Source organism: Vipera berus (genome assembly GCF_964194415.1).
Source record: "Vipera berus genome assembly, chromosome: 2".
Taxonomy (NCBI): Eukaryota; Metazoa; Chordata; class Lepidosauria; order Squamata; family Viperidae; genus Vipera; species Vipera berus.
The window spans coordinates 279,109,905-279,180,025 of record NC_138203.1 but is presented as its reverse complement, the minus strand read 5'-3'; the positions used below and the strand labels follow the sequence as shown (position 1 = coordinate 279,180,025).

The following is a 70,121-nucleotide window of genomic DNA, read 5'->3' as shown; positions in this document are numbered from 1 at the left end:
CCTGCGCCAGCATGAGGCGAGATGGCCCCTTTTACGACTTGTGGACTTCAACTCCCAGAATCCCTGCGCCAGCATGAGGCGAGATGGCCCCTTTTACGACTTGTGGACTTCAACTCCCAGAATCCCTGCGCCAGCATGAGGCAAGATGGCCCCTTTTACGACTTGTGGACTTCAACTCCCAGAATTCCTGAGCCAGCATGAGGCAAGATGGCCCCTTTTACGACTTGTGGACTTCAACTCCCAGAATCCCTGCGCCAGCATGAGGCGAGATGGCCACTTTTACGACTTGTGGACTTCAACTCCCAGAATCCCTGCGCCAGCATGAGGCAAGATGGCCCCTTTTACGACTTGTGGACTTCAACTCCCAGAATCCCTGCGCCAGCATGAGGCAAGATGGCCCCTTTTACGACTTGTGGACTTCAACTCCCAGAATCCCTGCGCCAGCATGAGGCAAGATGGCCCCTTTTACGACTTGTGGACTTCAACTCCCAGAATCCCTGCACCAGCATGAGGCAAGATGGGCCCTTTTATGACTTGTGGACTTCAACTCCCAGAGTTCCTGAGCCAGCATGGGGACCAACTGTCAGGAAATTTCTTCGTAGTTTTAGGTTGCTTCTCTCCTTGATTAGTTTGTGGGAGTTGAAGTCCACAAGTCATAAAAATGCCAGGTATCACCTATACCAGGGGTAGGCAACCTTGGCTCATTTATGACTCGTGGACTTCAACTCCCAGAATTCCTGCGCCAGCCTGGCTGGCGCAGGAATTCTGGGAGTTGAAGTCCACAAGTCGTAAAAGGGGCCATCGTTCCCTATCCGTACTCCTCTATGGCTTCTCTCTCCTTGGCACCGTTTCCCCCCCCCCCACTCCCGCTTCTGAAGGAAAAGCGCCTTCTTTGGGCCTCCCGCTCCCCCGCCTCTCCCTCTCCCTCCCTCCTCAAGGAGGAGGGCGACTTTACGGGCCCGCTGAGGCTCCAAAAAGAGAGGGGAAGAAGGCGCCGGCCGTTTATCCCAAGCAAGCCCCGCCCTTCTCCAGGGAAAAGGGACGCGGAGGGGTTAAAGCAGACGAGTTCGGCTGCCTAGAAGAGACGGCGGCGGGGGGGGGGTCGGGGAAGGGAGGGGGAGCGAGCGAGCGAGCGCGCGCACCCTCGCGAAGACGAGGAGTTTTTTTCACTCCCTCCCCCCCCGCCTCTTGTTTTCTCCGCGCGGAAAAGCGAAGCGGAGACCCCGAGCGCGGTGCGCGCGCACCAGGTGAGCGGGCCCGACTTGACAGCGGAGGGAGGGAAGGAAAGACGTAAAGAAGAGCCGCCCCGGGGAAGAGGCGAGAAGAAGCGCCTTCCCTTCCTTTCTCTTCCCTTCCCCCCCTCCGCAATTCCACCCGGTCCGGGATCCTGGTCCGTTCAGCTCGGTCGGCCCGACTGCAAAGCTAACCCGTTGCAACCGTTCCGGCTTCCTTCGAGGCCGCTGCTCCGGTTCTCGGGAGGGCGCTTCCCACCCACGAGTGAGTCCGCTGGGAGGGCGACGCCCGTCGGTTCGGTCCCAACAGGAGGGGATCCGCTGGGAGAGAGGGAAGGAGGGAGGATGGGCGTCGGAGGGCAGCAAAATGCCTGGCTGAAATGGCTTGCCTGCTACACACGTAGCGCACGCACACACGTGTAAGTGCAAGCCTTAGGAAGGCCATAGCTGGAATATAATAATAATAATAATAATAATAATAATAATAATAATAATAATAATAATAATAATAATAATAATAATAATAATAATAATAATAATAATAATAATTTAATTTCTATACCGCCCTTCTCCCGAAGGACTCAGGGCGGTGTACAGGGCAATAAATACAATAGAAATACAATGTACAAAAGTTAAAAAAGAATTAAACATTGTAGCCCAATTACAGTAAAATATTAATATTAATAATATATACTTGCATCCAGTTTTGGTCGCCGCGTTGCAAATTTTTTTTTTAAAAAAAGAGGTTGAGACTTTGGCCAAAGCGCAAAGCGGCTTGGACTAAGGGTTTGAGTTTATTTTAACTATTTATTGTTAGGGCCAATTAATTTAATTTTAACTTTTCGTATGTTGCATTTTATTGCCCTGTACGCCGCCCTGAGTCCTTTGGGAGAAGGGCGGTATAGGAATTTAATTAAATAAATAAAATAAATTTGGGTTTGACTAAGTGGGGGGGGGGAGACATGTGGGATGTGGTGGCTCAGTGGGTTAGGATGCTAAGCTTGTCGATCAGAAGGTCGGCAGTTTGGCGGGTCGAATCCCGAGTGCCGCGTTAACAGAGCGAGCGCCTGTTACTCGTCCCAGCTTCTGCCAACCTAGCAGTTCGAAAGCCACGTAAAAAATGCAAGTAGAAAAATAGGGACCACTCCGGTGGGAAGGGAACAGCGTTCCATGCGCCTTTGGCGTCTAGTCAGGCCGGCCACATGACCACGGAGACGTCCTCGGACAAGCGCTGGCTCTTCGGCTTTGAAACGGAGATGAGCACCGGCCCCTAGAGTCAGAAACGACTAGCATGCATGTGTGGGGCAATCTTTACCTTTACCGGGACACGATAGCAGTGTTCCAGTATTTGAGGGGTCATCTTATTTCCCAATGGGACGCGGTGGCTCAGTGGGTTAGGACGCTGAGCTTGTCGATCAGAAGGTCGGCAGTTTGGCGGGTCGAATCCCGAGTGCCGCGTAACAGAGTGAGCGCCTGTTACTCGTCCCAGCTTCTGCCCACCTAGCAGTTCGAAAGCACGTAAAAATGCAAGTAGAAAAATAGGGACCACTACGGTGGGAAGGTAACAGCGTTCCGTGCGCCTTTGGCGTCTAGTCATGCCGGCCACATGACCACGGAGACGTCCTCGGACAAACGCTGGCTCTTCGGCTATGAAACGGAGATGAGCACCGGCCCCTAGAGTCGGAAACGACTAGCACGCATGTGCGGGGGAACCTTTACCTTTTACCTTATTTCCCAAAGCACCAGAAGACAAGAAATGATGGAAACTAATCAAGGAGAGAAGCAACCTGGAATTAGGGAGAAACTTCCTAGCAGTGAAGACCATTAACCAGTGGAACAGCTTTGCCACCAGAAATTGTGGGTGCTTCATCGCTGGAGGTTTTTAAGAACAGACTGGACAGACACCTACCTATCTGAAATAGTAGGGTTGGACTGCAAGACCACCAAGGTCCCTTCCAGCTCTCTTCTGATTGATTGATTGATTGATGAACATAGGCACACACACACACACGTGCGCAGCGTTCTCCAGTTGACCCAAACCTTTCTCTTGCTTTCCCTTCTTTGGAGGGAGCTACTTCCTGCACATTATCCAAGGCGTTGCATCCTCTTCTTCTCTGTAGCCCAGAGGTCCACAACTTTGGGGGGGCTTTGCTTCTTTGTGCAGATTGGTTGCTGGCCTGCCAGCAGGGCCCGGTATTGATCCACGGATCGGGGGTTGGGGACCCCTGCTGTACCCCGATCAGACAAAGACACCCCCCCCTCTAGCTGGCTTTGCTTGGGATTTAACTGAGGGGCGGGTGGGTGGGAGATTCCATTAGTTGCGCCAACGCCAGCACCCCACTGGTGAGGATTGTTCAGATTTGGGACAAAAAGGATCCCAAGAACCTTTGGGTTAAAAAGGGGAGAATGAATTTAAAAAGTGCAAAATCCTTCCATATAAGACCTGCAAATTGGTCTGGGGACCCAGTGGAGGAGTTCTAGTGTGGACAGTGGCTGCTAGATTGACAGCAGACTCCACACACACACACACACACACACACACACACACACGCCTCGCTCCCTACTTGCTAGTCTGTTTTGCTACAGACAGTCCTCAACTTAGGACCACAATTTCTGTTGCTAACTGAGACATTTATTAAAAAAAAATTTGCCCCATTTTCTGACCTTCCTTGCCATGGTTGTTAAGTGAACCACTGAGCTGTTAATAACACGGTTTTTAAATGAATCTGGCTTCCTCATTGACTTTGCGTATCAGAAGGTCACAAAAGGTGTGATCCCCAGGACACTGTTATTTGAAGTTCTGTGAGTTTTCCACCGCTGGGGTTTTTTTAAGAAGAGGCTTTATGGTCTGGAGAATGGTTTGACTGATTTTCTTCCCCCAGTTGGAGAGGGTTGGAGTGATACGCTGGTTGGGGAATTCTGGGAGTTGAAGTCCGCATACCTTAAAATTGCTGAGGTTGAGAAACACCGGTTTGCATGATCTTAGTGGTCCCTTCCAACGCCACCCTTCCAATAATTCTAAAATTTTCCATAATGAACATTTAAAACAAGTGAGTTTACAGATTGCTCTTCTTGTAGACTTTATTCTAACGAGCTGACTTCCTCCTCCATCATCTAGGTTGCGGTGGTTTGTTCACTAAGCCAAAAATAAACCCAGTCAACCTTGGTGGGAATTCTTGAAAGTGAAGCCTTCAGGACGGAAGCAGAAAGATGAATCCTAACTGGGAATTGCCTCATATCCATTTTCAGGAATCAGCAAAAGAACAGAAAATGGTAATAATCACATTCAGCTGGCTTTTCTTCAAGCTTCTATGCTAATTTTTTTTAAATTGAATACCACATTGTTTATTCAAGGCACCATACAGAATGCTCCCCGTTTTCCCCCCCCACAACAACCTTGTGAGGTAGGCTAGATTGAAAGTGGCCCCAATTCCCTGTGGCTGAGAGGGGAAGTAAACCTGGGTCTTTCCTGTCCTAATCCGATCCCTCAATTTTTACACACACACCCTGGCTGATCTGAAAATATCTACCCCCTTAAAAAAAAAGTTAAATACCGTATTTATCGGCGTATAACACGCACTTTTTCTTCCTGAAAATAGGGGGCAAATGATGTGTGCGTGTTATACGCCGATATAATGTTAATGACCCATAGTTAATGACCCATTATCCGAAGCTGCAGCTGAAATTTCCTTTTTAAAATGAGGTGCGTCTTATACGCCGGTGCGTGTTATACACCGATAAATATGGTATGTTCTTGAGTAAAGACCAGTCTTGCTGACTGCATTTGGGCAGTTTTGCAGGAGTTTCTCATTGGCTTTTTCTGAGATCTCTTTTCACATCCCACAGCTCTGGGTTCCTAGGATCCCCCATCCAAATGCTAACCAGATCCGACCCTGCTTCACTTCCAACCTCCAAACCGGCTCCCAAAACTTCTACCCACTTGCTCCAGTTACAGGTAGTCCTCGACTTAACGGCCACAATTGAGCCCAAAATGTACGTGGCCAAGTGAGAAATTGGTTAAGTCAGCTTTGCCCCGTTTTATGACTTTCCTTGCCACATTTGTTAAGTGAACCACTGCAGTTGTTATAATTAGTAAGATGGTTGCAAGAAGCACTGCAGTTGTTATAATTAGTAAGATGGTTGTTCAGTGAATACGGCTTTACCTTTGCTTGTCAGAAGCTCACCAAATGGGATCACGTGACCCCGGGACACGGCAACCATCGTAAAGGTGAGCCAGTTGTCAAGCATCTGAATGTAAATCAGGTGACCCTGGGGGATGCTGCCACGGTCGTAAGTGTGAAGTCACTTTTTGCGGTGCCCTTGTAACTTCGAACGGTCACTCAGTGAGTCGAGGACTACCTGCGTATCCCCAAATCGTTGCGTCCTCCTGTTGTGATTCAGGGTCAGCCTGTGGGTTCGGCAGTTGGGTCGGACGATTCAGAGGAGGAGGAGGGGGGTGTTGGAGAGCCTCCAGAGGATAGCCCGGAGGCTCCGCAGAGCCCTCAGCCAGGCCCCTCCCATCTGGTTACGATGCAGACCCAGCTGTGTGAGCCTGACAGCGTGGATGAAGATGACCCACAGCTGGCCTTGTTCAAGGATGCCCGACGCAGGAGGCAGTCAATCAGGAGTAAACAGAGGAAGGCAATGGGGCACCTAGGAAGGAGGCAGAGAGAAGCCATGCCTTGAACTGTTTAAAAGGGGAATGTGTGGGAGGGCTGGTTTGCTGAAGGCAACCGTTTGAATAGCTCCTGTTTCATGGTTCGTGTTTGCTCTGTTTTATGTCTATAAATTTGGCAGGCTTAGTTCCACCCTCCTGCCGTTTTGTAAAGGGGTTGTCCCTGCCTTTTCTGCAGGGCCGGTAGTAGGCTGGTACAGAACACCTCCTTTGTGTGGCCAAAAACAATAAAGCAATGTCCCTGTTCCCAAAATAAAGTTGCCCGATCCTGCAGTTAAGTGGAGGGTGCAAGGCAGCTTGAGGTCTTCACATCTGGCTGACTTTCTCTGTGCTCGTAGGAGTCCAGGAGTCCAAACTGCTCCGGGTCCACCCAGTCCTTTTGGGACTCGGAGTTGGGGTTGCTGCGCGTGATCGTCAAGGAGGAGGATGACAGCGAAGAAGCCAATCCTTCAGGTAAAGCAGAGTATCAGAGTTTGGGGGGTTGGGGTGTGTGTGTGTGGAGGGAGAACATAGGGGGGGTCTTGGGTGCCCTGAAATGCCTTCCTAGGCCAGGCTTACCATAGCTGTCGCTCAGTTGTGGGATTCAGCCGGTTCGTAGAGTTTGGCAGAACCGGTAGCTAATTTTTTGTTGCCCAGGCCCAGAATAGACTTCCGGAAGCAGCATCCACGCAGAGAACCGGTTGCTTACATATTTGAATCCCACCATTGCTGTCGCTAAGGGATGCGGTGGCTCAGTGGGTTAGGACGCTGAGCTTGTCGATCAGAAGGTCGGCAGTTTGGCGGGTCGAATCCCGAGTGCCGCATAACAGAGTGAGCGCCTGTTACTCGTCCCAGCTTCTGCCAACCTAGCAGTTCGAAAGCACGTAAAAATGCAAGTAGAAAAATAGGGACCGCTGCGGTGGGAAGGTAACAGCGTTCTGTGCGCCTTTGGCGTCTAGTCATGCCGGCCACATGACCACGGAGACGTCCTCGGACAAGCGCTGGCTCTTCAGCTTTGAAACGGAGATGAGCACCGGCCCCTAGAGTCGGAAACGACTAGCACGCATGTGCGGGGGAAACTTTACCTTTACTTTACCTATTGCTGTCGCTGCCTTATGGGTACCGGGATCCATTTCCCTCGACAACCCAACGGTGCTCAATATGAATTCTCAGCAGCTGGGATGTTCATTCTGGGCACATCACAAATGTTCAGTCACAGTGTCTGAGACAAGACTTGCAGGTACAGGAAAGAAGGGGTCAGGTTTCTACCTCATGAATAGCGTGTACACGTAGTCCTCTACTTATGACCAAAACTGGGATTGGAATGCCTATCGCTAAGCAAAGGAGTTGTTAAGTGAACGGTGTAACCGGTAGGCAAATCCAGCTGCTCCCATTGAAGTTGCTTGTCAGAAACCTCCTGGGAAGGTAATAAATGGGGACTACATGACCATGGGATACTGCAACCGTCGTAAAATACAGGCCAGTTTCCAAGCATCTAAATTTTGGTCATGTGACCGTGGTAACGCTGTGGGAGTCATAAGTGTAAGGGGGGGTCGCAACTCCACTTTTTTCAGTATCGTCATACATTTGAACGGTTGTTAAAAGATCGTTAAGTCGGGACTACCTGTATTGAATGTGTAGCTTGTCGCTTTTTTTTCCTGAGACCTCAAAGAGAGGGGTTGCCCAAATGTTCTTCCTACAATATTCACAAATCTGTGAGGTAAGATGGGCCGTGACAAATATGACCAGCCCAAGAACCAGAAGCAGAATCTGAAGGTGGATTTTTCTGGGCCAGAGGTGTGGAATGATGGTCCCTTTAATGACTTGAGGACTTCAACTCCCAGAATTCCTGAGCTGGCTGGGAGTTTGTTTGTTTGTTTATTTATTTATTTATTTATTTATTTATTTATTTATTTATTTATTCATTCATTCATTCATTCATTCATTCATTCATTCATTCATTCATTCGGTTTATATACCACCCTATTCCCAAAGGACTCAGGGCGGTTTACAAGGCAAAATTTAAAAACAATCCAATATAAAATTAAAATAAATTAAAATAAATTAAATTAAGTCTAGCCACAAAAATTAAATCACAATTTAAAAACATTAAACCCCTCAGTCCAGACCAGATAGTTGAAGTCCACAAGTCATAAAAGGGCTATCTTTCCTCATGGTGGCTCAGGAACTCTGGGAGTTGAAGTCCACAAGTCATAAAAGGGCTATCTTTCCTCATGGTGGCTCAGGAATTCTGGGAGTTGAAATCCACAAGTCAAAAAGGCCCATGGGTCCCCATGCTGGCTCAGGAACTCTGGGAGTTGAAGTCCACAAGTCATAAAAGGGCTATCTTTCCTCATGGCGGTTCAGGAATTCTGGGAGTTGAAATCCACAAGTCAAAAAGGCCCATTGGTCCCCATGCTGGCTCATAAAAGGGCTATCTTTCCTTATGGCAGCTATTGCTAAGCACATTGATTTGTGCTTCTTAGATTGTAAGCCGCCCTGAGTCTTCGGAGAAGGGCGGGATATTTATTTTATTTTATTTTTATTTTAATCCCATTTATATCCCGCCCTTCTCCGAAGACTCAGGGCGGCTTACAATTTAAGCACAAACCAATGTGGGATTAAAAAAAAAGGCCCATCGGTCCCCATGCTGGCTCAGGAACTCTGGGAGTTGAAGTCCACAAGTCATATTTAGACCAGGATGCCTTACGTACGGTCACTCACGCGCTCGTGACCTCTCGTTTGGACTACTGCAACGCTCTCTACATGGGGCTGCCCTTGAAGACCACTCGGAGGCTCCAACTGGTACAGAATGCAGCCGCGAGAGTTGTGTTGGGAGTTTCCCGATACTCCCATGTTACACCTCTGCTCCGCGAGCTGCATTGGCTTCCAGTTGTCTTCCGGGTGAGATTCAAGGTGCTGGTAATGACCTACAAAGCCCTACATGGCATGGGTGCGGAATACCTTAGGGAGCACCTGCGGCTGGCATCAACTTCCCTCCGCCCAGTACGCTCCCACAAAGAGGGCCTCCTCAGGGTGCCACCGGTCAAAGAATGTCGACTGGTGGCCCCCAGGGGGAGGGCGTTCTCTGTGGGCGCGCCGGATTTATGGAACCATCTTCCGGTTGAGCTCCGGATGGCGCCCGACCTCCGCTCCTTCCGGCGCGATCTAAAGACTTATCTCTTCGAACAAGCTGGCCTGGCCTGATGGGATGGGGTTGGGTTTTACTACTTTTAATGTGTTTTAACCTATTGTAAGAGTTGTGGGCACTATGTTTAATCTCTTTTAATTTTTGTATTCTGTCTTTTAACATGTACTGCCCTGTTCACCGCCCTGAGTCCTCCGGGAGAAGGGCGGTATACAAATAAAATTAATAAATAAATTAATAAATAAATAAAAGGGCTATCTTTCCTCATGGTGGCTCAGGAATTCTGGGAGTTGAGGTCCACAAGTCAAAAAGGCCCATTGGTCCCCATGCTGGCTCAGGAACTCTGGGAGTTGAAGTCCACAAGTCATAAAAGGGCTATCTTTCCTCATGGCGGCTCAGGAACTCTGGGAGTTGAAGTCCACAAGTCAAAAAGGGCTATCATTCCCCATCCCTGTTCTAGGCCAAGACCACCACCTGAATGGCTGTATAATAGAGAAAAAGCCTGATTAATTAAGCATGTTGGGCAAATCTAGTACGGATTTAATAACCTTCCTCATGCCTAAGCTGTATTGATAAATTGGCATCTTTTTATTTATTTACTTATCGAACCACATTAGACAGCCCTAATGCGTTCAGTTGGAAACTAGGATGGAATTTTAGACTCTTGTCAAGTGATTAGAAAGTTGTTTCCCTCATTGTGTTTAATTATGCTTAACCCTGTTCGGGGAAAGATAAGCCTAAAATGTTTTACATTCATATTTTTTTTCTTTCCTGAAGAAGACTGGACAGCAAGATCAACCACAGACGGAGGTTTCTTCCCCGCAAGCTTCGCTTCGGAGCATCAGATGAAACGTTCGCCAGAAAATACCCAAGACAACATTTTATCTCCGGTGGAAGTGGGTGAGTGCAATATCCACCCTCCTGTGAGCATCTTGGAGAGATCAGCTCTCTGTTCCAAGGAACTCGTTCTCGTGTTCAAGTTCGAAAAACCAGCCCTAGAGCCAGCAAGCTTTGTTCTGAACCAGCCTGCTACCGGCCTTGCAATAAGGCAAACCCCTGTTCAAACAGTAGAGACTGGAGAGCGTCTGAGGCTGCAAAGCGTCTGCCAAGATTTATTACACAAACAACAGAACAAGAAACAAAAACACTGGAACTTGAATCCTCAAACGGAAGGGTTGCTTTCAGCAACCAGCCCCTCCCCAAACACTCCTTTTATTTAGAGTTCAGGGCGTGGTCTCCCTGTGCCTCCTCCCGAGGAGTCCCACAGCCTTTCTCTGCTTGGTCCTGCTCGACTGCCTCCTGCGTCGGGCGTCCTTGAACAGGGCCAGCTGTGGGTCATCATCCTCCGCACTATCGGGCTCACGCAGCTGAGAAGAGGGCCCCGGCTGGGGGCTCTGCGAAGCCTCCAAGCCGTCATCAGCCAGTTCGTCTTCCACACCCTCCTCCTCCCCCTCATCTGAGTCATCCGAGACATCTGAGCCGGCTGCCGGACCCACAGGCTGGCCCTGAGTCACAACAAGCTTTAACAGAAGAGGCCAGGCCTAATAATAGTTTGGATTCTTCCTATCATGGTCTGGATTGCATCTTGCATTAAGACCAGTTTGGTTTGTTCTTCGTTAGAATTAGAATTAGAATAACAGAGTTGGAAGAGTTGGGTCATCTAGTCCAGGGCTTTTCAACCAGTGGTACGGGTACCACCTGTGGTACATTGGCACCTGGCAGGTGGTACGCGGCCATCCTAGAAAAGTGGTAGCGGGGGAGGGGAATGAGCTGAACCGGTGGCAGCACCGCACAAGCCTCAGCGAGAGACGGCTGGAGCTGCAGGGCTGTCAGGGCTCAGCGGAAGTGCCAGGATCAGCGCCAGGCTCCAGCTGGAGCTTGGCACTGATCCTGGCGCTTCTGCTGAGCCCAGAAGAAGTGCCGATCAGCTGGAATCTTGCAGCATCTCCAGGGTCTTGTGAATTACATTCAAATGCTTGGCAACTGATTCATATTTATGACGGTCACAGTGTCCCAGGGTCATGTGAAGTGACCAAAACCTGCTGCAACCACCCAGCAGAGGGGGGGGGGAATAAAAACCAGACACTCCCCCCCCGCCCCACCCCCGCTGCCAATCCTCAACAGAAATGCTCACAACAATGAAAACCTCGGACAGGAGGAAGAGCGCCGCCGGGCGGGCAGGCAGGTGTCTTGCTCGGCTGTAGCTTGGGGGGGGCACTTTTTCAGTGCCATTGTAACTCCGAACTGTCACTAAGCGAACTGTTGTAAGTCAAGGACTACCTGTACTTCATCACTTTTTTCCTTTTTTTTTTTTTGGTCATCACGTTTTTGACACCTTGCTAGGCGACTGGCGGTACTCGGATGTTGCCGTATATCAGACATGTCAAACACAAGGCCCGGGGGGCCAGATCCGGCCCGCGAAGTGGTTTCATGCGGCCCGCGAAGCCATCCTGGAAACAGTGAGGGAACGGCCCCCACTGCCTTGGCCCTGGCCCAGAGACCCTCCTTCTGCCAGGGACCCTCAGATCTGTCCCACTCCTGCCCAGGCCCCCATAGGCACCCTTGATGGGAACAATGTAGAGCTGGCCACGCCCACCCAGTAGGCCACACCCACTTCAGCCACACCCACCCAGTAGGCCACACCCACCCAGTAGGCCACACCCACCCAGTAGGCCACACCCACCCTGGCCATACCCACCCGGCCCCCTGAGGGCAACCGCAATGCTGATGTGGCCCTCAATGAAATTGAGTTTGACACCCCTGCCGTATATCCTCAAAGTGGTACGATGGGTGAAAAGGTTGAAAAGCCCTGTTTTAAGTAACATCATCAGCGCTAGCAACGATGAGGAAAATGAAACGTCTGCGAGAAAACCACCAAGCTCAGAGAGCACCAAGGGCCCGTCCTTTCAACCCTGTGCTACGAATGTTATCCTAAGGCAGGGGTGTCAAACTCAATTTCATTGAGGGCCCCATCAGCATTGCGGTTGCCCTCAAGGGGCCGGGTGGGTATGACCAGGGTGGGCGTGGCCTACTGGGTGGGCGTGGCTAGAGTGCGTATGGCCTACTGGGTGGGCGTGGCCAGCTCTACATCGTTGGCATCAAGGGTGCCTATGGGGGCCTGGGCAGGAGTGGGACAGATCTGAGGGTCTCTGGCGGAAGGAGGGTCTCTGGGCCAGGGCCAAGGCAGTGGGGGCCATTCTCTCACTGTTTCCAGGATGGCTTCACATGAAACCACTTCGCGGGCCGGATCCGGCCCCCGGGCCTTGTGTTTGACATGTCTGTCCTAAATGGTTGTTGCTCTTCTTCCCTGTGTTCTACATTGCGCGATATGAAGGCAAACAGCTCAAGCATTTACAGAGCGCCTCATTATTGGTTACCTGTTGCCCTCCGGGTGAGATTTTAAGATGCTGGTACTTACCTTTAAAGCCTTACATGGCTTAGGACCGGGCTACTTGCAGGATCATCTGCTGCCGGGAACGAATCCCCATCGCCCAGTACGCTCACACAGAGAAGGCCTCCTCAGGGTACCGTCGGCTAAACAATGTCGGCTGGCGACCCCCAGGGGGAGGGCCTTCTCTGTGGGAGCGCCAGCCCTGTGGAACCAGCTCCCCCCTGAGCTTCGGATGGCCCAAGATCTCCAGTCCTTTCGCCGTGGCCTCAAAACACTCCTTTTCCAACTGGCTGACCTGGACTGACAGGGATTTTAATTATGTTTTTAATTTTTAACTCTAACTTTTAATTTATTTTAATTTTAATTTTAATTTATTGTACAGAGGCCTTTAATTTTAATTTTTATCTTAACTTCTGTATTTACTATATGTTACTGTTGTTAGCCGCCCTGAGTCCTTCGGGAGATAGGGCGGCATATAAGTCCCAATAATAAATAAATAATATCAAAATCAAGATTGCACCAACACACAACCACCCTGCAATGTAGAACACAGGGAAGAAGAGCAACAACCATTTAGGACCTCTGGTACAAGAACACGGGCAATGACTAGAGCTCTGGCTACAACACATGGAACTATCAGCAATTCACTTTTGACAAGAGACAACTACAACCCCCCAAAATGGAATGTTATCCTTTAAGGGGAACTCTCTTACGTTATCGGTAGTCCCGGCTTGCACGCGGTTGGTTCCTTAGTCCAGTTAGCCAGACTCCTCTTAAGCAGTTTTTTTTTCCTCCTGTGTTCCTGCAGAAATGATCCAGATTAAGGAGGAGCCTGCGGAGATATCCGTAACGATACTCGAGCATCCAAATGCCGAAGGGACGAGTGCCAACAAGTGTGCCCTGTGTGGAAAGACCTTCAGTTGCAAGTCGGACCTCACCAGGCACCAGAGAACTCACACAGGCGAGAAGCCGTTCCGATGCTTCGAGTGTGGGAAAAGCTTCAGCCGAGGAGATTATCTGATTTTGCACCAAAAGCTTCACCGGGGGGAGAAGCCGTACAAGTGCTCGGAGTGCGGCAAGGGCTTCTACCGAAGCACCCGGCTGATTTCCCATAAAAAGGTCCACCTCGCCGAGAGGCTGTACAAGTGTTTCCGTTGCGGCAAGAGCTTCGGCGACGAGGCCAAGCTGGCCCAACACAAGCAGGCCAAGCACACGAACGAGAGGCCGCACACCTGTGCCGAGTGCGGCAAGAGCTTCCGTCGCAGCACGCACCTCACCCGGCACCAGAAAATCCACACCCGCAAGGCCCGCTATCGCTGCCTGCAGTGCGAGAAGACCTTCACTTGTCGGAAGCACCTCCTCGCCCACGAACGGACTCACACAGGAGACAAGCCGTACAAATGCCTGGACTGCGGCAAGAGGTTCAGCTTCAGCGGGAACCTCGCCTCGCACCTGAGAATGCACACGGGCGAGAAGCCGTACCTGTGCCTCGAGTGCGGGAAGAGTTTCAGCCGGAGCGCTCACCTCACTTTGCACCAGAGGACCCACACCGGGGAAAAGCCATACACCTGCCTGGAGTGCGGGCGAGCCTTCAGCCAGAGCAGCAACCTCACCTCGCATCAGCGCATCCACACCGGGGAGAAGCCGTACGAGTGTCCTGTGTGCGGGAAACAGTTCTCGCGGGGCGACTCGCTGGTCTCGCATCAGAGGATCCACGCCGCCGAAATCAACTGATTTGGGGTTAAAAGGGCGTTTGGCGCAACTGGGCCACTCGGCAACAGGCTTCGATTATGGGGGGGGGGAACAAAAAGGAAAAGATGGCAGACTCTTGCTTCGCGTCAAATAATCGGTGTGTGTCGGAAAGCTGCTTCGTTGTTGTCTTTGGGGATTCTCAAAGGTCGCGGTTGTCTGAAAGCTGCTTTTTTCCAAAAGATAACCGGATTTTCTTGGTTTTTTTTTTCCCTTGGAAACGTTTCGCTTCTCATCTCGGATGAGAAGTGAAACTTTTTCAAGGAAAAAAAAAAAGTCCGGTTGTCTTTCAGAAAAAAGCACCATTGGGACTTCTTCATTTGTTACCTACATGGACAAACAGAATTGGAAAACGATATTCAAGGATAGTGTATTATTTGTTATAGAGGTTTATAAGATTCTAAGCAATGCCTTGCTGGATTGGACCCCAGGCCCATCTTGCCTGCCGAAGGAAGCCCTCAGGTCTCCCAGAAGATGGCCTTCAGAGGCAGCCATCTTGCCAGCCGGACTTTCGGAAGTGGCATCCACGCACTTCCGGTGGGCCGTTCTTGGCCTGGGAGGCCTCCCTCACTCTGAACGGATTTCCTGAGGTGGCATTCATGCACTTCCGGTGGGCCGTTCTGGGCCTGGGGGGCCTCCCTCACTCTGAACGGATTTCCTGAGGTGGCATTCATGCACTTCCAGTGGGCTGTTCTTGGCCTGGGAGGCCTCCCTCACTCTGAACGGATTTCCTGAGGTGGCATTCATGCACTTCCGGTGGGCCGTTCTGGGCCTGGGGGGCCTCCCTCACTCTGAACGGATTTCCTGAGGTGGCATTCATGCACTTCCGGTGGGCCGTTCTGGGCCTGGGGGGCCTCCCTCACTCTGAACGGATTTCCTGAGGTGGCATTCATGCACTTCCGGTGGGCCGTTCTGGGCCTGGGGGGCCTCCCTCACTCTGAACGGATTTCCTGAGGTGGTATTCATGCACTTCCGGTGGGCCGTTCTGGGCCTGGGGGGCCTCCCTCACTCTGAACGGATTTCCTGAGGTGGCATTCATGCACTTCCGGTGGGCCGTTCTTGGCCTGGGAGGCCTCCCTCACTCTGAACGGATTTCCTGAGGTGGCATTCATGCACTTCCGGTGGGCCGTTCTGGGCCTGGGGGGCCTCCCTCACTCTGAACGGATTTCCTGAGGTGGCATTCATGCACTTCCAGTGGGCCGTTCTGGGCCTGGGAGGCCTCCCCGGCTCTGAATGGACTTCCAAAGGTGGCATCCATGCACTTCCGGTGGACCGTTCTGGGTCTGGGAGGCCTCCCTTGCTCTGAACGGACTTCCAGAGGTGTCCACGCACTTCCGGTGGGCCGTTTTGGCCTGGGAGGCCTCCCTTGCTCTGAATGGACTTCCAGAGGTGGCATCCATGCACTTCCGGTGGGCCGTTCTGGGCCTGGGAGGCCTCCCCGGCTCTGAATGGACTTCCTGAGGTGGTATCCATGCACTTCTGATGGGCCGTTCTGGGCCTGGGAGACCTCCCCGGCTCTGAATGGACTTCCAGAGGTGGCATCCATGCACTTCTGATGGGCCGTTCTGGGCCTGGGAGACCTCCCCGGCTCTGAATGGACTTCCAGAGGTGGCATCCATGCACTTCCGGTGGGCCGTTCTGGGCCTGGGAGGCCTCCCCGGCTCTGAACGGACTTCCAGAGGTGTCCACGCACTTCCGGTGGGCCGTTTTGGCCTGGGAGGCCTCCCCAGCTTTGAATGGACTTCCAGAGGTGGCATCCACGCACTTCCGGTGGGCCGTTCTGGGCCTGGGAGGCCTCCCCGGCTCTGAACGGACTTCCAGAGGTGTCCACGCACTTCCGGTGGGCCGTTTTGGCCTGGGAGGCCTCCCCAGCTTTGAACGGACTTCCAGAGGTGGCATCCATGCACTTCTGGTGGGCCGTTCTGCACCTGGGAGGCCTCCCCGGCTCTGAACGGATTTCCGGAGGTGGCATCCACGCACTTCCGGTGGGCCATTCTGCGCCCGGGAGGCCTCCCCGGCTCTGAACAGACTTCCAGAGGTGGCGTCCATGCACTTCCAGTGGACTGTTCTGGGCCTGGGAGGCCTCCCCGGCTCTGAATGGACTTCCAGTGGTGGCATCCATGCACTTCCGGTGGGCCGTTCTGGGCCTTGCAAAAAAGGGCTAGCTACCGGTTCTACCGAACCGGTGTGAACCAGCTGAATTCCACCACCGCTCTTAATGCCGCAAATCTCTTCGAACCCAGAGAGATTCCATAGTGTTCATATTTTTTCCTTTTTTTTTTTGATGGGTAATTCAAAATCTTTTGTTGGTTGTAAAAGGGGGGCAAACTATATTTTTTGCCTCTTCTTACAAGGTTTTATATATATATATCATATATTTATGGCAAAGGATGAGACTGGATTGGCCCGGAAGCCATTTTGCAGTCCTGGAGGATTAAAAACAACAACAACCCATGGTTATGCCATCTAAAGTTGGAGCGATGCATGTTAAAAGGTCTTTAATTAACTAGGTGTTGCTTTGTTCTTAAGGGGAGTTCTGCTGGGTGATCATTTGAAAAATCCTCCTTAATGACCTTGAAGGAAAAATCCAGAGGTGATTGCTGGATTTTTTTTTTGCTGAGAGCGATGAACTTGGTTCAAAACATGGAACAAACCTTTGTGGATTACACACACACACACACACACACACACACACATATGTTTTCGTAGATTTTCACGGGTACAGGTATGTAGGTCTTGGCGTATCCGGGTCTTTTTCCATGTAAGATTGAGAGTGTCTTGGCGACATTTCAACGAGGTCCCACTCGTCATCTTCAGGCTGGTGTCTTCGGCTTCGTGCACGAAGCCGAAGACACCAGCCTGAAGATGGCGAGTGGGACCTCGTAGAAACGTCGCCAAGACACTCTCAATCTTACATGGGAAAAGACACACACAAACACACACACACACACACACACACACACACACACACACACACACACACATATATACCAGCATCTTCCCAAGGAGACCAAAACAAGGCACACATTTCCTTTCTATTCTTTTTTTCTTAAATGCCACACAACATCCATGTCAGGGCAGGCCGGACACAGAGAGAATAAATAGGGACTGGCTGAAAGGCATTTTCTATTTGGAAATGTTTGAGGGAATCCCTTGCTGCCTTGCTCTGACAGCATTCTGATATTCCATGTGAACCCAACCTTGATCTGAGATCCTTTTAACCGTCCTGGAGAGAGAAATGAACTTTAATCCAAACCATAGAGTTGAAAGGGACCTCAGAGGTCATTTAGTCTGATCCCCTTGCTCCAAGCCCTGTTGGAACATCTCTGACGGATGACCACCCAGCCTCTAAAGACCTCCAGTGTGAGAGACCTCACTATTTGAGGGGGGGGGGCGAAAGCCAGAAGGACTCTTCCATTGCCTGATTAGGAGGCGGAGGCTGTGATCCCGTAAACCCAACTTGGAAGGGAATGTCTCTAATAATACAGCATCACGATTTGGTAAATTCTTCGGCAATATTTCGGCCTGCTTTCTAGCATTCCCATAGGCGTGGGAAACCTATCCTGTTCCTTCCCTCTCTTACATCCCGTCCATTTCTTTTCCCTAGTGCCCAAGGCAGCCAACATGGTTCTCTTCTTGCACCAACAGCTGTGCAAGGAAAACTGGGTTGGGAAGGAAGAAGTGGGTTAAATTTGACCCTGGATTTTCCCTCAAACCCACCCGAAATTTGTTTCCAGAACTGCTGCGGTCCTCAAAGAATTTGAAGGGCTTCTGTCACTGGATCCCACAGTCTTAAGAAAAAGGATTTAGGAGAGTTGGCTTTGAATCAATTTCTCTAGCGGAAAAAAATATATATTTCGGGATGCAGACCTGAAAAACCAGATTGGGGGAATCAGCGATGGAGAAAATCTTAACAATTTGATGGCATAAGACTCAAATCAACTTATTGGCTCTAAAAAGTGTGCCTCTACATATTTCCTGTTCCATCTCAAGAGTGCTGGGTACATTTAGCAATCCGTCTTTATACCACTGTGTTAATCCAGTGTTATTTCAGTGCTAGTCAGGGGTTGGACTAGATGACCTCCAGGATCCCTTTCGTTCTATGAAACCTATTATCCCACTTCTTCCTCCTCCCTGTTTAGACAAAACAAAAAAGTTCAGGGGACTTTCCTGGTTTATTATATTATAGATGATATAATTATTGTAATTGTATTCTATTATCTATCCTGATGGGAGAGCTCTGTGGAGTTAAGTGCTTAAATTTGTAACATTTCACCGATCTTAAGAGCTTTTCTCAAAACCATGTACTTATGAATTGTTAAATAAAACCGAATCAAAACATGGTCAGTTTTGGAAACTATTTTTTTTTTTGTTAAAACGACTGCTGAAATTATCACTTCATCAGATCGTGAAATAGTTTTAACCTGTTACGTGCCCTGGTGGCGCAGTGGTTAGAATGAGGTATTGCAGGCTAATTCTGCCCATTGCCAGGAGTTCGATCCTGACCAGCTCAAGGTTGACTCAGCCTTCCATCCTTTCAAGGTCAGTAAAATGAGGACCCAGATTGTTGGGGTCAATATGCTGAGTCTGAAAACCACTTAGTGCTATGAAGCACCATAAAAGCAGTATATAAGTCTACGTGCTATCGCTACGTGAATGGAGCTAGTAATGGACCAGAAACCATGAATTTCTCAAGTAAAATCTACACTTAAGTGCTGACCACAATGTTATATTTCTCTTCCCATATCTGAATCCAGTAAGAGAAGTGTGGTTAAAATAATATAATTAATATAAAGCACGTGAAAAAAGGAGCACAGCCTCCAGGATGGAATATACAATGGATAAGCAAAAAGACATATTTTTTTTTAAAAAAAATTAAGTTTATTGGAAAAACAGAAGGACAGAAATGAGTTAAAAGCAGCTATCAGGAGACAAATTCTGACATACTTCCTGATCTGTAACACACACACACACGCACACCGGCAATCTCAACAGGACTTGCATCATGGGTGTTCTGTACCAGCCTGCTACCGGCCTTGCAGAAAGGCAACCCCTGTACAAACGGCAGAGGCTGGAATACGACTGCCAAATTTATTACACAAACAAACAACAAAACATGAAACAAGATACCGGAGCTTTGATCCTCTATCGGAGCGGTTGCTTTCAGCAAACCAGCCCTCCCCCAAACACTCCCTTTATAAGAGTTCAGGGCGTGGCCTCTCTTTGCCTCCTTCCGAGAAGTCTCACAGCCTTTCTCTGCTTGCTCCTACTTGACTGCCTCCTGCGTCGGGCGTCCTTGAACAGGGCCAGCTGTGGGTCATCTTCATCCACACTGTCGGGCTCACACAGCTGGGTCTCCACCAAGTAAGAGGGGCCTGGCTGGGGGCTCTGCGGAGCCTCCAAGCCATCATCAGCAAGTTCTTCTTCAACACCCCCCTCCTCCCTCTCATCTGAGTCATCCGAGTCATCCGACCCAACTGCCGAACCCACAGGCTGACCCTGAATCACAACAATGGGAGAGCAATTTGGCCACAGAAGATAAAGTCTAATGAGAAATACAGGTAATCCTCAACTTACAACCATTCATTTAGTGACGGTTTGAAGTTTACGACGACACTGAAAAAAGTGACTTAATACCATTTTCCACACGTACGACCACGGCAGCATCCTCGTGGTCAAGATTCAGATGCTTGGCAACCGACTCATATTTACGACGGTCGCGAGAGTCCCGGGGTCACGTGATCCCCTTTGGCAGCTTTCTGACAAATGGGAAAGCCAGGTTCGTTTCACAACCGTATCACGAACTGAATCGCCGCAGGGATTCACTTAACAACTGTGACGAGAAAGGTCGTAAAATGGGGCAAAACTCACTGAACAAACGTCTCGCTTAGCAACAGAAATTTTGGGGGTCAGTCGTGGTCGTTAAGTCTACCTCTACGCTGGAATGAAAATTCCTAAATTTGCCAGTTTATTTTAATAACACACACACACACACTTTTTTTTCTGCCTGGCCTCCACCCAAAACCCCATCCCCAATTACTTTTTGTGTCCCCACGTGGTTTTCCATCTTCAGGTAACTGTGTTTAGAGACACCTTAATATGCACAGAGAAGATTTCTCCTCAATTTCCTCCATTACAGGGGGCCTTAACAGGCATCAGTGAAGTTAAGATGGAGCCGTCACCGTGGTAACCCCCTTCTCGAGTTTTGGACTCCTTCACCCTTTAATAAAGTCTTAGCAATCTTGACTTTGGTCTACAGCCTGTGGAAAAATCCTCCATCAGCTGTTCCTCAGTTGAGGTTTCTCAGTCTTGGCAACTTCCAAGATGGGTGGACTTCAACTCCCAGAATTCCCTAGCCAGCCATGGCTGGCTGGGGAATTCTGGGAATTGAAGTCCACCCATCTTGGGAGTTGCCTAGTTTGCGAAACAGGGATAGTCCATCCGTCATGGGAATTTAGCTCAGGGTTTCTCCTTGTATCTAGGCAAGATCTGATGGGGAATCCAAGAAGGATATTCCTGCTTACTTCCCGAGACTTGAAGGTTATTTTAGGAAGGAAAGAGAAAGCGGCAATGGCATTTTCCAAGGTCGAAAATTGTGGGAAGGTGGCAACTTGTAAAAGAGAGCGCCACTTAGCTGGAGGAAGCCAAGAGGAGAAGAAAAGGCGACCTTGAATTTTTTGGGGTTTTTTTAGGAATTTAATGCTCCTAAAGTAGCGACTCCTTAACCAGGTTTGTTTCTAGTGTGCCGTGTCTTATTCTACTTTTTTCCCCCCAATATTAATTTATTTATATCCCACCCATTTTTACAAATTAGCTCAAGACGGTGAACCTATCCTCCACCTCTTTTTAATGTTTCTACATTGTGTATATTCAGGGTAATCTGTACGTTCAGTAGCGGAGAACTTTCCAGGAAGGTTCATAATTTCCCCTCAAACCATGATGATGATGACGGTGATGTTATCCATTCAGCCATGACGACTGTTGGCCAGGCCTTGCCACATCTTTCAGTGTTGCACTATTACACACTAAAACAACTGGACACGAGAGCAATTCTCCCCCCCACCCCCCATGCCATCACTCTGCTAAAAAACTAATTCCCACAACTCTGTCAAACTACCTAGTAGGGCTGCATAACTTTTATCCTTCTCATCCTTCCTATTACCTATTCCTTATTTTCTTAGGACTATAACTTTGCTGCTTGTATGGAATACTGCATCGTTTGGGTCACCACGATGTAAAAAACGATGTTGAGATTCTCTAGAAGGAGTACAGAGATGTTAAGGAGACTGCAGGCTAAAACTAATAAGGAACGGCTGCTGGAATTGGGTATCTCTAGCAGGGCTCATCTTGGAAACCTCTCCCTTTCCCCTCAGCATGGCCGGCTCAGGAATTCTGGGAGTTGAAGTCCACGAGTCATAAAGCGGCCTAGGCCAGGGGTAGGCCACCTTGGCTCTTTTGTGACTCGTGGACTTCAACTCCCAGAATTCCTGAGCCAGCACGGCTCAGCTTGGAAACCTCTCCCTTTCCCCTCAGCGTGGCCGGCTCAGGAATTCTGGGAGTTGAAGTCCACGAGTCATAAAGCGGCCTAGGCCAGGGGTAGGCCACCTTGGCTCTTTTATGACTCGTGGACTTCAACTCCCAGAATTCCTGAGGCAGCACGGCTCAGCTTGGAAACCTCTCCCTTTCCCCTCAGCGTGGCCGGCTCAGGAATTCTGGGAGTTGAAGTCCACAAGTCACAAAGCGGCCTAGGCCAGGGTTAGGCAACCTTGGCTCTTTTATGATTCGTGGATTTCAACTCCCAGAATTCCTGAGCCAGCATGGCTCAGCTTGGAAACCTCTCCCTTTCCTCTCAGCATGGCCGGCTCAGGAATTCTGGGAGTTGAATTCCATGAGTCATAAAGCGGCCTAGGCCAGGGGTAGGCCACCTTGGCTCTTTTATGACTTGTGGACTTCAACTCCCAGAATTCCTGAGCCAGCACGGCTCAGCTTGGAAACCTCTCCCTTTCCCCTCAGCATGGCCGGCTCAGGAATTCTGGGAGTTGAAGTCCATGAGTCATAAAGCGGCCTAGGCCAGGGGTAGGCCACCTTGGCTCTTTTATGACTCGTGGACTTCAACTCCCAGAATTCCTGAGCCAGCACGGCTCAGCTTGGAAACCTCTCCCTTTCCTCTCAGCATGGCCGGCTCAGGAATTCTGGGAGTTGAAGTCCACAAGTCACAAAGCGGCCTAGGCCAGGGTTAGGCAACCTTGGCTCTTTTATGATTCGTGGAATTCCTGAGCCAGCACGGCTCAGCTTGGAAACCTCTCCCTTTCCCCTCAGCATGGCCAGCTCAGGAATTCTGGGAGTTGAAGTTCACGAGTCATAAAAGAGCCAAGGTTGCCCACCCCTGGTTTCGGGTAATCAGCCGCACACATCCCTGGGTTTCTTCTAAAACACAGTCACAAGGATGCACAGGGCACAGTGCAAACAATCTCAAGGGTGTTCTTTGGGCCAGCTGTAAGTGGTTCAGTGTCTAGTGGTTCGGTGTTTCTCAGCCTTGTCAGCTTTTAAAACGTTTGGCTGGGGAATTCTGGGAATTGAAGTCCAGGTATCTTAAAAGTTGCCAAAGCGGAGAAACCGCTGTTTTGAATGCTGTGCTCAGGGGTCACGTGACTAGCAGGGAGGAGGGGCTTAGAGCGGAGGCCCAGAATCTTGCAAAAGCCTCCGTTCTAAGCTCCTCCTAGTCATGTGACCCAGAATGGGAAATTGGGGGAGGGGCTGTATTTCTCTGCACTCCCCAACCTTCCTAGTTCACAGTGTTTTTCAACCTTGGCCACTTTAAGATGGGTGGACTTCAACTCCCAGAATTCCCCAGCCAGCAACGCTGGCTGGGGAATTCTGGGAGTTGGAGTCCACCCATCTTAAAGTGGCCAAAGTTGAAAAGCATTGCATTAACAAACCTAATCTTTCATCAGTTTTTGCTTTCAATCTGGTGCCCGGCTGGTCCTTTTTCCAGAACAGGATGGTGCTCACATACAATTTCTTTCACATTATATTTCTTTCCCACCTTCCATTGGTTTAGAAAGATGGAACAACGATGGACAACAGCAACTGCCGAAGCCCAAAGCGAAGAAGCAGAGGCAGCAGCGAAGAGCGAGGATAGTTGGCGAAATCAGTGCATTTTTACTGGCGACGTCATTCTGTAACGCAGCGGATCTCAAACTTGGCGACTTTTTTTTTTTTTTGCAGACGTGTGGACTCCAACTCCCAGAATTCCCCAGCTAGGGAATCCTGGGAAGTGAAGTCCGCATATCTTAAAAGCTGCTAAGGTGGAAAAACACGGCCTTCAAACAATAATCGTGAGGAACACTGCTGCAAAAGTCAAGACGTCGGTAGCCGTTTTTGAAGACGGCGGCCCCCTGTTTAATACGATCGGTGTCCTCAAAACTGTTTCACACATCTGTGTATTTTATAGTTCTGGCTCCGTCCTTGGTGGATCCTTCCGTAAAGATCAAGGTCTGTCCCCCAAATGCCCTTTACCAACTGAATATTATCATTCTCCCTCCCCCGCTCCCCATGCTTGGGTGACTGAGGCCTAGCATAACCCTTCAGCGGTATTCCTTCCCTGTTCCTATTTTTGTTTCTCACAGTCATGGGACCTCTGATGTCTGGTAAGATTAGATCTTTGGCAGAAGCCTTGTCCACAGTCCGCGCATCGATACGGCTTCTCTCCCGTGTGGATTCTCCGATGGACAATCAGGTGCGCCCTTTGGCTGAAGCCTTGCCCGCACTCCACACACTTGTGGGGTTTCTCCCCCGTGTGGGTTCTCTGGTGCACCACGAGGTGTGTCCTTTGCGTAAAACTCTGACCACACTCCGAGCAAATGTAGGGTTTCTCTCCCGTGTGGATCCTCTGATGCCGGATGAGGTTGGATCTCTGGCTGAAACTCTGCCCGCACTCGGCGCAGAGGTGAGGTTTTTCTCCCGTGTGGATTCTTTGATGGATCACCAGGTGCGCTTCCCACGTGAAGGTCTGACCGCACTCGCCGCACTGAAAAGGCTTCTCTTTTGTGTGGATCCTCTGGTGAGCCACAAAGTTCTTCCTCCGATTGAACGTCTTCCCGCAATCCAAGCACTGGCGAGGTTCTTCGCCGGCGTGGATTTTTTGATGCCGGATGAAATTCGATTGCCAGTTAAACATCTTCCCACACTTCATGCACTGATACGGGTTAGCTCGCAGGGAGATCGTCTCGTGGGTCCTGTGGCCCGGCTCAAGGCTGAGGCCCACCCGGTGATCCGAGCTGTGGTATGAAGCCTTCTCCTCCGTGTGGACTTTCTGATGTTTAATAAGGTGCGGGCTCTGCCGAAAACTCTTCCCACAGTCAAGACAGGTGAAGGGTTTTTCCCCGGTGTGAATCCTCTGGTGGCTGATGAGGTTTGCCCTCTGGTTGAATCTTTTCCCACAGTCGGAGCATTTGTGAGGTTTTTCTCGGGTGTGGATGCTCTGGTGTCTCCGGAGGTTCCCCCTGCGGCTGAATACTTTCCCACACCGGAAACACGGATAGGGTTCCTCTGCCGTTTGGTCCTGTCTGATAAGACCGCTCGGCTGGTGGGGCGCACTGTCCCCCGTGTGAATCTTCTGATGCTTGATGAGGTTGGATTTCTGGCCAAAGCTCTTCTCGCACTCGGAGCACTTGTACGGCTTCTCCCCCGTGTGGATTCGGAGATGCCTCACCAGATTGGACCGCTGGCTGAAGCTCTGCCCGCAGTCAGCACATTTGTGGGGCTTCTCGCCGGTGTGCAACCGCTTGTGGATGATCAGGTGAGCTCTCCACCGGAAGCTTTTCCCACAGTCCGGACACCGGTACGGTTTCTCCCCAGTGTGGATCCTCTGATGTGCATTCAGGTTGGTCCTCTGGTTGAACCGCTTCCCGCACTCCAGGCATTTGTGCGGCTTGTCTTTCGTGTGGATGCTCTGATGCCTAAGGAGGTTGCCTCGCCGGGAGAAGATTTTCCCGCACTTGAAGCACTGACAGGGGTTTTCTCCGAGAGAATCCTCGTCCAATCTGCGGCGATTCGACCTCTGAGCCAGCCTCTTCCCGTTAATGGAGCGTCGCGGCGGCCTGTCCCCCAAATGGATGCTCTGGTGCTTGACGAGGTTCGATTTCTGAGTGAAGCTCTTCTCGCATTCCAGACATTTGTACGGCTTCTCCCCGGTGTGGACTCGGTGGTGTCGAACAAGATTGGAGACCTGGCTAAAACTCTGCCCGCAGTCTGTGCACTGGTGAGGTTTCTCTCCGGTGTGAATCCTCCGATGAATGATGAGGTTGGCGCTCCGACTGAAACATTTCCCACAGTCAATGCAGGGATAAGGCTTCTCGCCGGTGTGGAAGCGCTGGTGTCGCATAAAACTGGTTTCCCACTTGAAGCTTTTCCCGCATTTTGAGCACTGAAATGTCTTTCCTCCCACATGGGTTCTCTGGTGCCTGTTGAGATTGGATTTTTGAGTAAAGCCCTTGCCGCAAACAGCGCACACGTGTCTCCGCTTTCCCGTGGGCGCTTTGTCCTCCGAGACACGTTCACCGGAGACCCCGCTCTCGTCGAGAATGGCGTTGTTTCTTCTCTTGTCTGTGGGGAATCTCTGCTCCCATCTTTGTGCCGCTTGTTCTCCAAAGTTTTCTTCCAGGACTTGAGTTTCAGCTTTTTCCAATAAGACTTCAAAGACAGCCTCTTCATCGTCACTCTCCCACTTATCTGTCAAGATTGAAAGAGAGCATTAGAAAAGCTACAGCTCATACAGGTAGAATGGTTGAAACAACACAGATCCATATTCTGTGCTACTTTTTTCCCCCATTTATTTTTTTAACCCTTCTAATGCGTGACTACAATCAGTTTGAGATAATTTCACCACAATTTGTTTCAGGGCAAGCAAAGTTTAATTTGAAAGTTATGGGCTTCCCGTTTCCTGAGACTTTGCATAATGTGAGAAATAGGGATAATAACGGAACGGAACGGAACAGAACAGAATTTTATTGTCACTTTAAATGTGCACTAATCAGCATACATTAAAATGAAATTTTGTTTCATGCAGCACTCAAAAGATTACCATTATACATATACCCACATGCACACACATACATGACAGAGAGATATATATGTTTACGGCTTCCTGGCTTATTCCTGGTTTGTTTTTCTACCATGCCCCAACCACCCTCAGAAGAGAAGAATAAAAGAGAAAGAGAGAGAGAGAGAGAAATCAAACCAGGACATAGACTAACCAGCAATGATTACTTTGCCTGGCTGCTAGACTAACATTTGTTCATTTGAAAAATAAACCACTTTTTTTTTGGGGGGGGGGAGAAACCCAGTTTTTTTTCCTCAGCTTCCGTTTTTTTCTTCAGCTTCCGTTTCTGAAATTGTGCTGGGAGCCAGTTTCTCTTCGGGAAACTGAGGAGAATTGTATTGCCCGCTGCAAAAAAACTGGGAGCGATTCTTTCCAAGTTGGAATCTCACAAAACCTTCTTCAGCAAGCTCTATTATGAGTTCCTTGCCCAGTTCCGCCAGATATTTAGACTGGATTTAGCCTTTTTATTACCCTATCAAGTCCTTCCCAAAGATCTGGTAAGGCCACACTTGGAATACTGCATCCAGTTTTGGTCACCACGATGTTAAAAAAGATGATGAGACTCTAGAAAGAGTGCTGAGGAGAGCAACAAAGATGATTAGAGGACTGGAGGCTAAAACATCTAGGGAACGGTTGCTGGAATTGGGTATGTCTAGTTTAATGAAAAGAAGGACGAGGGGGGACATGATAGCAGTCTTCCAGTATCTCAGGGGCTACCACAAAGAAGAGGGAGTCAAGCTATTCTCCAAAGCGCCCGAAGGCAGGACAAGAAGCAACGGATGGAAACTAATCAAGGAGAGACGCAACCTAGAACTAAGGAGAAACTTCCTGACAGTGAGAACAATTAACCAGTGGAACCTGGAAGTCTTTAGGAAGAGACTGGACAGCCATTTGTCTGAAATGGTATAGGGTTTCCTGCCTGAGCAGGGGGTTGGACTAGATTTTATTTATTTTATTTTATTTTATTTTATTATTATTTTATTTTATTTTATTTTATTTTATTTATTTTATTTTATTTTATTTTATTATTTTATTTTATTTTATTTTATTTTATTTTATTTTATTTTATTTTATTTTATTTTATTTTATTTTATTTTATTATTTTATTATTTTATTTTATTATTTTATTATTTTTTTATTTTATTTATATACCACCCTTTCCCGAAGGACTCAGGGCAGTTTACAGGGTGTTTAAAAGAAAAATCAATACAAAAGTTAAAACAATTAAAAAGATTAAATCAGTCCCTGAGAGAAAAATAAAAAAAAAACCCAGTTAAAATTAAAATTCTCAGCTTGGGCCAGAGAGCTCGAAGACAGATGACCTCCAAGGTCCCTTTCAACTTTATCATCCTCATCCTCATCCTCTGGGATGGGCAGATGTTGCTGTTTGATGGTTAGAAAGATATTACGGCAGACATGTCAAACACAAGGCCCGGGGGCCGGATCCGGCCCGCAACGTGGTTTCATGCGGCCCACGAAGCCATCCTGGAAACAGTGAGGGAACGGCCCCCACTGCCTTGGCCCTGGCCCAGAGACCCTCCTCCTGCCAGAGACCCTCAGATCTGTCCCACTCCTGCCCAGGCCCCCATAGGCACCCTTGATGCGAACGATGTAGAGCTGGCCACGCCCACCCAGTAGGCCACACCCACTCCAGCCACACCCACCCAGTAGGCCACGCCCACCCTGGCCATACCCACCCGGCCCCTTGAGGGCAACCGCAATGCTGATGTGGCCCTCAATGAAATTGAGTTTGACACCCCTGTAATTACGGGATGTAAGCTGTTCCCAATAAAACTGCCTTTTGCAACGGACTCATGGGGATTTTCTTGAGGTCAGTGGTGTTCAAACGGTGCTCGGGCTGTTTTAGGATTGCAGCCAAGGTGTTATTAACCGCGGGCATTGTCTTTGCTTTCTTTTCCTACCGTCATTCAATTTCTAATGGCAGATCTTTACACTTTGTGATTTTCTCCAGTCCTTTCTCTTTTCGATTCTGTCACATTCGGGGAGGGCCGTGTTCCCCTGTCTAGACTTTATTCGAAGTTACAATGAACCTCCTCGGGGCTATTCACAAATGTGAATCTGAAGTTTCCCTCCCTGCAGTCACACGGTCCCATTTTGGGGCACTCAAGAAATCAGCCCACGTTTGCGGCCGTTTGCAGCCATTTATTTCCCTTTTCCAGAAAAAAAAAATGCCGGTTGCCAGCAGAAAATGTACATTGCGGTCACGTGACTTTGCATTGCTACAAATGGCTGCAAATGTGGGCTGATTTCTGAGCGCGCAAAAAATGGGACTTTGTGACTGTGTCACACTCTCCAAAGAACTTCGAGGCACTGTTTACTTTAAAGAATCTTTATTCGAGTAGCACGGCATCGGCACGTACATGGTCGAAGCCAAAATCTGAATTCCCTTCCCCTTGGCACATAGTATCAAGCACAATTCCCTCCTCTAATTAACAGTCATCAATCACATTCTCCAATTACTTTGAAATGCAGGCTTTCCCTCCAGTTCTCCAACCCGCCATGTCTTATCATCTCTTATTTCAAAAACTCTGAACATTATAACACTATTATAATGTTATGTCTAACTAACTCCCATTACATTCCTCCTCCTCCTCCTCCCACCAGTATCATCTAGCTCTAGCTCTAACTCTAAGAGTGAAACACAAGAATAAAAAGGGCTGCATCTCCATAGAGCCTTGGTGGAGCAGTGGGCTAATGCCTCCTTAAGTAACACCAGCTGCCTGCAATTAGTGCAGGTTCGAGTCCCACAAGGCTCAAGGTTGACTCAGCCTTCCATCCTTCCGAGGTAGGTAAAATGAGGACCCAGATTGTTGGGGGCAATAAGCTGACTTTGTAATAATGCCGCTGGGGGGGGCGGGCGAAAGCCCTAATAAGCAGGCATATACATAGAATGAAGGCTATTGCTAAGCACATTGGTTTGTGCTTAAATTGTAAGCCGCCCTGAGTCTTCGGAGAAGGGCGGGATATAAATGGGATAAAAATAAAAATAAAACAAATATGTTGTCGAAGCAAGAATATCTGGTGTTAGCAGCACTGACAGACTGCAAGGAGGGAAAATTCAAATTCACAACTTCGAATGAAGCCTGGACAGTGGAACATGGCCCTACCCGAATATGACAGAATGGAAAAGAGAAAGAACTGGAAAATAAAGAGTCATTGGCAGAGAATAGATGAACTTAAAACAACGGTGGTGTTCACTTTACGGTTGTAGCCTTCCCTTAGGGACTGCCACAAAAAAGGTCATAAAGTCAGATGTAGCCCCATATCTGCTTAATGATCTGCTTAATGACTGGCATGGCACTTACGACCACAACTCAAGGCTCAATGACGGTTGCAAGTTGAAGACTACCAGCGTCGCTCTTGACAGTCGAGATGGGCAGCATAGTAAAGTCGTAACTAAATAACTAAATAAATAAATTCACGGCAAAGCATCCGTACCCAACCAGTTGGCCTGTTCCTGCTTGATTTCCCGGCAAGGCTGTTTTTCGCCAGCGTCGTCTTCTCTCGAAAAACTCATGGCTACTTCTTCAAACTCTCCCAGCACCTAAAACGATAGAAAGCAAGAATGTGGGTGGGGGGCTGCAAGTCTGGCTACTTGAATCAGAATGACGAGGGGAGCCTGACCTGGCCGGTTCTGGCCCTTTGGGATGCGTGTGCGATGTCACAACAACACAAAGTATGAAGATGGTAGGGTATGCTGCACAGCGGTGGAACCATTTAGTCGGGAAACAAATTTCACAACTTTACTGAGATAGGCTACAAGCAGTGTTTTTCAACCTTGGCAATTCTGGGAGTTGAGGCCCGCAACTCTTAAAAAGTTGTCAAGTTTTGGAGACCCCTTGTCTACACTCAAAAAAATGAGCATTCAGGACAAGGTGCAGCCTTGGGAAATGTTAAAACAGGCAGTAAGGCCTGGAGAAAGACTGGAAAACTAATTCCTGGGCTTAGTATGAAGTGGGAAAGTCAGAGAGACCCCAAACGTTTCTGGTGAAACGTTGATCACATTTCAGGCTGTTGGCTCACCGATACCCTTCAAGGGAGAAATGCAAAATTTCAGGCAGCAAGTTTATTGCTGACTGGAAAGCCTTCTGTACTTTTTGTGTGAAACAAAAAAAAATGAACTTGTGCTATATGCTTTTGATTAGGAAAAAAAAATAAGATTATAGAAATGGGAAGATCCTGCTCTAGGCACAGAATAAGAGGTAAAGTTATAATTGTTGAAAAGAAAATTGGACGTTTCTTTATATCTTCTTTCCTCTTTTTCCTACACTTTTGGCTTTCTCCTTTCCCCCCCCCCCCCGCCCCTGCTATTCTGCCTTTAGGACAAGAAGGCCTGGAGGAACGTTGTCCATGGGGTTGCGATGGGTCGGACACGACTTCGCAGCTAACAACAACAAAAATCCTACCTTCTCTTTATTCTAAATATGTCTATCAATGATTCTAAATACATTCTGGCAAAGTTCATCTTTCTTTGCTAAAATCTTTATAAAGTTATTATCACCAGTGATCAAGGCAAAGAATTTATCCCTCAGTTGAGGAGGCAGCAGCTAATTTCAGCCTATAATAAAAGAATTTTCCAACCTCAGCTGCTTTAGAATTTATGAACACCATCTCCCAGAATTCCCCCAGCCGGCATGTAATTTTGAGAATTGAAGCTCACACATCTTAACGCAAGCTGGCTGCAGAACTCTGGGACCTGAAAGCCTGCAGATCTTAAAGCAAAGGGGCTGAGGAATTCTGGGAGTTGAAGTCCACACACCTTAAAAGTTGCTAAGGTTGGGACACACTTGATTCCACCTGTCGGTCCCTGCTGAGACACAATGAGAGAGCAACAGCAACTGCGATACCGCTTCATAGTGCTTTACAGCAGTGGACCCCAAACCTTTGGGCACCAGGGACCCGGTTCCATGGAGGTTTTTCCACCGACCGGAAGGGGCGTGCTTTCACATGCTGCCTGCATCCCGTGGATGGGGCTTCGCTCGTTTGCACGGCCCGGTTTCTGGCATGCCGCAGCTCGGGGCCGGTCCACGGATCAGGGATCGGGGATCCCTCCTTTACAGCCCTCTCTAAGCGTTTTACAGAGTCAGCATATGGCTCCCCTACAATCCGGGTCCCCGTTTTACCAACCTCGGAAGGATGGAAGGCTGAGTCAACCTTGAGCCGGTCAGGATCGAACTCCTGGCGGTGAGCAGAGTCAGCCTGCAATACTGCACTTTAAGCCCTGTGCCACCCTGGCTCTTATGAGATGAAGGACCGATGGAAAACTCATCCCCAGCTCCCCCAACTCACCCCACCCCAGAAACAACCCTCCCTTACTTCCTGTTTCCAACTCTCAGTCTCTTGCTGCCTCAGCAGGAAGTCTTCCACCAAGGCCACCGCCTGGGCACAGGTCTCTGGCCCGCTTTCTCCAACCCAGCCCTGGATGTCCTCGGGCAAGATGGCTAAGAACTGCTCCAGGACCACCAGCTCCACCATCCGCTCCTTCGAATTCAGCTCCGGCTGCAGCCAGTTGAGACACAGCTCCCGCAGCCGGGCGCAGACGTCCCAGGGCCCCTCCGCCTCTTGGTAGCAAAGCCACCGGAAGTGCTGCCGATGCAGCTCCGCGCTGGGGGTCTCCTCGGCCTGGCCCTCTCCCTTCACCTCTCCATCGTCGCCCTGCTCTGCGGGGTCCCCGTCCAGGCCGGTTTTGAAAGGCCTCTCTCGCGGCAGAAGCCCACCTGCCTCTTCCTGTGGGGGCTGTTCGCCGGCCCCGGTTTCAGCAGGAGCCAGAAGCCCCGGGATCTGGCGGTTGCTCCAACCCGAACACGGGGACTCTCTGTTCTTCAGGATGTCTCGCCATTGGGCTTCCCAACATGGCGACAGCATCCCCTCTTCGAGATCCCGCTCCGTTGGCTTGGCTGTCATCCGGCTAAAATGCTCTCCGATGGTGAAAGCCTGGATAACGTAAGGGCTCTTCCTGAAACGGGTCGGGCCGGCCAGCGCAAGGCCATTTCTCTCGAGCTCCTCCATTTTGACTCCTTTTTCTAGCCTGGTTTCGTAAGGGGGGAGGCCCACGGAGGACACCTCCTGTCGCTCGGCCGCCATTTCGACCTTGGCTCTGCTCAATTGCTCGCCTTCCCAGCCCAGCGCTGGTTTCTTTCTGCAGACATGACCGAGGGGTGTGTGTGTGTGTGTGTGTGTGTGTGTGTCTGAGTCCAAGTCTGGGCAAGTTCAGAGCAGTACATACAAGGCAGAGACGATGGGATTTCAGAGCTTCTCACCTACAGAAAAAAAATGGGAACATCTCTCTCTCTCTCTCCGAAGAACTTCTTCCTGAAGGACAGAGAAAGAAATGTGGATGAGAAAAAATATATAATACTGAAACGGTCACTCGCTGAACAGCAGAATCCCAGAGCTGCAAAGGGGCCACACTGAGGTCATCCAATCCAGCCCTTTCCAGATTAAACCACTCTCAGGAAATCGTCTTGAGCAACCAGTGAAAAACCAGCCTAACAACTCTCTGCTAAGACTCCCTCCACAAAATGGCTCTTACCCTTTAGGAAGTTTCTTCAAACGTTCAGTCAGGATCTACCCCGGTCATCAGTTAAATCCATGGAATGGAACAAAACAGCGTTTCTCAACCTTTGGAATTTTAAGGTGAGCGGACTTCAACTCCCAGAATTCTGGGAACTGAAGTCCACCCATAAAGCTGCCAAGCTTGAGAAATAACATTGGAGAAGATGCCTTGTTGACATTAAGAGGAGGTTTGAGAAAACTGTAAAACAATTTATAAACAGTGTTTTGATGGTTTCAGGTATTGTCACTTTGCTGAGTTTATGAAATTCACATTGCTTTATTAATTAAGGTGTATAGTCAGGTGCCCGCTCATGCAGATAGATATGCTCTCTTTCATAATAACACAGGGGTGATAAAAATTAAATTTGAAATGAAATGAATAATGGTACAAATATGACATCTTAAATTTCAGAATTTCAGAAATGATAAAATGACGCAGATAAATGTTGTGAAGAAATATGACTAGTGGTCAAATTATGTATTCCAAACTGTTCATCTGAGGTAACACTGGGAACTACTAAATCTACTACTAGAGCCTTGGTGGAGCAGTGGGCTAATGACTCCTTAAGTAACACCAGCTGCCTGCAATTAGTGCAGGTTCGAGTCCCACCAGGCTCAAGGTTGACTCAGCCTTCCATCCTTCCGAGGTAGGTAAAATGAGGACCCAGATTGTTGGGGGCAATTAAGCTGACTTTGTAATAATGCCGCTTGGGGGTGTGGGGTGTGAAAGCCCTAATAAGCAGGCATATACATAGAATGAAGGCTACTGCTAAGCTTGTAAGCCGCCCTGAGTCTTCGGAGAAGGGCGGGATATAAATGGAATTAAAATAAATAAAATAAATAAATAAATATTTCTTTAGGGAATAGACTTCAGTTATGATGCATAGTTGATGCTTTAGGATCCTCATATATCCCCAAAGTCTGGGTTTCAGTCCCGAGAAGCTCTCCAGAAGTTGTTATTGCTGACATTTACAGCGAGGGGCAAAAGAAATATTTGATCCCCTGCTGATTTTGTACGTTTGCCCACTGACAAAGAAATGGTCAGTCTATAATTTTAATGGTAGGTTTATTTTAACAGCGAGAAACAGCATAACAACAACAACAAAATCCGGAAAAAAGCATTTCAAACAAGTTATAAATTGATTTGCATTTTAATGGGTGAAATAAGTATTTGAGCAGCAAGATTTCTGGCTCCCAGGTATCTTTTATACAGTTAACGAGCTTGTTCCCCTGTATAAAAGGCACCTGTCCACAGAAGCAATCAATCAATCAGATTCCAAACTCTCCACTATGGCCAAGATCAAGAACGTGACAACAGTTGGTGCGATTATTCGCAAATGGAAGAAACAAAATTACTGTCAATCTCCCTTGGTCTGGGGCTACATGCAAGATCTCACCTTGTGGAGTTTTAGTGATCATGAGAACGGTGAGGAATCAGCCAAGAACTACACGGGAGGATCTTGTCAATGATCTCAAGGCAGCTGGGAACATAAGTCACTAAGATGACACACTACGCAGAGAGGGACTAAAATCTTGCAGCACCCGCAAGGTCCCCCTGCTCAAGAAAGCACATGTACAGGCCCGTCTCAAATTTGCCAGTGAACCTCTGAATGATTCAGAGGAGAACTGGGTGAAAGTGTTGTGCTCAGGTGAGACCAAAATCGAGCTCTTTGGCATCAACTCAACTCACCGTGTTTGGAGGAGGAGGAATGCTGCCTTATGACCCCAAGAACACCATCCCCACCTTCAAACACGGAGGTGGAAATCCTTTGGGGGTGTTTTTCTGCTAAGGGAACAGGACATCTTCATCGCATCAAAGAGACGATGGACGGGGCCATGTACCATCAAATCTTGGGCGAGAACCTCCTTCCCTCAGCCAGGGCATTGAAAACGGGTCGTGGATGGGTATCCCAGCATGACAATGACCCAAAACACACAGCCAAGGCAACAAAAGAGTGGCTCAAGAAGAAGCACATTAAGGTCCTGGAGTGGCCTAGCCAGTCTCCAGAACTTAATCCCATAGAAAAATCTGTGGAGGGAGCTGAAGGTTCAAGCTGCCTCGAAACCTTAATGACTTGGAGAGGATCTGCAGAGAGAAGTGGGACAAAATCCCTCCTGAGATGTGTGCAAACCTGGTGGCCAACTACAAGAAACCATTTGACTTCTGTGATGGCCAACAAAGGTTTTGCCACCAAGGACTAAGTTATGTTTGGCAAAGGGGTCAAATACTTATTTCGCTCATTAAAATGCAAACCAATTTATACCTTTTTGGAAATGCGTTTTTCTGGATATTTTTGTTGTTGTTGTTATTCTGTCTCTCACTGTGAAAATCAACCTACCTTTAAAATTATTAGACTGATCATTTCTTTGTCAGCGGGCAAACGTACAAAATCAGCAGGGGATCAAATAATTTTTTTCCCTTCACTGTATGATGAAATTGGTCAGGAATCATCATTCTATGAAATATATGAAGAATCTCAGTATATTAAAAAGAATCTGGTGCTACTGTCTGAGCAGGGTAAAACCAAAATTCCTGCAGGTGAAACTTAGTAGTATCCTGGCAACAGTATAGGGCAGGGGTAGGCAACCTCGGCTCTTTTATGACTCATGGACTTCAACTCCCAGAATTCCTGCACTGTAGGAGGATTGGCGGCATTTGGGGCACAAAATAGTGGATTGTCTCCAAAGTCTTAATTTTCATGCAATGGAACATTTGCGGGTAGTCCTTGACATACGACCACCACCGAGCCCAAAATTTCCACGGCAAAGTAAGACGGTTGTTAAGTGAGTTGTGCCCCATATGTCACAAACTTTCTTGCCACCGTTGTTAAGGGAATCCCTGCGGTTGTTAAATTAGTCGCCCAGAGGCTAAGTGAATCTGATCGCAAAAGGGGATCACGTGACACACCCCCCCGGGACACGGCAACCGTCATAAACATGAGTCAGCCACCAAGCATCTGGATTTTGATCATGTGACCATGGGGGATGCTGCAACAGTCATAAGTGTGAAAACAACTACCCCTGTTTTCTCGAAAGCCCTACCCCGGAAATAAGCCCTAGCTTGATTTTTTTTGGGGGGTGGGCCTAATATAAGCCCTATCCCCAAAATAAACCCTAGTTTTGGGGTGAGGCACACACTTAAAAATCAAGCTAGGGCGGGGGTGTGTGGATCTGCCCTATGTGCACCCGCTTAACTGGCAGCCAGGCCTCTCCTCGCAGGCCCACTTCTTCTGAGGCGTCTCTTGCAGCCAGACCTGCATTTCTCAGTCACAGGCCTTTTCCGGAAGGCCTCTGCAGCCGGGAACCGAGCTACGGATTCAATCCATGGTTCGGTTCTGCAAGACTTCTGCAGCCAAGAACCGAACTATGGATTGAATCCATAGCTCGGTACTCGGCTGCAGAGGCCTTGCGGAAAGGCCTGACTGCAAAATGCAGGCCGGAATGCAGCTGCAGAATGAAGCTGCTCCTTTGGCCCCAGGAAGAAGTGGACCGGCTGGGTTGGGTTGTCGGTGATAAGAACCCCCACCGAAAATAAGACCCGTGCCTCTTTTGGAGGCCAAAAAAGGCCAAAAAAAAGAGACCGGGCCTTATTTTTTGGGAAACACGGGTATAAGTCACTTTTTAAATTTCAAATGGTCTATACCAGGGGTAGGCAACCTTGGCTCTTATATGACTTGCGGACTTCAACTCCCAGAATTCCTGAGCCAAGAATTCTGGGAGTTGAAGTCCACGTGTCATAAAAGAGCCAAGGTTGCCTACCCTTGGTCTACATGAGTGGTCGTAAGTCGAGGGCTACCTGTTCATCATTACTCCTGGCACTCTGTCTCTATCGGTAGTTCTCAACCTGTGACCACAACTGGCACAAGATTATTGCTAAACAAAGAGGTTGTCCAGCAGGAGCGACACCTGATTTTATGACTTCTTTTGCCACGGTTGATAAGCAGATCCCTGCAGTCGTTAAGTGAACGTGTGGCCGTTAAGCAAATGCGGCTTCCCCTGTGGCTTGCAGGAAGCCAGCTGGGAAGGTTGCAAAGGGCCACCACGTGACCCCGGGACGCTGCAACCCTTGTAAACACAGACCTCTTAAAGAAAGCTCTCTTAGGATCCATCCAGCCATCTTAACTGCCCTGGAATATTCAGGCTCTGCTGAAAACAAGACTGCAGGTAGTCCTCGACTTACGATCCCAAGTCAGCCCCAAATTTCTGTCGCTAAGTGAGACATTGGTCGAGTGAGGATTTGCCCCATGTTACGACCTTGCTTGCCACCGTTAAGTGAAACGCTGCATTGAACCGCAGTGTTAAGTTGGCGACCCGGTTGGTAAGTGAATCTGGCCTGCCTTATCGATTTTGCTTGTCCGACAGTGACAGAAGGTTCCAGAAAGTTACCAAAGGAGATCACATGACCTCAGGACAGTGCAACTCTCCTAGGTACGAATCAGTGACCAAGTGCCCAAATTTGGATCACATGACCGTGGGGAATGCTGCGATGGCTATTAAGTGTGAGGATCAATTATAAGTCACTTTTCTAGTATTGTAACTTCAAGCGGTGGCTAAACAAACAATGCTAAGTCGAGCGTGTTTCCCTTTTGTTCAGATTATGCCGTTTACGGCTGTCTTGGTGGAAAAGGGGAAGTTTCCACTTCCCTCCAGCTTATACTTCTGCCATCTTTTCCCACGTTAGAGATGACTTTTCGGAAAAAAGGATCTTTGTATTTAATTGGCAAAGTCTTCTAAATCTGAAATGCACTCAACTTCAATGAGACCATAGGTCTGGATGGTCTGCATGGCAGACCAAACGTTTCTGAATAATTTGACAAATACTAGTTATAGCGATGTTGTATTTTTTTTCTTTCTGATTCATATTTATTTCTTTTTTTTAGAAATTTTTTATTGGTTTTCTGGTTTTACATTTGAATATTTGAAAAGCAACGTGGCGGCTGAGTTGTTCAATAATTCAATAACATACAAATATCTTTAGCACAGATCTCAAACTATTACATTAAATGTTTCCTCTCTTTTCCCCTTAGTATTTACTGTCCCCATCTTTAAATTAATACAACTCTTATTACAACAATTCTTGGTGGAGCAGTGGGCTAATGCCTCCTTAAGTAACACCAGCTGCCTGCAATTAGTGCAGGTTCGAGTCCCACCAGGCTCAAGGTTGACTCAGCCTTCCATCCTTCCGAGGTAGGTAAAATGAGGACCCAGATTGTTGGGGGCAATTAAGCTGACTTTGTAATAATGCCGCTTGGGGTGTGTGTGAAGGCCCTAATAAGCAGGCATATACATAGAATGAAGGCTACTGCTAAGCTTGTAAGCCGCCCTGAGTCTTCGGAGAAGGGCGGGATATAAATGGAATTAAAAAAAAATTCAATCAAAAATAACTTTCTTACATTTATCAATAAGGTTTGGTTTATACATATCCTACTTGGATTAACATTCAATCTTTTTAGACAATCAATGTCCCGACTAATTTTTCCCAATTTTTAGGTTTCCCATTAATATTCGTATTTATGACGGATGGAGTTCCCTTTTGTGACCTTCAGATTCATTTAACAACCGGCTTACTAACTGAACATCTGCAGTGATTTGCTTAACAACTGGGGCAATGAAGGTCATAAATATGGGGCAAAACTCACTTAACAAACGTTTCGCTTGGCAATAATCATTTGGGGCTCAATCGTGGTCCTAAGTCAAGGACTACCTGGATTCAAACCTGTTTAAAGTGGTAAAAAGCTGAACACGGGAGGAGGAACATGCATTTTTTGTGTGCCCACAGACAAGCTTTCTTCAATGCTAGGCTGCATTAACAGAGGGATAGAATCAAGATCAAGTGAAGTACTAATACCACTTTACAATGCTTTGGTAAGGCCACACCTGGAATACTGCACCCAGTTTTGGTCACCGCGATGTAAAAAAGATGTCGAGACTCTAGAAAGGGTACAGAGAAGAGCAACAAAGATGATTAGGGGGCTGGAGGCTAAAACATATAGGGAACGGCTGCTGGAATTGGGTATGTCTAGTTTAATGAAGAGAAGGACTAGGGGGGACATGATAGCAGTCTTCCAATATCTCAGGGGCTGCCACAAAGAAGAGGGAGTCAAGCTATTCTCCAAAGCATTTGAAGGCAGGACAAGAAGCAACGGATGAAAACTAGTCAAGGAGAGAAGCAACCTAGAACTAAGGAGAAACTTCCTGACAGTTGGAACAATTAACCAGTGGAACAACCTGCCTCCAGAAGTGGTGAATGCTCCAACACTGGAAATTTTTAAGAAGAGACTGGCCAGCCATTTGTCTGAAATGGTATAGGGTTTCCTGCCTGAGCAGGGGGTTGGACTAGATGACCTCCAAGGTCCCATCCAACTTACTATTACTATTATTACTATTATTATTACTATTATTATTACTATTACTATTATTATTACTATTACTATTACTATTACTATTATTATTACTATTATTATTACTATTACTATTATTATTATTATTATTATTATTATTATTATTATTATTATTATTATTATGTCCTGATCTGATGAAACTGCACACACTGGAGCAACGTGTCTCAATCTCAGCAAATTTCAGAGGTGTAAACTTCAGCTCCCAGAATTTCCCCAGCACCGTACTGAAGAAGCCATCTTCCCCTTTTGGACAAGCGGGGGGGGGGGGAGGGGGGGGAAGGGAGTATTGCTTGGCTTCCAGGGCAAACACAAAAGGGGAAGTTTGGAAAGAGGAACAACCCAGCAGGAAAAAAATAAAATCAAAAAGTGGAACTGTGGGTCCAACCCAACCTCAAAAAGTTCTTTTAATTTTCCTCTTTCATCTTTTAAACCTGTAAGCTAGAGCTGTCTGCCAATTAATTTAATTTAATTTAATTTAATTTATTAATATTTCTATACCGCCCTTCTCCCGAAGGACTCAGGGCGGTGTACAGGGCAAGAATAAAACACAGAATTACAAAAGTTAAAAAGTAATTAAATACAGGCCCATTAAAATACAGTTAATACATAATAAAAACCCCAATAAAATGACAATAAAAACCCCACCAATCCCCCCTCAAGCCAGGCCGGCTTGCTGGAACAAGTTCCAATTACTTGGAATTGGTTGGGTTCTTTTCAACTAAAGAGTGGGGTAAAATATCCCAGAATTCCACCATTTTGCAGATCTTGGAAGCTGTCCTGATTTGCTGGTTTCGTCGGATTACGAATGCGGGAAGAGTTTTCTGCTCTCCCTTGGAAAAAGTATCCTTTGATTTCAGCGGGGCAGCACACAGAGCTTTTTCTTGGAAAAAGCTCAGTGGGTTAATACTAGGATGGGAGACCAAAAGGAAATGCAAGAGCTGCAGATTAGTCTGGGAGGTAAACAATTTTCCAGAAAACAGTAGTGGTAAACCACTTCTGTTTTGCCTGCAAAAAAAAATGGTTATGATAACGAAAGCCCCACTGGCCTGATGGGTGATGGGTTTGGGTTTTATTGCTTTTTATGTATTTTAACTTATTGTTATAGTTCTTGGGCATCTTGTTTAATCTCTTTTAATTTTTGTATTCTTGTCTTTTAACATGTATTGCCTTGTTCACCGCCCTGAGTCCTTCGGGAGAAGGGCGGTATACAAATAAAATTATTATTATTATTATTACAAGCTTAAAGTATCCCCTGCTTTATGCAATAACCCAACTGCTTCTAAGAAAAGCTCTCTTAAAATCCAGCCATCGAAACCGTCCTTGAATATTCAGATTCTAGTGAAGACAAGATCACAGGTGGTCCTCGACTTACGACCACAATTGAGCCCCCAATTTCTGTCGCTAAGCGAGACATCGGTTGGGCGGGTTTTTTTGCCCCGTTTTACCACCTCTCTCTTGCCACAGCTGTTAAGTGAATCGCTGCATTTAGCTGTGCAGTGTGCACTGCACTGTGTTAAGTCAGTGACACGGCTGTGGGGTGCATCTGGCTGCCTCAGCGATTTTGCTTGTCAGAAAGCGACTGAAGGTTACAGACAAGTACAGAAGGGGGGAATCACATGACCTCAGGACAATGCCGACATCATAAATATGAGTCAGCTGCCGAGCGTCTGAATTTGGATCGCACGACCACGAGGATGCTGCCAACGGTCGCCAGTGCGAAATACGATCATCGGTCCCTTTTTTATTTTAATTCCATTTATATCCCGCCCTTCTCCGAAGACTCAGGGCGGCTTACAAGCTTAGCAGTAGCCTTCATTCTATGTATATGCCTGCTTATTAGGGCTTTCACACCTCCCCCAAGCGGCATTATTACAAAGTCAGCTTAATTTTCCAGTGCTGTTGTAACTTCGGTCACTCAATGAATCGTCATGAGTAAAGGACTACTTGTACAGCCGAAGCAACCCCACCAAACAATGTCTCGTCAAGAGAAATGCAGAAAACTAAAGCAGACTCTTGTTGAGCAAATGTGAAAATGTTCAGGACGAAAATATTGTGAGACACAGAAACGGCTTCCCAGCCTGAAGCCCAGAAAAGACAACCCAGTCAAACTGAGGCAGGGCTATTGCCCTGTACACTGCCCTGAGTCCTTCGGGAGAAGGGCGGTATAAAAATATAATAAATAAATAAATAAATAAATAAATAAATAAATAAATAAATAAATAAATAAATAAATAAAAAATAAATAAATACATACATACATACATACATACATACATACATACAGCAACCAAGAAGCTGGCAAGAGCCTTTGCTTGAGAACCCTACAAGACGGCTGCTAGCGAACGGCCCAGTTCACACGACCCATTAAGCCAGCTAAGAGAAAAGACCTAGAAAGGGCATTTGAACAATGAGATCTTTACGTTCTGTGAAACCCAGTCCATTCACCTCTTTTGTGGCTCCAGGCACTGCGCCTCAAAGTGGGTTAATTTATCGACCAGGTTATTTAGTTTTTAGGAGTAGAGAAATGTACACCACTCTTTTACAGCGAAGGGGGCTTTGAGGGTACATTTCCTACAAACGTAGAGGATTACGAGGATGTGCTCACACCAACCAAACTGCAATCTAGTTAACAACTCTGAGGCTAGTGTGTTGTGCAACTAGCCCCATGGCTTGGGTGGTCTGGTACGTTTGTTATGCAAAGACTCTATTGAGATTAAGCATAGATGTATCACGCAACCATAGCATAAGAGTTAAAAACTGTCCCGTTGGGGGACCTGAAGATCAGACAAGGCTGACAATATAATGTTAAATAGGCTTGGGAAAACCAAGATCATGGCATCCGGCCCTCTCAATTCCTGGCAAATAGATGGGGAAGAAATGGAGGTAGTGACAGATTTTATTTTCCTGGGCTCCAAGACCAACACAGATGGGGACTGCAGCCAAGCAATTAAAAGACGCTTGCTCCTGGGGAGGAAAGCCATGGCAAACCTAGACAGCACATTAAAAAGCAGAGACATCACCCAGTCAACAAAAGTGCGTATAGTCAAGGCTATGGTCTTCCCAGTTGCAATGTATGGCAGTGAAAGCTGGACCATAAGAAAGGCTGAGCGCCAAAGAATTGAAGCCTTTGAACTATGGTGCTGGAGAAGACTCCTGCGAGTCCCTTGGACTGCAAGGCGATCAAACCGGTCAGTCCTAGAGGAGATCAACCCTGACTGCTCTTTAGAAGGCCAGATCCTGAAGCTAAAACTCAAATACTTTGGCCACCTAATGAGGAGGAAGGACTCACTGGAGAAGAGCCTAATGCTGGGAAAGATTGAGGGCAAGAGAAGAAGGGGACGACAGAGAATGAGGTGGCTGGATGGAGTCACTGAAGCAGTAGGCGTGAGCTTAAATGGACTCCAGAAGATGGTAGAGGACAGGAAGGCCTGGAGGAACATTGTCCATAGGGTCGCAATGGGTCGGACACGACTTCGCAACTAACAACAACAAGCCTTGAGAATTAGGCAGTTTCCTAAGCTGCTAGTCCCCTGCGAAAGACTGCAGACCATCACCCTTGTTTTGCATCCCAAAGCAACCCACAATCCTAGAACTGCCAGAGGAGTACAGGTAATCCTTGACTTACAGCAGTTCATTTAATGACCATTCAAAGTTACAATGGCACTGGAAAAAGCCAATTATGACCATTTTTCGCACTTACGACCATTGCAGTATCCCCAAGGACAGGTGATCAAAATTCAGACACTTGGCAACCGGCTCTTATTTATGACAGACACAGCATCCCGGGATCGCGTGATCCCCTTTTGTGACCTTCTGACAAGCAAAGTCAACGAGGAAGCCAGATTCACTTAACAACCAGGTTACTCACTTGACTCAACTGTGGCAAGGAGGTCGTAAAACGGGGCAAAAGTCATTTAACAAACATATCCCTTAACAACAGAAATTTTGGACTCAATTGTGGTTGTAAGTCAAGGACTATCCCTGTATCTCAAAATCTGAAGACACCCTTTGAAACATCCAAGAAAAGGGATCTGGGGTCCGACTGAAAACAAAGCATAAGCCTAAAAAAAAGAGACAGCCAGCATCCCCCCTATGCAGGGCTTTTTTTCCTCATAGAACGCTCAGAACGGAGTTCCGGCACCTTTTTTGGATGGCACCTTGTAGGATAGGCAAGGCAGGTTGTATGACATGTGTGAGTTCCGGCACCTTTTTCTTTTACAAAAAAAGCACTACCCCTATGGAAGAAAAAGCCCTCTGAAGGGGGTTTCACCATTCGGCTGGATTTGCACTCATCTGAACTGTCTCAAAGGTGCTTTTTCCAGAGACTGTCTCGGTTTTCTTCGAAGACATTTCGTTTCTCATCCAAGAAGCTTCCTCAGCTCTGACTGGATGGGGGGGGGGTGGAGGGGGAGAGAGAGACACCAGGCAGAAAACATCCTGCAGCCAAGAAGTCTCCAGACCAATGATCCCGAAGACACAGACAAACCTCCAAACGGCCTCAAGGACTCTCTAAAAAAAAAAAAATTAGGAAGCAAACGACCAGCTGCTGTCCGCAAGGAATATAAAATCCTTCCATTCCCCACCATCCAGTCGTGAGCTTGAAGAAGCTTCTTGGAGGAGAGGCCAAATGTCTTCAAAGAAAAAAAACAAACCAACCAAGAAAGTCCTGAAAAAAAAAAGCACCTTTGGGACAACCGTGAACCTGGACGAACCGAGAATCTCCGTAGGCGCTCATCTGAACGGCAAACCCTCCGCTTCCCCACAACAGCAGACCCAACTTACAAATCCGCTTGGCAAGGCTTCCCACAACCAGGGCTTTTTTTTTTCTCATAGAACGCTCAGAATGGAGTTCCGGCACCTTTTTTGGGATGGAACCTTGTAGGGTAGGCAAGGCAAGTTGTATGACATGATGTGAGTTATAATAATAATAATAATATAAAGTTGGAAGGGACCTTGGAGGTCATCTAGTCCAACCCCCTGCTCAGGCAGGAAACCCTATACCATTTCAGGCAAATGGCTGTCCAGTCTCTTCTTAAAAACCTCCAGTGTTGGAGCATTCACCACCTCTGGAGGCAGGTTGTTCCACTGGTTAGTTGTTCTAACTGTCAGGAAGTTTCTCCTTAGTTCTAGGTTGCTTCTCTCCTTGACTAGTTTCCATCCGTTGCTTCTTGTCCTGCTTTCAGGTGCTTTGGAGAATAGCTTGACTCCCTCTTCTTTGTGGCAGCCCCTGAGATACTGGAACACTGCTATCATGTCATCCCTCACCCTTCTCTTCGTTAAACTACACATACCCAATTCCAGCAACCGTTCCCTGTATGTTTTAGCCTCCAGTCTCCCCATCATCTTTGTTGCTCTTCTCTGTACTCTTTCTAGAGTCTCAACATCTTTTTTACATCGTGGTGACCAAAACTGGATGCAGCATTCCAGGTGTGGCCTTACCAAAGCATTGTAAAGTGGTATTAGTACTTCACGCGATCTTGATTGTATCCCTCTGTTCCGGCACCTTTTTCTTTTACAAAAAAAAAAGCACTGCCCACAACCCTTCTTAAGTTGATCCAAGTTTAAACCAGGCACGCACACCAGGCAAGCCCTCCTCAACCCAGCCGGCTGGCAGAACACGCAACACCCCAAAAGCTGGCACAGCAAGTCGTCTGAACCCACCACTTTCCCCCCAGCCACCCACCCACCCACCCAACCCGCCGCTCCCTTCCCAGAACTGGATGGCTGTGGCTGATGATGGCCTTTGCAGACCTACTTACCCTCCAGGATGCCCGCTTGGGGGAAGAGGGGCTGAATGCAAGCTTGTGCAAGCTTGCACACACACACACACACACACACACACACACACACACACCCGTCCCCGCTTTCCTTAGGAACCCCGACCCCCATGCACCCCCTCTTTTGCACCCGCGGCTGCAACACCCCACCCTCCGCTCGCAGCCACCATCGCGGCTCGTCTGGGCACCGACTGCAAGCTGCACATCCCGGAGGGTGTCGGAGGAGAGATGCGCCGGCCCCCTCCCCGCACACCCACAAATTCCCACGCCTCTCTAGGCCTCCCTGCTCGTTGGTTTTAAACCGCGGCGAGTCCGCCGGCCGGGAGGTTCCGCCCATCTCCCTTCTGGCATTTCCGGCCTTTTTTGGGATGGAACCTTGTAGGGTAGGCAAGGCAAGTTGTATGACATGATGTGAGTTATAATAATAATAATAATATAAAGTTGGAAGGGACCTTGGAGGTCATCTAGTCCAACCCCCTGCTCAGGCAGGAAACCCTATACCATTTCAGGCAAATGGCTGTCCAGTCTCTTCTTAAAAACCTCCAGTGTTGGAGCATTCACCACCTCTGGAGGCAGGTTGTTCCACTGGTTAGTTGTTCTAACTGTCAGGAAGTTTCTCCTTAGTTCTAGGTTGCTTCTCTCCTTGACTAGTTTCCATCCATTGCTTCTTGTCCTGCTTTCAGGTGCTTTGGAGAATAGCTTGACTCCCTCTTCTTTGTGGCAGCCCCTGAGATACTGGAACACTGCTATCATGTCATCCCTCACCCTTCTCTTCGTTAAACTACACATACCCAATTCCAGCAACCGTTCCCTGTATGTTTTAGCCTCCAGTCTCCCCATCATCTTTGTTGCTCTTCTCTGTACTCTTTCTAGAGTCTCAACATCTTTTTTACATCGTGGTGACCAAAACTGGATGCAGCATTCCAGGTGTGGCCTTACCAAAGCATTGTAAAGTGGTATTAGTACTTCACGCGATCTTGATTGTATCCCTCTGTTCCGGCACCTTTTTCTTTTACAAAAAAAAAAGCACTGCCCACAACCCTTCTTAAGTTGATCCAAGTTTAAACCAGGCACGCACACCAGGCAAGCCCCCCTCAACCCAGCCGGCTGGCAGAACACGCAACACCCCAAAAGCTGGCACAGCAAGTCGTCTGAACCCACCACTTTCCCCCCAGCCACCCACCCCCCCCACCCCCCCACCCCGCCGCTCCCTTCCCAGAACTGGATGGCTGTGGCTGATGATGGCCTTTGCAGACCTACTTACCCTCCAGGATGCCCGCTTGGGGGAAGAGGGGCTGAATGCAAGCTTGTGCAAGCTTGCACACACACACACACACACCCGTCCCCGCTTTCCTTAGGAACCCCGACCCCCATGCACCCCCTCTTTTGCACCCGCGGCTGCAACACCCCACCCTCCGCTCGCAGCCACCATCGCGGCTCGTCTGGGCACCGACTGCAAGCTGCACATCCCGGAGGGTGTCGGAGGAGCGATGCGCCGCCCCCCCCACCGCACACCCACAAATTCCCACGCCTCTCTAGGCCTCCCTGCTCGTTGGTTTTAAACCGCGGCGAGTCCGCCGGCCGGGAGGTTCCGCCCATCTCCCTTCTGGCATTTCCGGCCGGACGCGGGCGGGCGGGGGAAAGAGGAGGAGGAGAGGAAGGGGCTTATCACGTGGATCCCGTGGCGTCACGTGATCGCCTCCCTACAGGTGGGAGGGAGGAGGGAGGAGGGAGGGAGGAGGGAGGGGGAAATCTGGGGCAGGAAATGCTCTTCTTAAAACCCTGGCCAGCTGCAGGTAGGCATTCAACAGGAGTAACCCCTCTGACAAGTAGTCCTCGACTTGGGACCACGATTTTAAGAAGAGACTGGACAGCCATTTGCCTGAAATGGTCTAGGGTTTCCTGCCTGAGCAGGGGGTTGGACTAGATGACCTCCAAGGTCCCTTCCAACTTTTTTATTATTATTATTATTATTATTATTATTATTATTATTATTATTATTATTATTATTATTATTATTATTATTATTATTATTATTATTATTATTATTATTATTATTGGATTTATATACCGCCCCTCTCCCGAAGGACTCAGGGCGGTGTACAGGGCAATTAAAACACAATATACAGCACATAATATACAAAAATTAAAATAAATTAAACCAAATAGCCCAAGCAATAAAACACGTTCTAAAATTTAAAATTTGGAATTTAAAATCTAAAACCCCAATCCCTCAGTCCAGGCCGGCAAGTTCACAATATTCATTAATCTTCCTTGTATTAAATTAAACCAATCACTAATTGATGATAAAACTGCAGCCTCATAATATAATTTAAAATTGGGCATTTTAAGACCACCTCTTTCACATATATCATATATATTTTTTTATTAAAGAGTTTTACAAAAACAAAATTTTACAATATATCCCCAAATCCCTCCCACCCCAAACCCCCCCACTTCCCAGAGCTAAATACAGGATTATAGTTACAATAATCATATTCTAAATAAAAATTATGCATAATATACAATTAACCAAATTCACAATGCGCTTTAACTCTCTTTTAACATAACTACCAACAACGTACCAATAACAATATCCCACTAAAATCTACTCATAAGCTAAATGGTACTTTTTAGTCCCATATTTGTTTTGAATATAATTTATCCATCTCCTCCAAATTGAAATATATCTTTCCTGTGAATGATCCTTCAGATAAGCAGAAATCTTAGACATTTCTGCAAGATTCGAAACTTTAAACACCCATTCTTCTACAGTGGGCAAGCTATCCTTCTTCCAATATTGTCCCACCAGTAACCGTGCTGCCGTTATCATGTTCAACATCAAGTTGGTTTCTTTAACATCACAATCTACAACAATGCCCAATAAAAACAATTGCGGGGAAAACTTTATCTTTCTCTTAACCTTCCAACTTTATATTATATTATATTATTATATTTCGGTTGAAAAAGCGAGAACGTTGGTTCACTTCGCCCTGGTTTTACGACCTTTTCCTTGCCGCCGTGGTTAAGTGGACCGCTCGCAGGCTGTTATATCTTGTTAAGTGAATCTGACTTTGCCTTTGTCAGGACGTCGCAAAAAAAAGGGGGGGGGGAATCACGTGACACACACACACACACACACACACACACCCAGGACACGGCAACCGTTCTAAATAGGAGCCAGTTGCCAAGTGTCTGTATTGATCACGTGATTATGGGCATCGTGCGGTGGTTGGAAGGGTGAAAAAATGGTCATAAGCAGTGCTTTTTTTGTAAAAAGAAAAAGGTGCCGGAACTCACACGTGTCATACAACTCGCCTTGCCTACCCTACAAGGTTCCATCCAAAAAAGGTGCCGGAACTCCGTTCTGAGCGTTCAATGAGAAAAAAAGCCCTGATTTTAAGTCACTTTTTCCACTGCCGTTGAAACTTTGAACAGTCACTAAATGAACTGTTGTAAGTCAAGGACTACCTGTATTTAAGCTGCCAAACCTAGGAGTTGAGAGAGAAGAGTTTTAAACTAGTCAAATATACTCTGCTGGATTTGAATTTGTCATTTTAATTTATCATATTTGTATAGCCGCCCATCTTACATGAAAGCAACTCTGGGCTGCGTACAACATTCCTATAGTCACATTTTGTCATTTTAATCATGAATAATAATAATAATAATAATAATAATAATAATAATAATAATAATAATAATAATAATAATAATAATAATAAAGTTGGAAGGGACCTTGGAGGTCATCTAGTCCAACCCCCTACTCAGGAGTTACAGGACTGTTGTACTGTTCAAGAGGTTAACACAGCCTCAGCGACTTTCAGCTGGATGGACGTAATGGGGAATTCTGGGAGTTGAAATCCACATATCTGAAAGTTGCTGAGGTTGAGAAACACTGGATTAAAAAGAGAGAATCTGCCTCAAATCTAATACTTTCCAGGTGTGTTAAATTATATCTCCTGTACTCCCTTGGACAATCTGATTGTGAGTGCTGAGGCTTGTAATCCAACACCTTTGGAGGGCAATGAAGTTCGAGCTAGTTGATACAAGCCTTTGTGGGCTCCACTCATTATAGAAAATGCTGGGTGTGGGGTGTTTTTAACCCTTAGGTTCCAGCAAATGCAGAGGAAGGGGATAATGAAGCAGATCCAAAATCTACAACTTCTGAATTTCTCTAATAATTTAATGACAAGATGCTCTACAAGAGATCTGACAAGCTTAAAGAACAAAAGTTAACATGTGGAAACATAAAATCTCTTGCCACAAAAAGGAAAAGAATTGAGAATAATACTGGTGTAAATTCAATTAAGTTTTCTTCTCTTTTGTTTTTCTGAGTTCATTTCTTTAATTTCTTTGTTCTACCTTTTTACCCCATTTCTGTACTTCACATAATGTTGCTTTACCAAAAGAAATAGTGTGATGGGTAATCTAATCTAGAGCCCTAGGATTCCATAGTGGTCTCCTGTCCCAGATGTATTTATTTTACTAGTAACTTAACGCATCTAACATATCCAATCCATTCCTCCTCCGAGTTTCCTCGCCACAACAACCCTGTGAGGTGTCTTGGGCTGAGAGGGAGTGACTGGCCCAAATTCACCCAGCTGGCCTTCATGGCTAAGGCAGGACTTGAACTCACAGCCTCCAGTAGGTAAGCTCAAGTAGACGTCTGTTTATTAAAGCCTGCTTTCTTGAAGTCCAAGATACAGCCTCATTTAGCTGTTACATTTCTTTATCGTTACACTTGCCTACAAACATCTCTGTCTCTTAATTTTCAGGGTTTAGGATACTGTAAATTAAACCCGTGGACAAAAAAATAAACTCCCAACCCATTTCTCCGCATACATTTATTATTACTGTTGGTGAGTCACACAGCCAGCCTGATGTTTAGGCTGGATATGGTATTTTTATCCCCAATCAAATCCTTTGCAAGGGGCCTGAGATAGGCAGATACTGTTTAATAATATGAAAGGTATTGTTGTAGGATGTAAACTATTTCAAGTAAAGCTGCCTTTTGCAAATTGAGAGTGATTTTGTCAGTGCTGATGGTATTCAAGCAGTACTCCAGTAATAGGTCTATGGCAGGGGTGTCAAACTCAATTTCATTGAGGGCCGCATCAGCATTGTGGTTGCCCTCAGGGGGCCGGGTGGGTATGGCCAGGGTGGGTGTGGCCTACTGGGTGGGTGTGGCTGGAGTGGGTGTGGCCTACTGGGTGGGCGTGGCCAGCTCTACATCGTTCGCATCAAGGGTGCCTATGGGGGCCTGGGCAGGAGTGGGACAGATCTGAGGGTCTCTGGCAGGAGGAGGGTCTCTGGGCCAGGGCCAAGGCAGTGGGGGCCGTTCCCTCCCTGTTTCCAGGATGGCTTCACGGGCCGCATGAAACCACTTCGCGGGCCGGATCTGGCCCCCGGGCCTTGTGTTTGACATGTCTGGTCTATGGAGATTCTCAGCCATCCAGGTCGTCGTTGTCCCAAAGGTGCTTTTTCAACGAGGCAACCGGACTTCCTTGTTTTTCTTTGAAGACGTTTCACTTCTCATCCAAGACGTTTCTTCAGCTCTGACTGGATGGTGGGGAATGGAAGGAGTTATCACGTGAAGTACTAATACCACTTTACAATGCCTTGGTAAGGCCACACCTGGAATGCTGCATCCAGTTTTGGCCACCACGATGTAAAAAAGATGTCGAGACTCTAGAAAGAGTACAGAGAAGAGCAACAAAGATGATTGGGGGACTGGAGGCTAAAACATATAGGGAACGGTTGCTGGAATTGGGTATGTGTAGTTTAACGAAGAGAGGGTTGAGGGGTGACATGATAGCAGTGTTCCAATATCTCAGGGGCTGCCACAAAGAAGAGGGAGTCAAGCTATTCTCCAAAGCACCTGAAAGCAGGACAAGAAGCAACGGATGGAAACTAGTCAAGGAGAGAAGCAACCTAGAACTAAGGAGAAACTTCCTGACAATTAGAACAACTAACCAGTGGAACAACCTGCCTCCAGAAGTGGTGAATGCTCCAACAGTGGAAGTTTTTAAGAAGAGACTGGACAGCCATTTGCCTGAAATGGTATAGGGTTTCCTGCCTGAGCAGGGGGTTGGACTAGATGACCTCCAAGGTCCCTTCCAACTTATATTCCTTGTAGACAGCTGGTCATTTACTTCCTTTTAGAGAGTCGTTGAGGCCACTTGGAGGTTTGTCTGTGTCCTCTGGGTAGGGCAAATGGGTGTGGAGCCTTCTTGGAACTACTAAAAGGGCTGTGTTGTAGACTGGAGATTGATGATGTTGCATCCTACCCCTCTATTGAGAGAGGGATATTCAATTTTGGCATAAATGGCCCTCCCAACGGAGGACCGAGCTGTCTGCAAGGAATATAAATCCTTCCATTCCCCAACATCAAGAAAATCCAGTTGCCTCTTGAAATAGCACCCTTGGTACTCCAGTAATAGTAATTTGATGTTTTGGATTGCACTCAAGACATCTATATATTGTCTTTCTTTTCACAGTTGTTCTACTGCTACTTGCAGGTCTTTTGTGTTATGTGATTTTCTCCAATTCTTTCTCTTCTCTTCTGCTCTTTGCAACATCTGCTATCCAGACTTTTTTGTTGGTCTTTTTTTTATCAACAGTTGTTAAGTCTGGAGTGTTGTGTGGTCACCCTTATTATTCTATTAAAAGTAAAGACAGTCCCACATTGTATGACTGTGGGTGGCTTACAGGATACTGCAATTTAAGAAAACAACAACAACGGAATATAGCTCCATGGCATGGTAGGCGGCAGATAAATGAAATAAAAAATAAAAAAGTGCAAAAAAACAACAACACAGCAGCTAAAGCATCTCACAGTCATCCATTCTATGTCTTCCACCCATTCTCACCGTCTGTCCCACTGAGAATATCAAACCTAGAAATCGCAGGAAGGCTAAAATGATCTTTTATTGAGATTGGCTATAATAACGGGATCTGGCAAGTCTTAACAGTTCAGTGAAATAGGAAGGTGCCTGAGTCGCTTCTGAATGTCATTTGTCACAACAGCTTCTGCCTTTTGATAAAATTGGTTCGTCCAGGCCGGGGTAGGCAAACCTCGGCTCTTTTATGACTCATGGACTTCAACTCCCAGAATTCCTGAGCCAGCATAGCAGCTGACACATATTTATGATGGTTGCAGAGTCCCAGGGTCATGTGATCACCTTTTGCAGGGGTCTTCAAACTTGGCCCTTTTATGACTGGTGGACTTCAACTCCCAGAATTCGTCAAACCAGCTATGCTGACTCAGGAATTCTGGGAGTTGAAGTCCATGAGTCATAAAAGAGCCGAGGTTGCCTACCCCTGGGTTAGTCAGAGAAGGTGCTAGTAGACTTTTGATTTTTCGCTATGACAGACTAACACCGCTGTCTCCCTACCAAGATCTTCTAAAAGGAATTGTGTTTTGCGACCCGTGAAGTTGCTCAGCCCTGGACAAGCTCTTGTAGAGTTGATCCTCTTTCTAAAGATTGTTGTTGATCCTTCCACACGCTTGGCCCTCCTTGCCACTGTCGTCTCCTGCATGGATGTAAACACTCCAGAATAACGCAAACTTTGCACCGACGGAGACGTTCTGCCCATTTGGACAAGTGGAGAGTTTGGTCTAGTAGTGCAGTGGTAGGCAACCTTGGCTCTTTCATGACTCGTGGACTTCAACTCCCAGTATTCCTGAGCCAGGAATTCTGGGAGTTGAAGTTCACGAGTCATAAAAGAGCCAAGGTTGCCTACCCTGGTCTAACGGTTAAGGCAGGAGACTAGAAACCAGGAGAGAAGTGAGTTCCAGTCCTGCTCTAGGACACGAAAGCCAGCTGGTTGACCCAAAGAAACCTTTTGTCAAAAGGCAACTGGACTTTCTTGTTGTTTTTTCTTTTGAAAGTGTTTCACTTCTCATCCAAGCTTTTTAGATCACTTCATTCTCCATCAGTCTGTTAGAACTAAAGAAGCTTCTTGGATGAGAAAAAATTTGCTTTTTTCCCCTCCCTTTTTTTGTTGTGTTCCAATACACACAAAGGGAATAAACCTGTGTATAGCAAAACATGTGTTCCTGCAATACTTTTCTGTGAGAAATACATGATTTTCTGGAAAAATTTCTGGGGTGCCAACAATTTCGGCCATGACTGTAAGTTAAATAGACAGCAACTTCTTCTTCTTCTTCTTCTTCTTCTTCTTCTTCTTCTTCTTCTTCTTCTTCTTCTTCTTCTTCTTCTTCTTCTTCTTCTTCTTCTTCTTCTTCTTCTTATTATTATTATTATTATTATTATTATTATTATTATTATTATTATTATTATTATTATTATTATTATTATTAAACGCAGGGGTCTTCAAACTTGGCCCTTTTATGACTTGTGGACTTCCACTCCCAGAATTCCTCAGCCAAGCACGCTGGCTGAGGAATTCTGGGACTCGAAGTCCACAAGTCATAAAAAGGGCCATGTTTGAAAACCCCTGTATTAAAGGCTTGAAACCTCGGTCCGCCCGAAGGGGTTAAAAAAGGAGCAGCGTCTGCCGGCTTTCCCAGAGCGGCCCCGGCGCCTGTGTCAGCACGGCGAGAACGAGAGAGAGAGAGGAGAGAGGAGAGAGAGAGAGGCAGCGCGAGGAGCGTCGAGGGCCCCGCCCTCCCAAGCCCTCGCCTCGAAGCTCCGCCCCCTTCCTCACTCTCTGGATTTTGAATTTCTCAACTCGGGGCAGGTTCGGCTTCCTCCGGCGAGCCGTGAGTTTCGGAGGCTGCTTTGCCTGGCTGCGGGGAGGGGGGGGAGCTGGAGGGAGGAGGAGGTGGGGGGGGCCCGGAGGAGGAGGAGGAGGGGGAGAGGAAGAGGAGGAGGAGGAGGAGGAAGGGAGAGAGGCAGTACGGTCTAATGGTTGAAGGCACCGGGTTTCGAAGCCGAGACGGCGAGCTCCAGTTCCCCGTCCCGTCCCCCGCCTTAGGCGTGTAAAGCCGGCTGGGTGACTTTGGGGCCGGTCCCTCTTCCTAGATCCTCTCCACGGCAGGCTCGGGAGAGGCGGCCAGCGGGCGGTTCCTCGTCCCGAACCCAACAGATCGATCCGTAAAAAGAAAAGGGGAGGAGGAAAGAAAGAAAGAAGCAGATCTCCTTTTTTGGGGGGTGGGGGTGGGTGGGGTGGGGGGTCGTCGGGAGAGATCGATCCGTAAAAGAAAAGGGAGGAAATAAAAAGAAAGAAAGAAGCAGATCTCCTTTTTTGGGGGGTGGAGGGGTGGGGTGGGGGTCGTTGGGAGAGATCGATCCGTAAAAGAAAAGGGAGGAAATAAAAAGAAAGAAAGAAGCAGATCTCCTTTTTTGGAAGGGGTGGGGTGGGGGGTCGTTGGGAGAGATCGATCCGTAAAAGAAAAGGGGAGGAAAAAAGAAAGAAAGAAAGAAAGAAAGAAGCAGATCTCCTTTTTTGGGGTGGGGGGGTGGGGTGGGTGGGGGGTCGTCGGGAGAGATCGATCCGTAAAAGAAAAGGGAGGAAATAAAAAGAAAGAAAGAAGCAGATCTCCTTTTTTGGGGGGGGGGTCGTCGGGAGAGATCGATCCGTAAAAGAAAAGGGGAGGAAAAGAAAAAAGAAAGAAAGAAGCAGATCTCCTTTTTTGGGGGGGGTGGGGGGTCGTCGGGAGAGATCGATCCGTAAAAGAAAAGGGAGGAAAAGAAAAAAGAAAGAAAGAAGCAGATCTCCTTTTTTGGGGGGGTGGGGGTGGGGGGTCGTCGGGAGAGGATGCCAGGAAGCAAAGCAGAGTGGGGCGGGGAGTGAGGGGGGGGTGTCCAAAGCCGGTGGTGGTGTGTGCTTGGGGAGGTTGGAAAGAGGGTGTACAGGCGGTCCTCGAGTTACGCCCAGCGTTGAGCCCAGCGTTTCTGTCGCCCCGGCAGGACTGTTTCGTTCCTTAGGTGACTTTGGTCCCGTTTTACGACCGGGCTTTCGCCAGCCTTGAGAGCGAATCTCTGCAGTTCGGTTGCCGTTGTGGTTGTTAGCGGCGAAGTCGTGTCCGACCCATCGCCACCCCATGGACGACGTTCCTCCGGGCCTTCCTGTCCTCTACCATCTTCTGGAGTCCATTTAAGTTCACGCCTCCTGTGTCACTGACTCCATCCAGCCACCTTGTTCTCTGTGGTCCCCTTCTTCTCTTGCCCTCAATCTTTCCCAGCATTAGGCTCTTCTCCAATGAGTCCTTCCTTCTCATTGTTGTTAGCTGCAAAGTCGTGTCCGACCCATCGCCACCCCATGGACGACGTTCCTCCGGGCCTTCCTGTCCTCTACCATCTTCTGGAGACCATTTAAGATCACGCCTACTGCTTCAGAGACTCCATCCAGCCACCTCATTCTCTGTTGTCCCCTTCTTCTCTTGCCCTCAATCTTTCCCAGCCTTGGGCTCTTCTCCAGTGAGTCCTTCCTTCTCATTGTTGTTGTTAGCGGCGAAGTCGTGTCCGACCCATCGCGACCTTATGGACAACGTTCCTCCAGGCCTTCCTGTCCTCTACCATCTTCTGGAGTCCACTTAAGCTCACGCCTACTGCTTCAGTGACTCCATCCAGCCACCTCCTTCTCTGTCGTCCCCTTCTTCTCTTGCCCTCGATCTTTCCCAGCATTAGGCTCTTCTCCAGTGAGTCCTTCCTTCTCATTAGCTGGCCAAAGTATTTGAGTTTTAGCTTCAGGATCTGGCCTTCTAAAGAGCAGTCAGGGTTGATCTCCTCTAGGACTGACCGGTTTGATCGCCTTGCAGTCCAATGGACTCGCAGGAGTCTTCTCCGGCACCAGAGTTCAGTTAGCGGAACCCAAATTGTTAACTGGATCTGGCTTCCCCCCCCCCCACGTTGACTTTGCTGGTCAGGAGGTCGCAAAAGCGGATCTCATGACACACGCACACACACGCGCACCCCTAGGTCGTAAATACGAACCTCTTGCCAAGCATCTGAATTTTGATCGTGCGACCGGGTGGAATGCTGCCAGGGCTGTAAGTGCATAAAACCAGGGGTAGGCAACACTTGGCTCTTTGATGACTCATGGACTTCAACTCCCAGCATTCTCGAGCCAGCAATTCTGGGAGTTGGAAGTCCACGAGTCATCAAAGAGCCAAGGTTGCCTACCCCTGGCATAAAGGGTCATAATTCACTTTTTTTCGGTGCGGTTGTAACTTTGAACGGTCACCAGAAGTGTTGAAAGTCCAGGACTACCTGTATTAACCTAGCGCAGGGGGAACAAACAGAAAGGCCATCGTTGTGTAATTCTGCTTCATTCCTCGGATCTTGTTTGCAGAAATCTAGAAAAGTCCGTCCGTCCTTCCTTACTTCCTTCCGTCCTTCCTTCCTTCCTCTTAAGGCTGAGGATAGAAAATTCCACAGCTATTATTGTGTGAAGTGGGTTGGTCTGAGAGAAAGTGACTATATTTGCATCACCTCAAAAATCATAAACTATGGCTAACAAACTATGATGAAACAGGGATCTAGTCCCTTCCTTCCTTCCTTCCTTCCTTCCTCTTAAGGCTGAGGATAGAAAATTCCACAGCTATTATTGTGTGAAGTGGGTTGGTCTGAGAGAAAGTGACTATATTTGCATCACCTCAGAAATCATAAACTATGGCTAACAAACTATGATGAAACAGGGATTTAAGTCCTTCCCTCCCTTCCTTCCTCCCTCCCTCCTTTCCTCCTTCCTTCCTTCTTTCCTTCCTTCCTTCCTTCCTTCCTTCCTTCCTTCCTTCCTTCCTCCCTCTTAAGGCTGAGGATAGAAAATTCCACAGCTATTATTGTGTGAAGTGGGTTGTTCTGAGAGAAAGTGACTATATTTGCATCACCTCAGAAATCATAAACTATGGCTAACAAACTATGATGAAACAGGGATTTAAGTCCTTCTCTCCCTTCCTTCCTCCCTCCCTCCTTTCCTCCTTCCTTCCTTCCTTCCTTCCTCTTAAGGCTGAGGATAGAAAATTCCACAGCTATTATTGTGTGAAGTGGGTTGGTCTGAGAGAAAGTGACTATATTTGCATCACCTCAGAAACCATAAACTATGGCTAACAAACTATGATGAAACAGGGATTTAAGTCCTTCCCTCCCTTCCTTCTTCCCTCCCTCCCTCCCTCCTTTCCTCCTTCCTTCCTTCCTTCCTTCCTTCCTCCCTCTTAAGGCTGAGGATAGAAAATTCCACAGCTATTATTGTGTGAAGTGGGTTGGTCTGAGAGAAAGTGACTATATTTGCATCACCTCAGAAATCATAAACTATGGCTAACAAACTATGATGAAACAGAGATTTAAGTCCTTCCCTCCCTTCCTTCCTCCCTCCCTCCCTCCTTTCCTTCTTCCTCCCTTCCTTCCTTCCTTCCTTCCTTCCTTCCTCCCTCCCTCCCTCCCTCCCTCCCTTCCTTCCTTCCTTCCTTCCTTCCTTCCTTCCTCTTAAGGCTGAGGATAGAAAATTCCACAGCTATTATTGTGTGAAGTGGGTTGTTCTGAGAGAAAGTGACTATATTTGCATCACCTCAGAAATCATAAACTATGGCTAACAAACTATGATGAAACAGGGATTTAAGTCCTTCTCTCCCTTCCTTCCTCCCTCCCTCCTTTCCTCCTTCCTTCCTTCCTTCCTTCCTCTTAAGGCTGAGGATAGAAAATTCCACAGCTATTATTGTGTGAAGTGGGTTGGTCTGAGAGAAAGTGACTATATTTGCATCACCTCAGAAATCATAAACTATGGCTAACAAACTATGATGAAACAGAGATTTAAGTCCTTCCCTCCCTTCCTTCCTCCCTCCCTCCCTCCTTTCCTTCTTCCTCCCTTCCTTCCTTCCTTCCTCCCTCCCTCCCTTCCTTCCTTCCTTCCTTCCTTCCTTCCTTCCTCTTAAGGCTGAGGATAGAAAATTCCACAGCTATTATTGTGTGAAGTGGGTTGGTCTGAGAGAAAGTGACTATATTTGCATCACCTCAGAAATCATAAACTATGGCTAACAAACTATGATGAAACAGGGATTTAAGTCCCTCCCTTCCTTCCTTCCTTCCTTCCTTCCTTCCTTCCTTCCTTCCTTCCTTCCTTCCTTCCTTCCTTCCTTCCTTCCTTCCTTCCTTCCTTCCAACACAGCCGGTGATGGGTTTATAGTCCCACCAGCCCACCAGGTTGGGGATTAAACTTCAGCCTAAGTCTCTGTACTTTTCATTAACATCTTCTCTTCCTACATTTGCCCACAACTTCCTTTATCGTTTTTTTTTCTTTTACCACCACAGAAAGGAGAAAAAAGGTAAAATGGTCACAATAGGAGAGAGAGGTCGTTGATCTTCCAGAGGTGGTTGCTTCAACTCCCAACAGCTGCAACTGCCTGGCTGGCAACCAGGATGATGGCATATAGGCTCTTCAAAGAATGTGCTACGGGCACCCAGTTTCCACACAGCATTTTTCTCAAACTCGGCAACTTTTAAGATGTTTACCCTTCCAGCTCCCGGAATTCCCCAGCCAGCTAAGGCCACGGATTTTAAAGTTGCCGAGGTTGAGGAACACTGAGCTGGACGTAGCAATTAGCTTAAATTTAGTGCTTTATCAAACGAGCCACCATCAACTGGGTTCAGGCAATGCTCTCAGTCAAACCTGAAGGAAATGACATTTGATTTAGCACAATATGTAACCCAGTTATGGTTCTTGAACGGGAGAACTGGAAATGTTTTATCCAAAAGCAGGCTGAGGCTTTAATAGTTTCCTGAAATATGGATCTAGCGCCTTTCTGTATCCCCAATCACTTCCCATCAATTATAATTATGGATGTGCAGTACAAGTAGTCCTTGACCAAAATAGGAGCTGGGAAATTTGTCATTTAAGCAGTGCAGACATTAAGTGAGGCATCACAGTTTTACCAGCTATTTTGCTGCGTTCATTAAGCAAGACAGCCCATGACCTCGACTTGTGATCTTCCCTGCTGGCTTCCCCACTGAGTTTGCTTGTCAGAAACCTGCTAGATTAGGAGGATCACAAATGGCAATCGTGGCTTCGGGACACTGGCGCTACCGTTGTCATAAATATCCAAGGGTTGCCAGGTGCTAAATTAAGATAGCAATAGCCCTTAGACTTACATACCCCTTCACAGTGCTTTACAGTCCTCTCCAAGCGGTTTACAGAGTCAGCACATTACCCCCCAACAATCTGGGTCCTCATTGTACCGACCTGGAAAGGATGGAAGGCTGAGTCAAATTTGAGTCGGTCAGGATTGAACTGCCGAACTGCAGGCAGCCGGCACTCAGCAGAAGTAGCCTGCAGTACTACATTCTAACCACTGCGCCACCGCGGCTCAAGATAAGATAATCTTTATTGTTATTTTTTTACTGTGGGCACCCTGGCACACATTAAAAATGAAATTCTGTTGCCTGTTCTCAAAAAAAAAGTATATATCTACTCATACACATACATAACATACATACTGTATACGCATGCTATTACTTACATACATAGGTAAAGGTAAAGGTTCCCCCGCACATGCATGCTAGTCGTTTCCGATTCTAGGGGCCGGTGCTCATCTCCGTTTCAAAGCCGAAGAGCGAGCGCTTGTCTGAGGACCTCTCCGTGGTCCTGTGGCCGGCATGACTAGACGCCAAAGGCGCACGGAACGCTGTTACCTTCCCACCGGAGTGGTCCCTATTTTTCTACTTGCATTTTTACGTGCTTTCGAACTACTAGGTTGGCAGAAGCTGGGATGAGTAACAGGCGCTCGCTCTGTTACGCGGCACTCGGGATTCGACCCGCCAAACTGCCGACCTTCTGATCGACAAGCTCAGCGTCCTAACCCACTGAGCCACCGCGTCCCTTTTGAGGGGAGGATACCATGTCCCATTTTGGCAAGCGATAGCAGTTGTCACTGATAATTTTCCATTGGTGAATGACTCTCTTCCCCCCCCTCTTTTTGATCCCAGGGATACCCCAAGGATGAAAACTGAAAAGGAGGCCACGGATAGTCCCACTGCTGAAGCTGAGGGGAGCCTGCAGCTTGTTGTGACAGGCATCGTGGGAGAGGACTTGCCTGCAGCGATGCCATCGCAGATTAAAATGGAACCAGAAGAAGGGCACATGGTATCTTGGGAAAACCGGTGGCAGAATTTCCTTAAAGAAGCTGAGTCCTCTAGCTCCATCTGGGGAAACATCCCAGAGGACGACTCGTGTGGCTCGGAAGGCCAGCAGGATCTCCGGGGGAGAAGGATCGTCACCGTCCCGCCCGCCTTCAAGCAGGACGAACAAACCAGCTCCGAGGAAGCCCACCGCCAGCACTTCAGGCGGTTCCGCTACCAACCGTCGGAAGGTCCCAGAATGGCTTGCAAGCGGCTGAGGAAATTCTGCTGGGGATGGCTGCAACCAGAAAGACGCACCAAAGACCAGATCCTGGAGCTGGTGATCCTGGAGCAGTTCCTAGAGATCCTGCCTCGGGAGATCCAGAGAAGAATTCGGGGCTACGGAGCAGAGACGTGTTCACTGGCAGTAGCTCTGGCGGAGGAGTTCTTGCTGAGGCAGCAAGAGACGGAGCAGCCGGAAGAGGAGGTGAGAATAGTGAATCCATCCTTATCTTTCAGGAGCCCGTATTTGAAGGGTGGGTGGTGCAGTTTGCCTGTGCGATAATTCCAGGTTCAATTCCTCCAGCATCTCATGGAACACTTGCTTTTCATGCCCGCATAACAATACCCCTGCAGTGTGGGGCTTCCTTAGTGATGTCACTGCCTATACCCAAGCATCATGAAAACACATCCTGTTCCATGCTTGCTGGCAAAAAAACTAAGCCAGCCTGTTTCCATGGTGAGAAAAGTGAGGCTCTACATCAGGGGTCTTCAAACTTGGCCATTTTAGGACTTGTGGACTTCCTGATGGAGGAATTCTGGGAGTTGAAGTCCACAAGTCCGAAAAGGGCCAAGTTTGAAGACCCCTGCTCTACATTTAGGCAAGAAAAACCAAATGCATGGGTATAGTATAGGTCAGGGGTAGGCAACCTTGGCTCTTTTATGACTCGTGGACTTCGGCTCCCAGAATTCCTGAGCCAGCATGGCTCAGCTTGGAAACTCTCCCTTTCCCCTCAGCATGGCTGGCTCAGGAATTCTGGGAGTTGAAGTCCACGAGTCATAAATGAGCCAAGGTTGCCTACCCCTGGTATAGGTGATACCTGGCATTTTTCTGACTTGTGGACTTCAACTCCCAGAAACTAATCAAGGAGAGAAGCAACCTAGAACTACGAAGAAATTTCCTGACAGTTAGAACAATTAACCAGTGGAACAACCTGCCTCCAGAAGCGGTGAATGCTCCAACACTGGAAGTTTTTAAGAAGAGACTGGACAACCATTTGTCTGAAATGGTATAGGGTTTCCTGATTGAGCAAGGGGTTGGAAGGTCCCTTCCAACTACTTTGTTGTTGTTATTATTCCTCAGCCAGCTTGCCTAGCTGAGGAATTCTGGGAGTTGAAGTCCACAAGTCATAAAAGGGTCAAGTTTGAAAACCCCTGCTCTTCATTTAGGCAAGAAAAACCAAATGGACAGGTATAGTATAGGTGGTACCTGCCTCAATAGTAGTAACTGTGAGAGGTATCTCAGAGTCCTAGTGGACCCTCACTTAAATATGAGCCAGCAGTGTGCTGCAGCTGCCAAAAAAGCCAACACAGTGCTAGGCTGCATTAACAGAGGGATAGAATCAAGATCACATGAAGTGTCGATGCCACTTTACAATGCCTTGGTAAGGCCACACTTGGAATACTGCATCCAGTTTTGGTCACCACGATGTAAAAAAAGATGTTGAGACTCTAGAAAGAGTACAGAGAAGAGCAGCAAAGATGATTAGGGGACTGGAGGCTAAAACATATTTCTGGAATTGGGTATAACTAATTTAAAGAAAAGAAGGTCCAGGGCTGATGTGATAGCAGTCTTCCAATATTTATGGGAGTACCACAAGAAGAGAAATTTCCTGATTCTGAGCTGTCAATCAGCAGAATATAAAGTGGCGAGGTTTCCAAACACTTTCCTGCCTATCACAGCTTGCACTGTTTCATTCTGGACCACTTGAAGCTTCCAGATACTCTTCAAAGGCCATCCCCATGTAGAGCAGGTTGCAGTAGTCAAGCCATTAGATGACTAGGCCATGTTTGAAAGTCCCTTTGATCTAGGAGAAGGGGTAGGCAACCTTAGCTCTTTTATGACTCGTGGTGTCAGAATCCATTTATATTTCATTTCTAACTATCTCTTCTGTGCAAAACCCAAATCTTACCCTCCCCTGGATTCCCAAAGAGGAGAGGGAACAAGCATGGGGTTTTACTGCTTTCACTTCCTTTCCTCAAATGTAACCCTTTTGTTTATTCTGCCTGCCTGCTATCCATCACAATATAAATTACTCTCTCACTAGGAAAGGGGGTGGAAGAGGGAGGAATGAAACTCTCCGGAATCTGGTTTGTTTCTCCGAATGAAGTATGAGGGGGGTGGAAATGATCCTGCTGCAAACTGTTAACTCTCCCACGATGGGCTTATCACCTGGAGCTTGGCTGATCCGGAACTGACCGAATGAACTGTGGGGTGGGGTCTGCTCGGGGACGCTTTAAAAATATCGATCTGTGAGGGGATTCCTCAGATCCTGTCTATTATGTCTGCTATCTCCTATTTCTTAGTAAAAGTTCCTGCTTGGAAAACCTTGTTTCCAAGAGTCCTTCTTTCCTAAGATGGGGGGTGAAGTAGGTTCTGACACGTGGACTTCAACTCCCAGAATTCCTGAGCCAGCATGGCTCAGCTTGGAAACCTCTCCCTTTCCCCTCAGCGTGGCTGGCTCAGGAATTCTGGGAATTGAAGTCCACGAGTCATAAAGCGGCCTAGGGCAGGGGTAGGCCACCTTGGCTCTTTTATGACTCGTGGACTTCATCTCCCAGAATTCCTGAGCCAGCGTGGCTCAGCTTGGAAACCTCTCCCTTTCCCCTCAGCGTGGCTGCCTCAGGAATTCTGGGAATTGAAGTCCACAAGTCATAAAGCGGCCTAGGGCAGGGGTAGGCCACCTTGGCTCTTTTATGACTGGTGGACTTCATCTCCCAGAATTCCTGAGCCAGCACGGCTCAGCTTGGAAACCTCTCCCTTTCCCCTCAGCGTGGCTGGCTGAGGAATTCTGGGAGTTGAAGTCCACGAGTCATAAAGCGGCCTAGGCCAGGGGTAGGCCACCTTGGCTCTTTTGTGACTCATGGACTTCAACTCCCAGAATTCCTGAGCCAGCATGGCTCAGCTTGGAAACCTCTCCCTTTCCCCTCAGCGTGGCTGGCTCAGGAATTCTGGGAGTTGAAGTCCACGAGTCATAAAGCGGCCTAGGCCAGGGGTAGGCCACCTTGGCTCTTTTGTGACTCGTGGACTTCAACTCCCAGAATTCCTGAGCCAGCGTGGCTCAGCTTGGAAACCTCTCCCTTTCCCCTCAGCGTGGCTGGCTGAGGAATTCTGGGAGTTGAAGTCCACGAGTCATAAAAGAGCCAAGGTGGCCTCCCCTGATGTAGGAAAAGTTGTTTTTAATCTAATTGTTCGTGTTTAATATTTTGTAAGGCAAGAAGAAGCAAGAATACAAGAAAACACCTTCGAACATTGTATCTCAACATTCAGTAGTAGCTTTCGCACAGCACTAATTTTTATCAAAAGAGAAGGTATTATTATTATTATTAGTTATTAATTAACAGTGATAGTTAGTTGTAGGATCTTTCCAGGTCTGGGACAAAGTTAGTCTGTGTTTGAATTTTGGCAGTTAGAGCTTACCTTAGCATGCCAGTTACTCAAGAATAGGCTGAAACTTTCCACTTTGGAGCAGTTCTTAATTCTGCAACCGTGAGTAAAAAAACTACAACTGACTCCTTTTTGTCTAGTTTCAACCTCCCTCCCTCAAAAAAGGTATAGTAATCCCAACTCTCAAATTCTAATCTTCCATCTTTTTTTCGTACCTTTAGGTCCCAAGTCCAGTTGATGAACAGGCTGGAGATTTCTGTGACTTTGGAGAGCCATCCCTGGAGACCCCAGAGAGACCCCCCTATAAAGAGATCAAGCCTGAGGGAAATGAGGAGGTTTCTTCATTAGGTCAGGATTGTCTTGTTTCTTCAGCTCTGGATTCTGCGTCATGAATCCTTTCCTCCTGTTTAATTGTGCTTGCTTCTTGGCTTCCAATTCCTGGAATTTATTTATTTTTATTTTTTGTGATTGTCGAACCAATACACGTTAGCCTATCCAGTTAAGTATGATTGGGCAAAAAAGGGTTAACATTTCCATTTTCCTCTATTTATTTATTTATTTATTTATTTATTTATTTATTTATTTATTTATTTAGAAAAATTTAGGCGGCAAAGGTGATGGCAGATGATGCCACCTAGGGCGGGCGTGACTCAGGTTTTCGGTTTGCCCAGTGTGCCTGTTTGCATATGTGTTTTATTTATTTAAACATTTAAATCGTTTTGTGTATTGCCCGTGTTTCTCAGCCTTTGCAAGTTTTAAGACGTGCGGACTTCAACTCCCAGAATTCCCACAGAACAGGGTGGGAAGTTGAAATCCACACATCCTAAAGTTGCTAAGGTTGAGAAACACCAGCGTAATTCTCAGCTCTGCATACTCGGCCTTGTGCTTACAAACATTTAACGTTTTAGAAATCATCATAATATTGACATTATGGTCATAATGTGGTGGCACAGTGGTAATAATGTAGTACTGCAAGGTTGACTTAGCCTCCCATCCTTCCGAGGTCAATAAAACGAGGACCCAGATTGTTGGGGGCAATAGGCTGACTCACTTAGTAAGGGCTGTAAAGCACTGTGAAGCGTTATATTAAGTCTTGAGTGCTGTTGCAGTTGCTATAAATCCTTTTTTTAATCTTTAAAGGTTTTAAGTTAACTAAATCACCAGAACATTCACAATCTGTACAGACGCTACTGTCCCCAAACAATACGGTGTGTTGCCTGTGTTTTATGATAAGAGCATAAAGCAGGCATTATAACATTGTACACTTTTGCCCCCTTCTAGAAAGCGACCAAGAGATGTATCAGCCTATTGAGGAAGATCAGATGGTCGCTTTTGACAGGTCCGAGATCAAAGATGTTGTGGTTGATTATCCCGAAGAAAATGAAACGCAGAATTCAGAAGAGGCACCCGCTAATGAGCTGGATGGGGTCAACCTTTGGAGATTCACTGTCCCCCCGAGGCAGCACAAAGACGGGCCGAGGCATTCCTGCCCCCTGTGCGGGAGAGCGTTTACCCGAAAATCGAGCCTGAATAGACATCTTATAATTCACACCGGAGAGAAGCCCTACAAATGTTCTCACTGTGGGAAAAGCTTCAATCGGAAGACCAACCTGCTCTCCCACGAGATGGTGCATGCCAGAGACAAGTCGTACCAATGTTCGGACTGCGGGAAAAACTTCAAGCCGAAGTGGGGTGTCAACGCCTACCAGATAGACCACACCGGAGAGAAGGTGTACAAGTGCATTTCTTGCAAGAAGAGCTTCAGGCAGAGATTAGAATTGGGGAGGTTGTTGAACGGGCAGAAGAAGGAGATGACCGCGGCGCAGCTGAAAGGGGAGTGGAAAGATGGAGTCTTTGGTCCTCTCGAAGAACATGAGAAGCCGGCGGAAGGTGAGGTCGCCGAAGAAAAAAATATAGCCCTGATGGGTCCGTACGACGACCTCGATAAACTTAACAGCTCGCCGACGTCGTACAAGGGAAGGCAGGGCAGCCCCTGCCCGATCTGTGGGAAGGTCTTTGCCACGCAGTCGAGTGTGAACCGACACAAAAGAATCCACACGGGAGAGAAGCCATATCAGTGCTCCGACTGTGGTAGGAGTTTTAATCAGAAGACGACACTCCTCACCCACATTGTGATCCACACTGAGCAAAAGCCCTATCAGTGCTCGGAGTGTGGGAAACACTTCCGGCACTCCTCGGGCCTGTTGGTGCACCAGCGGATGCACACGGGAGAGAAGCCCTACAAGTGCGCCATCTGCCGGAAGAACTTCACCCAGCGCGCGCACGTGGTCAAGCACTTTGTGAGAAAGCATGCGCGAGAGAAACCATCGGCTTACCTTGCTCAGCCCCCATCCCCCACCCACCCCAGTAATGGCGGGCAGCTGTAATTAGATGGCACTCTTTTCACCTTTTAGTTTGGAAATGGATTTCTCCTTAGGAGCCCCCTCACAACTTTCTTTCCTTGTAGTTCACAGCACTGAGCACTTAAAACCGGGAATGCACGACCCACAGCCTCCAGTCGCAAGGGGTGGGGTGCCGTTTTTGCAGGAGAAACACTCAAATTAAGACTCAGAATAGACTTGACGGTGCTTTAAAATGGTTCCTCCTGAAACTCAGTTGGAGGGGAGAAGGCAAAGATGAAAAGATGAGACGGTCGGCTGCCTCGGCGAAACTGCTGAACCCCGTGAAACAACTGCTGATGTGAAGATTCCCAAAGGCAGTGAAACAACATCTTAATCGTATGGGTAGTCCTTGCTTACTGACTGCTTTATTCAGTGACCAGTCAAAGTTACATCAGGGCTGAAAAGCTTAACTTTACGACCGGCGTCTGCACTTAATGACCTTCGAAGCGTTCATCGATCATGTGTTCGCTCTTACAGTCAGTATGCTTTGTCCTGTGCCTGACCGGTTGTTTTTTCTCCGCCCGCCCCCCCCCCCTCTCTTGCAAGTTGGAGAAATTGGAGAAGTTTACAAGAGAGCAAGCAGGGACACAGTGGGAATACACATTGAAAGCAATATATGGCCATAACAGCCAGTATATTCTCCATTATGTACCTGCTTACTCTCTTGTAATCCCATTCTCTTCAAACTACTGTAGGGAGAAAACAGGTCAGGCATAGGAGTGCTTGCCTACAGCAAACCTTTTTTTATGCCCCCTCACAGATTGGAGAGATTGGAGATGAAAGGATTACAAGAGAATAAGCAGGGCACACAATGGGGAATACTTTGGGCTGTTTACATAGCCAGTACCAAGATACTGATTTCAACGTGTATTCCCTATTGTGTGTTTGCGTACTCCCTTGCGATCCCTTTCTCTCCGATGAATGTAAATACACACATTAATTCCCCTTTTTGCTTATCATCCCAGTGCTGGGCTTAGCATTCTAAAGGGTGAGGGAAATGGAGGAAACAGAAGCCCAATGACAAGTCATGTGATTTCCCACTTTGCGACCACTTCACTTAACAGCTGTTGGTCCCAATTGTGGGGGCTAAACTTGGGACTACCTGTGTTCCAGACTATGGTAGCCATATCAAAAGAGTTGGCAAGTTTCTGAGTAAATGGGAACGACTGCAATGTGTAACTAATAACTGTAGGTAACCCTGGGGTTCTTTTGCACTGTAGCTCTTTCAAATCCAATGCTTGGTTTTTATGTCAGCTCTAGGCATCCATAGTGTATGTGTGGAGAGGAGAATGATGAAAACGTGTAGCATTGTGACATAAGCCCCATCCCTTTCGTATATGTGCCAGGACGTACGCACATAGGAAAGGGGCAGAGGTTGCTGTGCAACGCTTTCATCACGTTGATCTGGGTTCGCATATAACACTTTTTAATACTTTTTTTTTAAAAAAAATTGAATTTCCGTGAGAATTTCAAACATTTACGTCAGGGGTCTTCAAACTTGGCCCTTTTAAGACTTGTGGACTTCAACTCCCAGAATTCCTCAGCCAGTGTGCCTAGCTGAGGAATTCTGGGAGTCGAAGTCCACAAGTCATAAAAGGGCCAAGTTTGAAGATCCCTGATTTACGTAGTGCTGGTACAATTTTAACACGCCCTTAATGTCGGATTACAAACTCTTTCCCAGACGCCGTGCTAATACTGTTGCTTAACTTTGGCAATTTGAAGAGGTGAGTACTTCAGCATGGGGAATCTGTCCTATTATCTAGACATTTTTATTTCTTTAGCATTGACTGATTTGGCTGCTGTATGTAGGAACTGAGTGACTTTTTAAACCTGGCTGTTTCTGATTCCAGCCATCAAATATGTATAACAAACTTCACTTTGGAAAGAAATTGAATCTGCTGTTATGTTTACTCAATTATCATTAACGTAACCTGGTGCTTTCCTGCTTTCCTGCTGAGTTAGGTTGAAAATATTTCAGCCCCTTTGACCAATTTCTCGGAAATTACTTTCAATTTGGTTCTGTGTTGCAAGTAAGTGATGGGCACAATCTTTGTCAATGGAGAGGGAAGGTAGAAATTTGTTACTCGTCGCAGAAGCTGATTAGAATAAACCTAATGGGAACATTGGATCAGAGGCAACATCTGTCACAAGTCCAGTATGGGAATTATTGCAACAGAAATTTCTCTTAACATTCTTGCTTTCTTCGAGAGTCTGATTATTGTGATGGCATTTTTTTTTCCTGGACAGAGAAATATTCACTGGTATGGGAAGTGGATTTATGCAAAAGGGTAAAAGATCTCCACTTAATATCCGACTGGATTTTCAGGGAATACTATTCCCAAGGTCAAAATCCCATTTTTTAAAATTAAGGGGGGGGGGAATCCATACCTTGAAATCTGAGTCGTCTTTTCAAAGACCACATTAGATCTCGGAGGGGTGAGAGAGAATATAGAACAGAATAATAGCTTCATTGTCTCTTTGAATGTACACTAATTGGCATACATTAAAATGAAATTTCGATGCACACAGCTGTCACAAGGGTCACCCCCTCCAATACAGACTACATAAACAGGACAAAAATAAATACAGAATTATGCATATACCCACATACATGACGACACAGGGAAACAACACAGTCTAGTTGGGATTATGTATAGATGTGATGGCAAGAAAAACGAATCTTGCGAGTTGACCAGACGGATGGCATAGGGAACTAAGCTATTACAGAATCAGGTAGTCCTGCTAGAAATACTTCAAAACCTCCTCCCAGAGGGGAGCAACGGAAACAGACCGTGAAGTGGGCGTGTGGGGTCTCTAACAATGCTTCGAGCTCTAAACACATAGCGCTTATAAGCAGCGTCCTGAATACCAGGGAGCGAGCTGGCTATGATCTTCCCGGCTGTCCTTATCGCTCTCTGTATGGACTTTCTGTCTGAGGCACTGCTGCCACCAAACTAGACAGCGATGCAGTTTGTTAAAATGGTCCCCAGAACAGAAGGAGAAAAATGTGCTCTCCTCATCTGACGCAGGAAACGCAGGCGCTGTTTTGCACGATTCACTAAGGGTGAGGTGCGGAGAGACCAATTCAGATTGTTATTATCTGCACGCCCCAGATACTTCATCCTGTCGGCCACCTCTACAGCCGCACCCTTGATACTGAGTGGAGTATGGCTATGCCGGCTCTTTCTGAAATCTAGAGTGATCTTCCAGATTCATGAGAAATCTTGTGAGATTTCAAGATCTCGGCTTTTTAAAATGATTTCATTTTTCTCAGTGCGCACACACGCACGCTAAAACCTCCCGTTTCCTGTAACTTTTACCTGGGCGAAGGTGCGCCACAGGTAAAACTTTTTGAATCAAGGTAACTGTTCCGTGTGCCTTTGGTGTCTAGTCATGCCGGCCACACAACCACGGAGATGTCCTCGGACAAGCGTTGGCTCTTCGGCTTTGAAACAGAGATGAGCACCGGCCCCTAGAGTCGGAAACGACTAGCACGCATGTGCGGGGGAACCTTTACCTTTACCTTTTTACCTCAGATGGGCTAAGTTTCAGAACACAGCCCAACGTGGGACACGCAACACCCTGTGGAACTGAGATTTTGCAAAATGTATAAAACGTTCTAAAGCAGTTTATGACATAGCCAGGTTGGTCTAGTGCGGGGGTCTTCAAATGTGGCCCTTTTGTGACCTGTGGACTTCAACTCCCAGAATTCCTCAGCCAGCATGCCTGGTGGAGGAATTCTGGGAGTTGAAGTCCACAGGTCACAAAAGGGCCACGTTTGAAGACCCCTGGTCTAGTGGTTAAGGCATCAGACCAGAAAGCGGGAAATCATGAGTTCAAGTCCCATCTTAGCCAGGAAAGCCTGCTGGGTGATTTTGGGCTGATCTCTCTTAGCCCAGCCCACCTCACAGGGTGGTGGTTGAGGGGAGAATAGAAGGCAGGTGTATTGGATACGTTCCCCATCTTGAGTTATTTGTAAAAATACGGGCAGCATATCAATA

The 70,121-nt window shown here is 47.5% G+C and overlaps 3 protein-coding genes across 8 annotated transcripts; 2 read left to right on the top strand and 1 right to left on the bottom strand.

Moving 5' to 3' along the window:
- The first annotated feature begins 1,097 nt into the window (after positions 1-1,097).
- On the top strand, positions 1,098-18,517 carry LOC308661218 (uncharacterized protein). 5 transcript variants are annotated; one of them, XM_081316108.1, is made up of 5 exons: positions 1,098-1,247; positions 4,351-4,505; positions 6,246-6,360; positions 9,812-9,934; positions 13,234-18,517. In XM_081316108.1, the coding sequence occupies exons 2-5, from the start codon at positions 4,443-4,445 to the stop codon at positions 14,157-14,159; spliced, it is 1,227 nt and encodes a 408-aa protein (XP_081172234.1). In that variant the 5' UTR covers positions 1,098-1,247; positions 4,351-4,442; the 3' UTR covers positions 14,160-18,517. The 5 variants fall into 5 exon arrangements, with proteins under 5 accessions (XP_081172234.1, XP_081172235.1, XP_081172233.1 ...); XM_081316109.1 differs by lacking the exon at positions 1,098-1,247 and adding an exon at positions 1,274-1,497 and having other exon boundaries at positions 9,815-9,934; XM_081316107.1 differs by lacking the exon at positions 1,098-1,247 and adding an exon at positions 1,274-1,497.
- Positions 18,518-23,115: 4,598 nt separating this feature from the next.
- LOC308664103 (uncharacterized protein) lies at positions 23,116-32,864 on the bottom strand. Its single transcript, XM_081321099.1, has 4 exons — positions 32,831-32,864; positions 31,615-32,610; positions 29,737-29,842; positions 23,116-25,907 (listed from the first exon to the last, which is right to left on the bottom strand). Exons 2-4 carry the CDS (start codon positions 32,380-32,382, stop codon positions 23,785-23,787), a joined length of 2,997 nt encoding a protein of 998 aa, XP_081177225.1. The 5' UTR covers positions 32,383-32,610; positions 32,831-32,864; the 3' UTR covers positions 23,116-23,784.
- Positions 32,865-53,702: 20,838 nt separating this feature from the next.
- LOC308661184 (uncharacterized protein) lies at positions 53,703-67,597 on the top strand. 2 transcript variants are annotated; one of them, XM_081316024.1, is made up of 4 exons: positions 53,703-53,759; positions 59,920-60,538; positions 63,940-64,066; positions 65,000-67,597. In XM_081316024.1, the coding sequence occupies exons 2-4, from the start codon at positions 59,933-59,935 to the stop codon at positions 66,103-66,105; spliced, it is 1,839 nt and encodes a 612-aa protein (XP_081172150.1). In that variant the 5' UTR covers positions 53,703-53,759; positions 59,920-59,932; the 3' UTR covers positions 66,106-67,597. The 2 variants fall into 2 exon arrangements, with proteins under 2 accessions (XP_081172150.1, XP_081172151.1); XM_081316025.1 differs by lacking the exon at positions 53,703-53,759 and having other exon boundaries at positions 59,851-60,538.
- Positions 67,598-70,121: the final 2,524 nt, after the last annotated feature.

Coding starts and splice junctions, on each gene's coding strand:
- LOC308661218 (XM_081316105.1), top strand. CDS start 5,107: ATGCTAACCAGATCCGACCCTGCTTCACTTCCAACCTCCAAACCGGCT. Junction 5,188..6,245: donor CCCACTTGCTCCAGTTACAG/GTAGTCCTCGAC, acceptor CTGTGCTCGTAG/GAGTCCAGGAGTCCAAACTG. Junction 6,361..9,811: donor CGAAGAAGCCAATCCTTCAG/GTAAAGCAGAGT, acceptor TCTTTCCTGAAG/AAGACTGGACAGCAAGATCA.
- LOC308664103 (XM_081321099.1), bottom strand. CDS start 32,382: ATGGCGGCCGAGCGACAGGAGGTGTCCTCCGTGGGCCTCCCCCCTTAC. Junction 29,843..31,614: donor CTGAGAGTTGGAAACAGGAA/GTAAGGGAGGGT, acceptor CTATCGTTTTAG/GTGCTGGGAGAGTTTGAAGA. Junction 25,908..29,736: donor GGAACAGGCCAACTGGTTGG/GTACGGATGCTT, acceptor CAATCTTGACAG/ATAAGTGGGAGAGTGACGAT.
- LOC308661184 (XM_081316024.1), top strand. CDS start 59,933: ATGAAAACTGAAAAGGAGGCCACGGATAGTCCCACTGCTGAAGCTGAG. Junction 60,539..63,939: donor CGGAGCAGCCGGAAGAGGAG/GTGAGAATAGTG, acceptor TCGTACCTTTAG/GTCCCAAGTCCAGTTGATGA. Junction 64,067..64,999: donor TGAGGAGGTTTCTTCATTAG/GTCAGGATTGTC, acceptor GCCCCCTTCTAG/AAAGCGACCAAGAGATGTAT.